General features: G+C 39.4%; 1 protein-coding gene across 1 annotated transcript; it reads left to right on the forward strand.

Annotated features, from left to right (window-relative positions):
• Positions 1–978: 978 nt before the first annotated feature.
• LOC129678037 (STAM-binding protein-like) lies at positions 979–35056 on the forward strand. The gene is made up of 11 exons (XM_055608709.1): positions 979–1017; positions 11989–12194; positions 14756–14834; positions 15073–15165; positions 15559–15856; positions 16128–16367; positions 17212–17336; positions 18053–18190; positions 21279–21391; positions 22369–22468; positions 35000–35056. Exons 1-11 carry the CDS (start codon positions 979–981, stop codon positions 35054–35056), a joined length of 1488 nt encoding a protein of 495 aa, XP_055464684.1.
• The last annotated feature ends 37033 nt before the right edge of the window (positions 35057–72089 follow it).

The raw sequence follows: 72089 nt of genomic DNA on the forward strand, positions 1-72089 counted from the left end.
CATGTTGCAGCAGTCCCCTGTTCCACTTTCTAGGGAACCCATCTGGAAACTGAGCAGCCTATGAGCTTCCTTTCAACAGGGGGTCTAGGTCCTCTAAATTCATGGTCCTTAGTTAGAGTACATGTCTCTGCAAGCCCTCCTGGGCACAGGTATTTAGACTCTGTTGTTCTTTTTTGTGGAGTTCTTGTCACCTCTAGCACTTTCTATCTCCTTCTTTTTCCATTAGAATTCTGGCAATCTGCCTAAATCGTGGCTATGAGTATCAGTATCTGCTTCCAACCCTGGTGAGTAGAGTCTTTCAGAGGTTCTCTGTGGAAGGCTTCTGTCCTGTTCCTTGTCTTCTACTTCTGATGTCTATCCTGTTTGCCCTTCTAATGAAGATTAAGCATCTTTCCTAGGGTTCTCCTTGTTTAGAGTCTTTATGAGTATATATTTTAATATATTTATCTTGTATGACTAATATCCATTAAAGGCGAATCCTCCTCCATTGCTGGTGGGAATGTAACTTTGTATAACCACTTTGGAAATAAATCTGGCACTTTCTCAGAAAATTAGGAGTAGTGCTACCTCAACATCCAGTTATACTACTCCTAGGCATATACCCAAAAGATGCCCCACCATTCAATAAGGACATTTGCTCAACTATATTCATTGCAGCTTTATTTATAATAGCTAGAATCTGCAAACAACTTAGATGTCTCTCAATGGAGGAATGGACACAGGAAGTGTGATACATTTACACAATGGAATACTACTCAGCAATTAAAAACAAGGAAATCATGAAATTTGAAGGCAAATGGTGGGAACTAGAGAAGATCATCAGTGAGGAAACCCAGAAAGACATATATGGTGTATACTCATATTATCAAAAATTTTAAGAACTCTCTTCAATGGCTTACTGACTAGACTATATCTTCCTTTTGTTGTAAAGTCTAAGAGAACATGCACTGCCATATGGTTTCTAGTGAGGCAAGGACCATGGAGACCACCGTGGCCTCCAGGCACAACACAGACCATGTAGGTCTTTTGAGGGGGCCCGATCCAGAACATGAACTCTTATCCAGTGCCAGCTGCTGTGGCTCTAGTTTTACTTCTCTCTGCCCCATTATTGGGGAGCTGCTCAGCCATTTTTATTTTCTCCATTTTCATGAGACCACTTTTTAAAACATTCCCCAAAGAAATGGCATTTTTGTTGTTGTGAAGATAGTTTGCTCTCTGTAGGATTGTTCTATGCTACAGTGTATCTCCTCTGTGCCTTCATGGTTCTCTCATGCTCCTTTTTTGTTTTTGTTTTTTACTTTTCTAAAATTTGTTTATTGTTTCATTAATAACAGTTTATTCACTTTGTATTCCAACTGTAGCCCCCTCCCTGGTTCCTGCCCAATCCCACTCTCCCTCTTTCTTTTCCTCCCATGCCCCTCCTCAGTCCATGATAGGGGAGGTCCTCCTTCTTTTCCATCTGATCCTAGTTTATCAGTTCTCATCAGGACTGGCTGCATTTTCTTCCTCTGTGTCCTAGTAAGGTGGCACCTCCCTCAGGGGGAGGTGATCAAAAAGCCAACCACTGAGTTCATGTCAGAGACAGTCCCTCTTCCCATGACTAGGGAACACACTTAGAAACTGAAATGACATGGTCTAGATCCGTGCAAGGGTTTCCTGAATATTCCTTAGAGTATCAGTTTCAGAAAAGTTTCCAGTGCCCTATTTTTTTTTTCTCTGCTTGTGGAGCTCCTGTCCTCTCCAGGTCTTTCTATCACTCCCTTCTTTCATAAGATTCCCTACACTCTGCCTAAGGTTTGGCTATTATTTTCAGCATCTGCTTAGATACTCTGCAGGGTAGAGTCTTTCAGAGTCCCTCTTTGGTAGGTTCCAATTCTGTTCCCTGTTTTCTCCCTCTTCTGAAGTCTATCCAGTTTCCTTTCTGAATGAGGATTGATCATTTTACCCAATTCCTTCTTCTTGCTTAGCTTCTTTAGGTGTACACATTTTAGTATGATTATCTTATATGTCTAATATCCACTTATAAGTGAATATATACCATGTGTGTCTTTCTGCTTTGGGGACGATCTTTTCTAGCTCCCACCATTTGCCTGCAAATTTCATGATTTCCTTGTTTTTAATTGCTGAGTAGTATTACATTGTGTAAATATACTACAATTTTTTGTATCTATAATGCAACTGAGGGACATCTGGAGTTTGTCCAGCTTCTGGTTATTAGAAATAAAGCTGTTATAAACATGGTTGAGCAAATGTCCTTGTTATATATATGAGTATCTTTTGAATATATGCCTAGGAGTGGTATAGCTGGATCTTGAGGTAGCACTATTCCTAATTGTCTGAGAAAGCACCGTATTGATTTCCAAAGTAGCTGTACAAGTTTAAATTCCCACCAGCAATTGAAAATGGTTTCCCTTTCTCCACATCTTCTCTAGCATGTAATGTCACTTGAGTTTTTGATCTTAGCTATTCTGATGTGTGTAAGGTAAAATATCAGAGTCGTTTTGATTTTCATTTTCCTGTTAGCTAAGGATGTTGAGCATTTCTTTAATTGTTTCTCTGCTATTCCATATTTCTCTATAGAGAATTCTCTGTTTATCTCTGTACCCCATTTTTAATTGGATTACTTGCTTTGTTTCTATTGAACTTCTTTAGTTCTTTATATATTCTGGATATTAGACCTTTGTCAGATATATAATTGGTGAAGATACTTTCCCCATCTGTAGGCTGTCATTTTGTTGTCATGACAGTGTCCTTTACATTACAGAAACTATTGTTTCATGAGGTTCCACTTATTGATTGTTGATCTTAGAGCCAGTGCTGTTGGTGTTCTTTTCAAGAAATTGTCTCTTGTACCAATGATTTCAAGGCTATTCTTCACTTTTTCTTCTAACAGGTTTAGTGTGTTTGTTTTTTTTTTTGTTGTTGTTGTTGTTTTTGAGGTCTTTAATCCACTTGGACTTTAGTTTTGTGCAGGGTGACAAATATGGACCTATTTTCATGTTTCTACATGAAGATATCCAGTTAGACCAGCACCATTTATTGAAGATGCTATCTTTTTTACATTGTATATTTTTGGCATCTTTGTAAAAAATCAGGTCTCCATAAGTGTGTGGGTTTATTTCTGGGTCTTCTACTTGATTCCATTGATCTTCCATCCAGTTTCTATGACAGTACCATGCAGTTTTTATTACTGTTGCTTTATAGTACAGCTTGAGATCAGGAATGTAGATACCTTAAGAAGATCTGTTGTGCAAGATTGTTTTGGCAATTGTGGGTTGTTTTTTTTTTTTTTTTTCATATGGAGTTGAAAATTGTTCTTTCAAGTTCTGTTAAGAATTGTGTTGGTAATTTGATGGGAATTGCGCTGAATCTGTATATTGCTTTGGTAAGGTCGCTATTTTTACTATGTTAATCCTGCCAAGCCATGAACATGGGAGGTCTTTTTTTCTTCTGATATCTTCTATTTCTTTCTTTTGAGACTGATAGGTTTTTTTTTTTTTCATACAAGTCTTTGACTTGCTTGGTTAAAGCCCTTTATGTCCTTTGTTGCTATTTTAAAAGGTGTTGTTTCCTTAATTTATTTTTCTCAGCCCTTTTGACTTTTGTATATAGGAGGTTTACTGATTTGTTTGAGTTAATATTGTATCCAGCCACTTTGTTGAAGGTGTTTATCAGTTGTAGGAGTTACCTGGTAGAATTTTTGGGGTCACTCATGTATACTACCATATCATCTGCAAATAGTGATACTTTGACTTCTTCCTTTCTGAACTGAATCCACTTGATTTCTTTTAATTATCTTATTGCTCTAAGCAATGACTTCAAGAACTATGTTGAAGAGATATGGGGAGGGTGGGCAGTCTTGCCTTGTTCCTGATTTCAGTGGCGTTGATTTAATTTTCTCTCCATATAGTTTGATGTAGGCTATAGGCTTGCTGTATATTGCCTTTACTAGGCTATATTCCCTAAGCATATATTGCTTAGGGAAGTGTCTTGTGTCCTTAATCTCTTCAGGACTTTAAACATAAATGAAATGTTAGATTTTGTCAAATGCTTTTTCAGCATCTAAGGAGATTATCATTTTTTTTTCTTTTGGTTTTGTTATATGGTAGATCACATTGATGGATTTCCATATATTGAACCACCCGTGCATACCTGTGATGTATCCTACTTGGTCATAGTGGATGATATCTTTGATGTGTTCTTGGATTTGGTTTGTGAGTATTTTTGCATCAAAGGGTCATTGGCCTGAAGTTCTCTTCCTTTGTTGGTTCATTGTGAGGGATAGTTATCAAGGTGACTGTGGCTTCATAGAATGAGATTGGTAAAGTTCCTTCTGTTTCTATTTTGTGGAATACTTGAAGAGTATTGGTGTTAGCTCTTCTTTGAAGGTCTGGTAGAATTCTGTGCTGAAACAATTTGGCCCTGGGCTTTTATTGGATGGGAGACTTGATGACAGCTTCTATTTCCTTAGGGAAGATAGAACTATTTAAATTATTTACCTGGTCTTGATTTAGCTTTGGTATGTGGAATTGATCAAGGAAATTGTCTATTTAATTTACATTTTCAAATTTTGTGAAGTATAGGCTTTTGAAGTAAGACCTAATGATTGTTTGGATTTTCAGTGTCTGTTGTTATGTCACCCAAAATTCATGTCTGATTTTGTTGATTTGGATAATTTCTCTCTACCTTTTCTATTTATCTTGTTGATTTTCTCAAAGAACCAGATCTTAGCTTCATTGATTCTTTGAATTGTTTTATTTGTTTCTAATTGATTGATTTCGGCCCTGAGTTTGATTATTTCCAGCCATCTGCTCCTCTTGGGAGTGTCTGCTTCTTTTTATTCTAGAGCTTTCAAGTGAGGTATTAAGTTACTTGAATGAGATGTTTCGAATTTCTTCTTGAAGTGACTTAGTGCTATGAACTTTCCTCTTGGCACTGCTTTCATTGTGTCCCATAAGTTTGGGTATGTTGTGCCTTCATTTTCATGAATTCTAGGAAGTCTTTAATTTCTTTCTTGATTTTTTTTCCCTGACCCAGCTCTCATTGAGTAGCAAGTTGTTCAGTTTCCATGTGAGTGTAGGCTTTTTGCCATTTCTCTTGTTGTTGAACTTCAGCTTTAGTCCATGGTGGTCAGATAAAATACAAGGTATTATATAAATCTTCTTGTATCTGTTGAGGCTTTGTGACTAACTATATGGTCATTTTTGGAGAAGGTACCATGAGATTCTGAGAAAAAGGTAAATTCTTGTGTGTTTGGGTAAAAGGTTCTGTAGATATCTGTTAGGTCCATTTGATTCATGACCTCTGTTAGAGTCATTGTTTCTTTGTTTAATTTCTATTTTGTTGACCTGTCGTTTGTTGAGAGTGGGGTGTCAAAGTGTCTCACTGTTAATGTGTGGGGATCTATGTGTGGTTTAAGTTTTATTGGTGTTTCTTTTACGAATGTGTGTGCCCTTGTATTTGGGGCATTGATGTTGAGAATTGTGATGTCTTCTTGGTGGTATTTTCCTTTGATGAATGAAGTGATCCTCCCCACCTCTTTTCATTGATTTTGGTTGAAAATCTAGATATTATAATGGTTACTCCTGCTTGCTTCATGGGTCCATTTGCTTGGAAAACTGTCTTCCAGACCTTTAGTCTCAGGTAATGTCTATCTTTGTGACTTAGGTGTGTTTCTTGTATGCATCATATTGTTGGGTATTGTTTATACATCCATCCTGTTAGTCTGTGTCTTTTTATTACAGAGTTGAGTCCATTAATATTGAGAGAGATTAATGACCAATGGCTGTTAGGTCCTTTGATTTTGCTGTTGTTTGTGGTAGTGTATTTGTGTGCTTGGCTATTTTTAGTTTTTTTGTAGTGAAGTTTTTTATTTTCTGTTTTTTTTTTTTTTTTTTTTTTTTTTTTTTTTTTTTTTTTGTAGTATCTTCTGTAATTCTGGATTTGTGGTTAGGTATTGTTTTATTTTTTATTTTAATCACAGGTCATTCACTTGTATCCCAGCCATAGCTCCCTCACTTTTCCCCCTCTCAATCCTACTCTCCCTCTCTCTTCTCCTCCCTGCCCCCTTCCACTGATAGGGGAGGTCCTCTTCCCCTTCCATCTGACCCTAGCTTATCAGGTACCTTCAGGACTGTCTGCAGAGTCCTTATCTGTGGCCTAGTAAAGCTGCTCCTCCCACCAGGGAGAGGGGAAGTTCAATGAGCCAGTCATTGAATTCATGTCAGAAATGATGCTTGTCCCCCTTACTAGAGAACCCAGTTGGATACTGAGCTATCATGGGCATGGGTAGGTATTGTCGAAATTTGTTTTTTGTCATTGAATATCTTATTTTCTCAATCTATGATGACTGAGAGTTTTGCTGGGTATAGTAGTCTGGGATGACATACGTGTTCTCTTAGGGTCTGCATGATATCCATCCTGGCCTTTCTGGCATTCATAGTCTCTGTTGAGAAGTCAGGTATAATTCTGATGGGTTTGCCATTATATATTATTTGGCCTTTTTCCCTTGTAGCTTTTAGTATTTTTTTCTTTGTTCTGTATACTTGCTGTTTTGATTATTTTGTGGATGGAGGATTTTCTTTTTTGGTCTAATTCATTTGGTGTTCTGTAGGCCTCTTGTATGCTTATAAACCTCTCCATTAGGTTGAGAAAATCTTCTCTGATTTTGTTGTAAATATTTTCTGGGCCTTGGAGGAGGGAATCTTCTTTTTCCTCTATTCCTAGATTTTGTCTTTTCATGTTGTCTTGGAGGGTTTGTGTCAGGAACTTTTTAGATTTAATGTTTTATTTGATGGATACATTGATTTCTTCCATTGTATCTTCCACTCCTGAGATTCTTTCTTCCATCTCTTGTAGTCTGTGGGTTATGCTTACCTCTGTAGTTCATGTTTTCTTCCCTAAGTTCTTCCTCTCCATTTGTGTTTTCTATAATTTTTCCCACTCTATCTTCAGATCTTGAACTGTTTTGTTGATTTTCTCCACCTGTTTGAGTGCATTTTTCTTCAATTCCTTTACCTGTGTGTTTGAATATTCCCCTGTTTCTTTTATTTCTTTCAGTAACATAATTATTTCCTCTCTGAAGGCCACAAACTGTTTGGCTGCATCTTCCTGTATTTCTTACAGATGGCCATACTGTTTTATTTTATCTTCCTCCATTTCTTTAGCGTTGGCAATAATCTGTTTGACTTTTTCTTCTTCTGTTTCTTTACACATGACCATAATCTGTTTGACTTTATCTTCTTATAATTCTTTATGCATTTTATTTGTTTCCTCATTAACCTCTTCAAAAGTACAGATGTAAGGTCATATTCTTGAATTTCACTTATGACCAGGGGTGTTTGTCCCTGTATAACTGGATTCTGGAGATGCCATGTTGCTTTGGCTTTTGTTGGTTGTGCTTTTATGCTGGCCTCTCTCCATCTAGCTGTCTCAGGTGTTGGCTGTTACTTTCTGGCAGGAAGATGGTTGTTCCTGAAGGCGGTCTCCTCAGATTTTTGGTTATGATTATCTGAATGGTGGTGTTTCTCAGGAATTGCTACAGGTCACCTCAGGCGTATGGACCTGTGTGGTAACTGTGGTCATTGATAGTCAATGGGGCTCTCCTCTGACCAGGAGAAGTCCTGGAGACAGCTACCCTGCTGCTGGGTTTCTTGCTCTGAATTTAGTAGGCTGCTGTGTTTGCTGGGAGAAGCAGAGAACCAGAGAGCCCCGCAAGTTGGTCAGTTTAGCTAGGGTGACAGGTTGCACCTTGGTGCAGTGTGTGGGGCTGATCCTGTGGATCCCAGGCATTTCTAGGTCTGAGGATGGAGCTCTGTGCCCCAGTACGCAAGTGGTAATCAGTGGGAGGGGTGCACATCACTCATGCATGCAGCCGGAGGTTAGAGCCTGGAGTTTGCAGCAGCCCAGAAACTTTTCTTGTGCTGAGTGTCCTGAGGTCGGATCAGATGTTTCCTCCCACCATGGGGTTTCCTCCCAATAGGGAGACCCAGTCTATGGTGTTTGGGGTCCACAATTCAGTCTAAAATGGCGAGTAGAGCATGCAGGCACAGCTGAGTAGCTCCATGCTGGCAACTGAGCACCTGTAGGAACCTGAGAACTTTTTTTCCGAAAACGTTTGGAGGGAGGTGTTCAGCTGAGTGCACTGAGGTTGGACATGTGTTTGCCTCACTGTGGGGTTTCCTCCTGACAGAGACACGCAGACTTTGCTGCCGTGCCGCCCACAGTTCTGTCTGGGAAGGTGAGTTGGGCACGGAGGTAGGTCTCTGGGCTGGTGGCTGAGCACCCACTGGACACTGGGACCTTTTCCCGTGATCGTCTCGGTGACCTGAGGTCGGTCCCTATTGCTTCCTTCAAATTGGGGTTTTCTCTCAACTGGAAATCTCAGTCTCTGGTGTTGTGGGCCTCACAGTTCGGTCTGGGATGGTGATCAGAACACATAGGCATGTGGCTCTGGGCTGGTGACTGAGCCCCTGCCAGGACCCGGGAACTTTTCAGGTGTTTAACTTGGTGACCTGAGAATGGACCCGATTACTTCCTACACCGTGGGGTTTCAACTTACCTGGGAAACACAATTGCTGGTTTTTGGGGGCCCAGAGTTCAGTTTGTTGGTAAGCGTGCAGTCACTGCTGTCCTGCTCCTCAGGCACAGTATCCTTTTCTTTTCTTTTTTTTTTTTCTTTTTTATTTTTTTATTATTTTTTTCTTTTTAGTTACATTTTGTTAACTCTGTGTCCCAGCTGTATCCCGCTCCCTCATTCCCTCCCCAACCCCACACTCCCTCCCTGGTCTCCTCCCTGCCCCTTTCCAAGTCCACTGATAGGGGAGGACCTCCTCCCCTTTCATCTGACCCTGTTTTATCAGGTATCTTCAGGGCTGGCTGTAAAGTCCTCCTCTGTGGCCTAACAGACTGCTCCTCCCTGGGAGGGGGGGGGGGGTCAAACAGCTTGCCCTTGAGATCCTGTTAGAAATAGTCCGTGTTCCCCTTACTTTGGAAAACTATTTGGTTACTGAGCTACCACGGGCCACATCCGAGCAGAAGTTCTAGGTTATATCCATAGATGGTCCTTGGTTGAGTGTCAGTCTAAGAAAAGACCCTGTGCCCAGATATGTTTGGTCCTTGTAGAGCTCCTATCCTTTCCATATCATACTAACTTCCCTTCTTTCATATGATTCCCTGCACTCTGCTGAGGGTTTGGTTATGAGTCTTAGTGTCTGCTTTGAAACACTGCTAGGTAGAGTCTTTCAGATGCCTTTTGTGGTAGACTCCTGTCATAAGTTCAATGCACATCCCATTTGTCTTTCTAAATGAGGATTAATCACCTTTGCCTGTGTCCACTTTCTTGATTATCTTCTTTAGGTGTGTAGATTTCATTATGTTTATCATATCTTGTAGGTCTATATAAGCGAGTATATACCAAGTTTGTCTTTCTCCTTCTGGGATACTTCACTCAGAATGATCTTTTCTAGATCCCACCACTTGCCTGCAAATTTCATGATTTCCTCCTTTTTGATTGCTGAGTAGTATTCCATTGTGTAAAAATACCACAATTTCTGTATCCATTCCTCCGTTGATGGACATCTGGGTTGTTTCCAAGTTCTGGCTATTACAAATAAAGCTGCTATGAACATGGTTGAACAAATGTCCTTGTTGTGTACTTGAGCAAATTTTGGGTATATACCTAGGAGTGGTATAGCTGGGTCTTGAGGTAGCACTACTCCTAGTTGTCTGAGAAAGCGCCAGATTGACTTCCAAAGTGGTTGAACCAGTTTACATTCCCACCAGCAATGGAGGAGGGTTCCCTTTTCTCCACAACCTCTCCAGCATGTGCTATCACTTGAGTTTTTCATCTTGGCCATTCTGATGGGTGTAAGGTGAAATCTCAGGGTCGTTTTGATTTGCATTTCCCTAATGGCTAATGAGGTTGAGCATTTCTTTAAGTGTTTCTCTGCCATTCGATGTTCCTCTTTCGAGAATTCTCTGTTTAGCTCTGTTCCCCATTTTTTAATTGGATTACTTGGTTTGTTGCTTTTCTGCTTCTTTAGTTCTTTATATATACTGGATATTAGCCCTCTGTCAGATAAAGGGTTGGTGAAGATTCTTTCCCAATCTGTAGGCTGTCTATTTGTTTTGATGACAGTGTCCTTTGCTTTACAGAAGCTTTTCAGTTTCATGAGGTCCCATTTATTGATTGTTGCTCTTAGAGCCTGTGCTGTTGGTGTTCTGTTCAGGAAGTTGTCTCCTGTGCCAATGAGTTCTAGGCTGTTTCCCACTTTTTTTTCCAACTGATTTAGAGTATCTGGTTTTATGTTGAGGTCTTTGATCCACTTGGACTTTAGTTTTGTGCAGGGTGATAAATATGGATCTATTTTCATTTTTCTGCATGTAGACATCCAGTTGGTCCAGCACCATTTGTTGAAGATGCTGTCTTTTTTCCATTGAATGGATTTGGCTTCTTTGTCAAATATTGAGTATTCATAGGTGTGTGGGTTTATTTCTGGGTCTTCTATGCGATTCCATTGATCCTCCTTTCTGTTTCACAGTATCCTTTTCATGTGGCCATCTTGAATCTCTCTTTCTCTCAAGCTTCTTGTAGCTGCTCCAAAGTTCTTAGGATGCATGCAGCTGTTGTCATCTTGAATCCAACTTTATTGTAAATCCTTATTTTAAAAAGAATGACTTAATCCTCTTTTTTTTTCAATTAAAAATTGTTTTAAGTGTTCACTCTGAAATGGAGGTAGTGACTACCATCCTGCCTCAGTCAATGAATTGCAGGATGAAAAGCCTGTATCTCCATGGCCATAGTTGTCATTATTTCAGCAAGGCATAGTTTAATGTATATTAATATTATTTCCCAGAGAAGCAAAAGTTTCCTTTCCTAAAAGCTTGTTTATCTGGTGACAGGAGGAAACTTTGTGACACCCAGACAATCAGACCACCAGAGTTGTCTAGATAATAAAGGACCTTTCACTACTGGAAGAACAAATGTGGTAAGTCTCATTGCACTTTACCATGAAGATAATTTACACAAAACCATATTTGGAAAGTTAAAATCCTAGTGTGTTTCTCTGTGTTTAAACTAAAGAATTAGAGTGATAACACATCACCTTTTCTTTACATTGCCAGTGAGATAAAGAAAAGAGGTCAATACTGTAAATAGGTAGTCTTTAGAGTACTTTGCATTTCTGCTCTCAAACAACCTGGCTCCCCTGCAAACATTCAGGATAGGATTGTGCAATGCTGTGGTCCAAGGTGCTGACAGTTCTCAAAGGTTTGTTTCTTTCTGATGCTTCTCAACCTTAGTTCCCGAAGTCCTTCAAGAGCAGGAACTGAGTTTTCATTTTTCATTATCACTCAGATGTTCTTGATGATTTGAGTATCATAGATACTAATTAAATAACAGGGAGCACCCAATCCCAAAGCCTTTTGCTTCTAGCTAAGATTGAATTATGGAATACATGGATATGGGTTCCTCCAAGCTCTGGTGCTCTCTAATTGTCTTGGTAATATCAGGAGAAGTCTCTGTGGTGAGTGCTGGTTTCATAAGTATGCAGAATCCTCCAATGTGTGCACAACCACTCATATCTATGTAAAGTCATGGTGCTAATCTCAATAAACAGGCTGTTTGTAAGGACCCTTCTTTAAGTTACATGCTACCTGAAAGCTCCTTTGCATTTTGCTTAAAAGGGCACAGAGATCCCAGGTCTGGAATCTGTCACTTTACTACCATATTAAGAGGATCCCATGCTGTGCCTGTTCACTAAATTATTTATTGAGTTGAATCACAAGAAATGTTGTTTTATTTGCTCTAATTTCTTTAGGGAGCGGTTTGTCACGCAATCTGGCACACATACATGTGGCACGCGTGCGCGCGCACACACACACACAAGCACATACAAGCCAACACTGTGTACTAGCTAGCTGGCACAGCAGGATGGAAGGATGGCAGAAGATGGGTTTTGATGTGTCCTGTCTTCTCTTTTGTATTAGACCATCCACAGACATGATGATGTCAGTCTACCTCCCCAAGAGCGGTTCCAGATCTTAAGTGCTCTAGGGCAGGACATCAAAATCAACAAAAAATTTTCCAAGGCTTCTTACATGAGCCTGAGAGACGACTTCTTCAAAATGGCAGCTGACCTGGAAGAATGTGGAAAAGAAGAAGCAGCTTTTATTCTCTATCATAAATTCCTCACGTGAGAACCTGCAGTTTCTATCTCCTTTTCTGGGACTGTTGTCTAACTTATGCTCCTCTCCTGTTCATGTTTGTCACATTTGCTGACAGTTACTGAATTTGACAATGTTAGGTTTTAATCATATTTCGGGCAGTTCACACACAATCTTTTCCTCCCTATTCAAAGACACAAGGAGCAAAGTTGCTGTGGTCACAAATAAAGAACTTAATGAGTAGGAGTTCCCTTAATTTTTTTATTAATTACATTTTATTCATTTTGTATACCTACTGTAGCCCCCTCCCTGGTCCCTGCCCAATCCCACCCTCACTCCCTCTTCTCCACCCATGCTCCTCTCCCAGTCCACTGATTGGAGTGGTCCTCCTCCCCTTCCATCTGATCCAATTTATCAGGTCTCATCAGGAATAGCTTGCATTGGCTTCCTCTGTGGCCTGGTAAGGCTGCGCCCCCTCAGGGGGTGATCAAACTGCCAGCCACTGAGTTCATGTCAGAGAAGGTCCCTGTTCCCATTAGTAGGGAACCCACTTGGACACAGAGCTGCCATGGGCTGCATCTGGACAGGGGTTCTAGGTTATCACCATGAATGATTCTTGGTTGGAGTATAACTCTCAGAAAAGATCCATGTGGCCAGATTTTTTTTTTCTCTTCTAGTGGATCTCCTGTCCCTTCCAAGTCTTTCTATCTCCCAACTCTTTGATAAGATTTCTTGTACTCTGCCCAAAGTTTGGCTATGAGTCTCAGCCTCTGCTTTGATACTCTGCAGGGTAGAGTCATTCGGAGTCCCTCTGTGGTAGCTCCTGTCCTTTTCCCTGTTTTCTCCCTCTTCTGATGTCCATCCTGTTTGCCTTTCTGAATGAGGGTAGATCATCTTACTCAGGTCCTCCTTCTTGATTAGCTTCTTTAGGTGTACAGATTTTAATATGATTATCCTATTTTATATGTCTAATATCCACTTACAAGTTATTATATACCATGAGTGTCTCTCTGTTTTTGGGATGGACACAGAAATTGTGGTACATTTATACAATGGAATACTACTCAGCAATTAAACACAAGGAAATGATGAAATTTGCAGGCAAATGGTGGGACCAAGAAAAGATCATCCTGAGTAGGAGTTTTTGATCTTTGCCTACATGGCCAGCTCTTTGAAAATAATAGTTGGCCAGGAAGTATGGCATATCTGAATTGGCTAGTGGATTGATCAGCAAATGGCCTCTGAGTCACAGGATTATCTCTGATGTGTAGCCAAACCCAGATCCCTTTTCTCTTCATCTTATAGCCTCTTGAGTTGTATGGGAAAGAGGGTAGCCCTCCCTGTAGCTACAGTCACCAGAAGACTGTAAAGCACCTGGAGTCAGTGGGGTTCAGCACAGCACAGTCTTTTTCCCAAGCTCTTCATCATTTTTGCACAGGCAGATTAAATACAAGATTGTGGATCTAACACCAGGGAATGACTCTTACAGGCTCAGGTACAAGAGTGCTGTGTTTGACAAAGTGAATGATGTTAAGATCTCACTAGTCATGTCTAGCCCTGAATTTGGTGAAACAGAGCCTAAGGATATGCCCAGGACTCTGAGGAGCTCAGGCAATGGGGTGGGGTTTTCTGGCCATGGCTTCCCTGATCTTCAGAAGACTGTGTGTGCTGAGGAGAGACGCCACCTTCTTGTTCCACAGAGGAGGAGAAAGCTCAGGTTTAGAGATATTTCAGTAGGACAGTTTGCATTTCCCTGCTCTTACTGCTAGAACAAGGGTTCTTCTGTTTGTTTTCCACTGTTGGTATTCTGTAAAACGAAGGTGTTCTTTTGAGCTCATCTTGTATCTCCCTCTCTTTTTTCTTACCATTCCAAAGACAAATTACTCTTAAAAGGGACTCGTATGTCCTTTGAGATATCAGCTTTTCATATGGTGATGAAAATCAGATATGCACATAAAATGATTCTGATCATACCCTCCCCTCAAGCAGAGTTTCTGACAGGGTCATGGATTGTTCTTGTATTTTGGACTGATGTGAGAGTTGAAGCAGGTGAGCAGTATCTCTGGGTGCAGCATCCCACCAGGTAACCCCAGCACACGTACTCCTAACTCTGAGCACCCTCAGTGTCTCCTTTCATTGCCTAATGTCTCTCAGGTGAGGTTGTGCCCTGCTGGGAAACAATACACAAAGGTGCTCTATGAGCAGCAATCAGTATTGTGATTGGGAATTGAAGAGACCACTGTCTTTATTTCCTGTTTAGAAGTTCCAGGTTATGCCCTGTTTCCTAAAGGATCTGTGACTAATTCTATGTGCTTCCTCCTGAGTGCTGGGGTGACAAACATGCACCTTAACAGCTTTGCTGTGCTTCTTGACAACTGATATTTGCTGAATGTGCCAGTTTATTATTACAAATAAAGACACATCTCTTTCCAGACACTGGGATGGAAACTGATGCTGGATTTCAGGATGTGCCTCTGTAAACCCCAGGAACTTCTGAAATCCTGCATGCAGAGGCCAAATTTCCTCCAGGCCTCATTTAAACATTTGAAATTTTTCTGTACATAGTATTTACTCTCTTTTATTCCTTTAGATTATATTTGGAAAAACTGAACATTGGCCCAAAACTCCGAAAAAGGGATGCGCATGGAAGAAGATCGAATTTCATCAAGGTGGGTCTTTGTTGCCTCAGACAACAAAGAGCAACCTGGAGTTACTCAGAGAAAATCCAGAGATCCTGTCACTCGGTGGAAAGGGGTCAGATGCTGCCTCAGCAGAACAGTAAAGAGGAGAGAGATGGATGGAATAGGGTTCAATCTATGCATGAGTTACTGTTGCCTTTCCCTACTTTTCCTTTTTTTTTCTCACAATAGAACTGTTCTAATTTTCCATTTTGATTTTGTATTTCAGATCCTAAACATCGTTTTTGACAGGGCCGAGACTCTAAAGAGGAAACTAATAAACAAATATAACAGGGAATACGAAAAATACCTAATGGAGATGGTCAGTATGAGGAGCACAGAGACAGCGGGAGTATATGGCAGCCTCTTCTTGGACTGCCTTGTTATGTTCCATTAGAGTCTGCAAGTCAATGAATAAGCTCCACAATCACTTGTACATAAATGCACTTGCTTCCATACTAGCCAACACACACACACACACACACACACACACACAAAGATGGGTGGAGTGAAGAAAAGACTGATATTTAGGTATTATTAGAGACAGGCTTATAGGAACTAAGTAAGGAGCTATTTTCCACAACACCAGATTTATTGATCCTATTCTGAGATGTCAGACATGAACAGAAATAGGTTTTGTTCATCTCTATGATGACAAGACTTTTTTTTTTTTATTCTGAGATTTCAAGTATTTACCTAAATCTTTTTTCTGTAGAAGCAGAAAGAAGAGGAAACAGCCGAGCGGGCATCCTTCTGGGAGGACATAAAATCAGGATGTTCCGGTTATTGCTCTTTTCCATTTGACCCATTGAATGGACCTGAAGAAAACAGAAGTGGAGAAGTAGGAGCTGCTATTACATTATCAGCAAAGGAAGCTCGACCTTCCTCAATACCAACCAAAACCTCCAGCCCACCACAGCAGTGTCCAATAGAGGAGAATGCTAAGTTTGTCACCCCAGGCACATCAACATCTGCCAAGCAGCCTGGGGATAATGATCCAGAAAAAAGCACAGGTAAGTGGCTGGCTCTTTGACCCCCTCATGGGAAGAACAGCTTTGCTACCCCACAGAGGAGGACATTGCAGCCAGTCCTGATGAGACCTGATAAGCTAGAGTCAAATGCAAGGGGAGGAGGACCTCACCTATCACTTGACTTAGAGAGGGGCAGAGAGGAGACGAGGGAGGGAGAGTGGGATTGGGAGGGAATGAGGGAGGGGGCTACAGCTGGGATACAAAGTAAATAAACTGTAATTAAGATAAAAATATAAGTAAATTAAAAAATCAGGGTTCTCTAGTTGGCACTCTGTTCCTTTTGATCGATTGTATGGACCTAAAGAAAACAAAAGTGGAGAAGTAGGACCTGGTGCAACAGTAAAAACAAAGGAAGCTCAACCTTCCTCAGTACCAAACAAAACATCCAGCCCACCACAGCAGTGTTCAAGAGAGGAGAATGCTAAGGTTGTCACCCCAAACACATCAACATCTGCCGAGCAGCCTGGGGAAAATGGCCCAGAGGAAAGCACAGGTAAGTAACCACAGGTTTCTAACTTGTAAAAGACTTGTGTAGAATTGGTTCCCCATTTAAACACAGGAATTGCAAGCTAATTGCAAGATGAAGTTATAGTATAGAAATGCAGGTTTATTGGGAGTAACTCTTGGATGCAGTACTGGGGAAGAAGGAGGAGAGAAAGAGAAAAGCATGCAGAGAGGGAATGAAGAAAGAGTGAGGAGAAGAAGAGGAGGAAAGATGCACAGAGAGTAGAGTGAGAGTAGAGAGAGAGATAAAGGAACCTAAATGTCTGGATTATATAATAAGGGTTAGCCTCTGCCTCTGGGCTTGAAAGTACAGGGTAGGGGGTCATGCCTTCCTTGCCATGCTCAGCAACAGGTAGGGACCAACGGACCCTGGGAAACCTAGAGGCCAGGTGCCCTTTGGTATGGTCTGAAACCTAAGAGTTCCCATTGCATCTGGTTCAGCCACACAGGTGTGAGACTGGAGCTCACCAGGAAAGTAGGGACATGCTGGTGGACAGGTGTCTGAAGCACTGAGCACTATCACATAGAATGTTGCATGTTCCTGTCCATGTCCTCATTCTTTGGCTTCCATGGTCCACTGACACTCATCTCATAGTTACATCCAAAAATATTGCTCCATCCATTCAAGCGGACTATAAAGTCCATGGTCCCAGCTCCTAGTCAGCTGTACCCAGAACTTGGAGAAATCAAACCCGGCTCACTTTGTGATTCCATCATGGGAAGGAATTCATGGGGAGAATCCCAATGACATTTCCTTTCTCTCCCAGGCTCTCAAGATGAGTTCTGCTCATGAACACCTGGCTCTGTTTTTCTCTTTTTTTTTTCCATTGCAGTTCAGGAAGTCAGAGGCCTACATCCTGTGATCCTCCCTCATGATCTATGTGAGAAATTTCTTAAGTCTGCAAGGAAGAACACTAAGAAGAAAATTGAGACCTGTGGTGTTTTGTGCGGATCCATGGTAAAAATATGAAAAGTTCTTCCTGATCTGAGGCTGTTACTTCTCCTTGTCTTCCCATGACTTTCAGAGAACATATCCAGGGTCTGTGTCCATAGACATCACCAGACAGAAGGAACTGTAGTTGACAAGGCCTGGAAACCTTGATTTGATGACTTTGTATTTGGTTGCTTTTCAGAATCCTTTGAACCATTTGCTTTGATGTTATAGTTAGAAATTTTCATTGTAAATGGTAGCTAATGCTGCTAATTCCTGTTACTGCCAAACTGAGGCTGAAGGCTTCCTAGAAGTTCAAACCAGCTTCACAAGGAGAAAGAGACATTGTCTTGAAGGCAAAGAAAGCAGGCCAGCAGACAAACAGGGAGATAGGCAGGAATGAGGCATGAAGACATGCATGTTGACTAATTCCTTTTGGGTCCTGGTCTGAGCACCTACTCTGGTAAGCCTTGGAATGTAAATTATGAACACCTCAGCCCCTAAGCACACATGCTGAGTTCTGCAGGCAGGAGTCTATACCTAGGATATGCCAAGAGGGACATCTCAGGGTCATCTCAGCATCTGTTCCTTTATATAGAACCTAAAAGAGCTCCCAAGATTGTGAAACACTGAGGGGAGGGAGAACAGTAAGGGTCATTCACTTGACAGATTCACTTACTTGTGTTATGAGAGAGAGGGATTGAGAATTCTAGGGAATAGTAATAAGTTATTTTCTCTTTCAGGTAGGAGAGGAGTACCAGATCACGCACATAGTCATACCACTCCAGGAAGGAGGCCCTGACTACTGCTATGCCACCAATGAAGAGGAACTGTTTTTTATTCAAGAAGAACTGGGGCTTCTCACCTTAGGGTGGATTCATGTAAGCAAATAACTTCCCTGATGGCAGGGTTCTCTTTTCTCTCTTAGAAACATCCTGCCTAAATCTTTCTCTGCGCAGAGTCAATCCATTCCATATCATTCTTCTGTTTAAACATGCAGTCAATAGTGTTCAGGGTGAGTCATAGGACCATTTCCTATTGTTTCAACAGCTTTTAAAATTTTACCTTTTAATGAAAGCAATTCTGCAAAGTCCCTATTCGTTGAGAGTCTGTGTCAACAATGGAACCTTGCCTAGGCTGTAAGGGAACATGGTATAGGAATCATGTCCCCCCCAAATTATATAAATTACACTATTTTAAATAATACAAGAGAGTTATTTGTAATGATTGTATTTTGTATTCATGAAGAAGCACTTTTTTACACACCCAAAGATATCCTACCTGTGAGATTTTTAAGTGTTTGCACATGCTGAACATACTTCTGTTGATTTTCAGGTAAACACAGTAACTTGCCTAGAGATTTCTTCTTAATGATTCCCTCATTATCAAGTACTGAAGCTCACAGAACAAGAAGCTTTTCTTGTAGTAGTGACAGGTGTAAGCCACAATCACATGGTTTATTTCCAGGTTTTAAGATATCATACATACGTATACTCAGAACATGAGAAGTTGAGATTTTTGAAGCAGTCTCCTGTGACTTCATGATTTTCAGTTCAATACAAATTCTTACTGTTTTGCCTAAATCAACAACATACTATGCATTAATCAAAATTTGGCCCTTTGTGTCTGGTAACACAAATGGGCTATCCCACATAACTTAGTGCCAATTCAGATGAGCCATTTTGGACTATATTTTTCAGGAGATAAATCTGTATCCCTGTGAGTTTCAGAGAAGAGGGGCCACACTTGAAGTGACTTATGATGACTTGTAAAGATGGGCCAGAAGGGGCTCAAGGGAGAGAGTTGAACATTGGATATCTACACTGGGTTCTTGCATCAGTGAGCAGTTCTGTTGGTTGGGATTTGTGTTTGGTATCAGAAAAGGATGACATATATTTGTTGGTATGACCTATCAAAGCCATGGACTCCATTGTCTGGTGTGGGCAGGAAAAATAGTGGTGATTTTGAATAGAGAGAGAACTGTTTGGGTTATTCTGGGTAAAACAATTTCATGACTAAAACCAGAGTCCAGAAGTGAAAATGAAGAAGATACAAGGCTGATTGAGATGTGAAGATCAGTTAAGGTTTGGGAGCTGCCAACATCCAATGAGAAGATAGTAGCAGTCTGTTGAGGAAGAGTGAGATTTAGAGATCCAATTAATAAGGACCAGAGGCTGGGACAGAGCAAGTTTTCAGTTGGGCTCATGGTGATGGCAATGATCCTCTCATAAGGATGAGTAGGGCTTCTAGAGAAGGACTGAGATTGGAAGTGGAGATAATTCTTACTGTGTGGAATTTAAGGTGTTGTCAGATATCAAATCTATGTGGCGATTGGAAGGAAGTTTTGGGAGGCCAGGGGAAACCAGGAGAGAGACCTGGGAGGCTTCTGCATGGAGTTGACCTAGGAAATGTGGTAAATGGGGAGAGCTGGCTGCAAGAGAATCCATTCTCTGGCAGCTGAGGTGGAGGTCTAATAAGGAGAACATGGAACACAGTGGGTGATGAAACAGCAACAATGCTGCAGGAGTACTGGTTAGGAGGTTCTCCTAAGCCACATAGCAAGGAGAGTTGAAGAATTAATTCAACATGTGACTCAGACAGGCTCCAGCAGGGTGAGTATTCATATTTCCTCCTGGGGTTCTGAGTATATTGGCTAATGAATTTTAGGCCATGGTGGGTAAAGAATTCAAGGTTTAGCAGATTCTTAGAAATCTGGGTATAATGGCACCCCCATGGGATTTTACCACTCAGGAGGATGAGGCTGCTGTACGATGACTTCAGAACCAACCTGGGCTAATAGAAAGACTGTGCCTCAAAACAAAAGTCATCTCATGAAGGTTATGGCTATTTTTAGAATCTGTCATGACTTTCATACAAAAGCTTAGATCTAATTTCTAGATATTAGGAGAAGGAAGAATTATAACTCCGCTCTTAGCAGAACTTAGTTAAGAGAGTACTGACAGATGAGGGAACTGTCAGATGGTATGAACATGGTTTTGTCTTGTTGATGTTGGTTTTCTTGATTTTAGTTTTTCTTTGACTTCACTATAGTTTTATTAAATAAGGCTTCCTTGTGAGTGTGCTTACATGAATAGTACAATTTAATAGTTCATTGAATAAATATAATGTGCATACACAATTTAGGAAAAGAAACAGGAGCCTAGTCCAAATTCCTTCCTTCCTTCCTCCAGATTGAATTTTGCTTTCACCATCTATTCCTGGATTTCATTACTGACCACGTCCTACATGTGCCTCCTGCCATGCCAACAGGACTTGAAATGCAATGGCTAGATATGTAACTTTTTACCTCTGCCTTCCTTGGCTTAACATCTGCAGGATTCATCCCTACTCTGACATGCAGTTGTCTGATGTGTTTTTATGCTCTTGATCCAGTTAAAAGGGGGAGGGAAGAAAAGGAAAGAGGGGTAAATCAAGTGACAATAGTACAGTACCACATCGGAAGGGCAGAAGGGTCTCCTCTTCACACAGGGAGTAAAAGCATGGGGTTCAGAGGCAGCAGTGAAGACAGACAACTGAAGACCCAGAGAGATTGTTGAACCAATATTTGTAGTGGTGATCCAAAATCTTGATGAGGTAGGACTCAGCCTGCTGTTTGCAACAGGGAAGCAGATATGGGTTAGAAGTTGAAGGACAAAACTTGAAATGGTTACCTTTTAGACATCAGGTATAACTAAACATGAATGAATAAAAGAGTCTTGTTCTCAGTGAGGGAAAAACCAAATGTGATAGAGAGAAACTTAGCTTCTTTTGACCTTTGTGTGTTAGGAGGACAGAGATTGTCCCCTCTTCCTTCTCCAGCTAGCAGATGAGTGTTTCTCTTGAATGAGTTGAGGAAACTTAGTAGGGGCCAATTGTTGAAGTTGGTTGGGCTTGCCTTTCTTGGTGGATCAGACCTGGCTGGCTATGCTCACTTGCAATTCTTGTCTTTTTTTTTTTTTATTTTCATAGACCCATCCAACCCAGAGAGCATTCTTGTCAAGTGTGGACCTACACACCCATTTTGGCTATCAGCAGATGCTGCCTGAGTCCATCGCAGTGGTGTGTGCCCCCAAATACAAAGAGTGAGTGTGTAAGATTCAGATCTGTAAGTAAGGTACAAGAGCAAAATGCTTTTGTGGCTGAAAATTATTTAAAATTCATCTATAGAGTATCTTAACATTGCTATGAAAGTTAAGTTCAACATTCTAATTTATACTAGTCCTCTTAAAAAATAAGGTGACATCACTGCTGATTTTCTAGCACAAACTATCAAGAAGTAATCTCAAGAGGCAGAGATTGAAGAAATTCTACACCAAACATTGTACATGAGTGTCCTCTCTTTTCATTCCCAATGTCAAGTTATTCTGAATTCAGCAGATCTAGTATTGGAAAAGCAATGAATTATCTTGCTTTCCTGACTAAAAATAATTTTGAACCATGGATGTTATTCCATAGTTACAAGAAGACCCTGATTTTAGCATTTTTATCTCTTGTTCCTCACATTATTGATCTAAATAGACCTAATGCATTGCTTGTTTCTTCTTCCTACTCTTTTCTACTGTTGAATTCTTCTGCCCAGTTTGGTTATGGTGAAATAAAGATATTCAAAATGAGAGAGAGATAGACAGAAGGGTATGTAGTCATACAGGGGCAAGAGTAGGAGTATAAGAACAAGAGGAGGAAAAAAAAGCAAAAAGAAAGAATGAAAGGAAGAATTAAAGAAAGAAAGAATGAAAGGCAGAAAGAAAGAGAAAAGGAGAAAAGAAAAAAGAAAGGATGAAGAGTATGATTAGGAATAGCACAAGGAGAACAATGTCTAGGAGAAGATAAAAATGGCAGCAATGACTCTGAATTGGAGGAGGTTCACAGGTTCTAGCAATGGGAAGAAGAGTTATACAGAGAAAAGAGATAGGAGAAGGGGTGAAAAGAGTGAGTGAATGAGAAACAGGGAAAGGGGTCTAAGAAAGGAAGAAAAGATGAGGGAAAGGTGGACAAGAGAGAGGGAAGAGACCTAAGGGCATCATATCTCCTTGACTGTGAGTCTGCTTTTTCATTTCAGAACTGGAATTTTCTCACTGACACCTACTGGACTAAAAGAAATTTCCTGCTGCCCCTGGAGGGGGTTCCATCCTCATAGAGAGGACACTCCTCTCTTCAGCGTATGTATCTTTGTACAATGAATCAAGACATTGGTCTCAGCCAGGACCTAGAGCTGATAAGGTCTTTTCTGATGCACTTCGAAGTTCAGCATCATCAGTCACATTCCTAAAAATCCATATTAACTGTATAATTAGAAAGCAGTGGGCAGTGAAGAGAAGTTTTCTCTCATTACAATCTGATCATTTATAGCCTTTGAGGATATTGACCCTTACTGATCCTTTTACCAAATATCTGTGGATTTTAATATCATGTACTTTCCAGTGCTCTGGAGAGAATAATGGAAGTAGGACTGGGGTGTACATCAGGGTCAGAGTGTGAGCTCAGCATGCTTGAGACTCTGATTTCCATCTCTAGTATCATGGGGAAAAGAACCAACAGACAGAGTATGGACTCCATTAGTTTATTTAATGCTTATTACATGTTACATTGTTCTACACCAGTATCAGTTACTAAGTTTCAGTTAGACATAAGAATACAAAGGAAAAGGCCATGTAAGATAGGTAAATTAAGCATCTTTTTTTAATTTTTATTTTTTTATATTAATTACCAGTTATTTACTTTGTATCCCAGCTATAGCCCACTCCCTCATTCCCTCTCAATCTCACTCTCTCCCTCACCTCCTCCTTGCCAGTCTTTTAGTCCACTGATAGAGGAGGACCACCTTCCTTTCCATCTGACCCTAGTCTATCAGGTCTCATCAGGACTGGCTGCATTGTCGTCCTCTGTGGCCTAGCAAGGCTACTTCTCCCTCAGGGGGTGGAGGTAAAAGAGCCTTTCACTTCGTTCATGTCAGAGACAGTCCCTGTTCCCCTTACTAGGGTTCCCATTTGGATGCTGAGCTGCTGAGGGCTACATCTGAACAGGGGTTTTAGGTTATATCCATGCATGGTCCTTGGTTGGAGAATCAATTTCAAAAATACCCCTGTGTTCAGATATATTTGATCCTTCTGGAGCTCCTGTCCTCTCCAGGTCTTACTAATTCCCCCTTCTTTCATTTGATTCCCTGCACTCTACCCAAAGTTTGGTTATGAGTCTCTGTATCTGCTTTGATACACTTCTATGTAGAGTCTTTCAGAGGCCCTCTATGTTAGGTTCCTGTCCTGTTTCTTGTTTTCTCCTACTTTCAATGTCCATCCCAATTGTCTTTCTAAGTGAGGATTGATCATCTTAACCCAGGTCCTGTTCCTTGTTTAACTTCTTTAGGTGTACATATTTTAGTATGTTTATCCCATCATATAGGTCTGGTATCCTCTTATAAGTGAGTATATACCATGTATGTCTTTCTGCTTCTGGGATACCTCACTCAAGATGATGTTTACTAGATCCCACCATTTGCCTAAAAATTTCATGATTTCCTTGTTTTATATTATTTTTTTTATTAATTACACTTTATTCACTTTGTATCCTTTGTGGTTCCCTCCCTCCTCCAGTCCCAATCCCTCCCTTCCTCCACCCTCTACATGCATGCCCCTCCTCAAGTCCACTGATAGGGGAGGTCTTCTTTTCCTTCCTCCTGATCCTAGTCAATTAGGTCTCATCAGGAGTGGCTGGCTGCATTGTCTTCTGTGGCCTGGTAATGCTGCTTCCCCCTCAGGGGGAGGTAATTAAAGAGCAGGCCAATCAGGTCATGTCAGAGACAGTCACTGTTCCCATTACAATGGAACCCACTTGGACACTGAACTGCCATGGGCTACATCTGTGCAAGGGTCTTAGGTTATCTCCATGCATAGTCCTTGGTGGGAGTATCAGTCTCAGGAAAGACCACTGTGCTCAGATTTTTTAGTTCTGTTGCTCTCCTTGTGGAGTTCCTGTCCTCTCCAGATCTTACTGTTTCCCACTTCTTTCCTAAGATTCCCTGTACTCTGCCCAAAGGTTGGCCATAAGTCTCAGCATCTGCATTGATAGTCTGAAGGGCAGAGCCTTTCAGAGGTCTTCTGTGTCAGGCTCCTGACTTGTTCCCTCTTTTCTCCTTCTTCTGATGTCCATCCTCTTTGCCTTTCTGGATAGGAATTGAGCATTTTAGTCAGAGTCCTCCCTCTTGATTGGTTTCTTTAGGTGTACAGATTTTAGTAGGTTTATCCTATATTATAAATCTATATGAGTGAGTATATACCATGTGAGTCTTTCTGCTTCTGGGATAGCTCACTCAGGATGATCTTTTCCAGCTCCCACTATTTACCTGGAAATTTCATAATTTCCTTGTTTTCATTGCTGAGTAATATTCCATTGAGTAGATGCATCACAATTTGTGCATCCATTCCTCCACTGAGGGGCATCTGGGCTGTTACCAGCCTCTGGCTTTTACAAATAAGGCTGCTGTAAACATGGTTGTGCAAATGTCTTATTGTAACCTTGAGACACTTTTGGGTATATGCCTAGGAGTGGTCTAACTGGATCTAAGGAAGCGCTATTCCTAGATGTCTGAGATTGTTGTCCAGAGTGGTTGTACAAGTTTACATTCCCACCAGCAGTGGAGGAAGGAGGGTTCCCCTTTCTCCACACCCTCTCCAGCATGTGTTGTTCCTTGAATTTTTGATCTTAGCCACTGTGATGGGTATAAGGTGAAATCTTAGGGTTGTTTTGATTTGCATTTCCCTGATGGCTAATGAGGTTGGGCATTTCTTTAAGTGTTTCTCTGCCATTTGATATTCATCTATTGAGAATTCTCTGTTTAGCTCTGTACTCCATTTTTTTAATTGGATTACTTAATTTTTTGATGCTTACCTTCTTTAATTCTATATATATACTGGATATTAGTCCTCTGTCAGATATAGGGTTGGTGGAGATCCTTTCCCAATCTGTAGGCTGTCATTTTCTTCTGACTACAGTGTCTTTTGTTTTACAGGAATTTTATGTTTCATGAGGTCCCATTTATTGATTGTTGCTCTTAGAGTCTGTGCTTTTGATGTTCTGTTCAGGATGTTGTCTCCTGTGCCAATGAGTTCAAGGGTCTTCCCCACTTTTTCTTCTAAGCGGTTTAGTGTGTCTGGTTTTATACTGAGGTCTTTGATCCACTTGGATATTAGTTTTGTGCAGGGTGATAAGTATGGATCTATTTGCATTTTTCTACATGTAGACAGCCAGCTAGACCAGCACCATTTGTTGAAGATGCTGTCTTTGTTCCTTTGAATGATTTTGGCATCTTTGTCAAAAATCAGGTGACCATAAGTGTGTGGATTTATGTCAGGGTCTTCTATTCTATTCCATTGATCTACCAGTCTATTTCTATGTCAGTACCATGCAGTTTTTAGTATTGTTGCTTTATAGTACAGCTCGAGATCAGGGATGGAGATACCTTCTGAAGATCTTTTACTGCAGAGCATTGCTTTCATAATTCTGGGTTTCTTGTTGTTCCATATTAAGGTGGAAATTTTTCTTTCAATGTCTGTAAAGAATTGTGTTAGCAATTTGATAGGAATTGCATTGAATCTGTAGATTGCTTTTGGTAAGATGGCCATTTTTACTATATTCATCCTGCCAAGCCATGAGTATGGGAGATCTTTCCATCTTCTGATATCTTCTTCTAATTCTTTCTTCAGAGACTGAATTTTTTTTTTTTTATACAAGTCTTTGACTTGTTTGGTTAGGTTCACACCAAGGTACTTTATGTCCTTTGTGGCTATTGTGAAGGGTGTTGTTTCCCTAATTTCTTTCTTGGCCCTTTTGTCTTTTGTATATAGGAGGGCTACTGATTTTTTTTAGTTAATTTTGTATGCAGCCACTTTGCTGAATGTGTTAATCAGCTGTAGGATTTCCCTCGTAGAATATTTGGGGTCACTCAGGTATACTATCATATCATCTGCAATTAGTGATACTTTGACGTCTTCCTTTCTGATTTCTATCCCCTTGATCTCTTTCAAATGTCTTATTGCTCTAGCAAGGACTTCCAGAACAATGTTGAAGAGATATGGAGAGCGTGGGCAGCCTTGCCCTGTCCTTGATCAGTGGGAATGATTTAAGTTTCTCTCCACTGAGTTTCATGTTGGCTATAGGCTTGTTGTATATTCCCTTTACTATGTTCAGGTATGTGCCATGTTTCCCTGATCTTTCCAAGACTTTAAACATGAATGGATGTTGGATTTTGTCAAATGCCTTTTCAGCATCTAAGGAGATGATCATGTGGTTTTTCTCCTTCAGTTTGTTTATGTGGTAGATCACATTGATGCATTTCTGTATATTGAACCACCCCTGTATGCCTGGGATGAAGCCTCCTTCGTTGTAGTGGATGATGTCTTTGCTGTGTTCTTGGATTTGGTTTGCAAGTATTTTGATTTTTTTTTTTTTGCAAGTATTTTTCATAGATGTTCATGAGGGAGATTGGCCTAAAATTCTCTTTCTTTGTTGGGTCTTTGTGAGGTTTCTGTGACTGTGGCTTCATAGAATGAGTTTGGTGGTGTACCTCCTGTTTCTATTTTGTGGAATAGTTTGAAGAGTATTGGTGTTAGCTCTTCTTTGAAGGTCTGGTAAAATTCTGCGCTGAAACCATCTGGCCCTATGCTTTTTTTGCATGGTAGACTTACTTTTGATGACAGCTTCTATTTCCTTAGGGGATATAGGACTATTTAATTGGTTTACCTGTTCTTGATTCACCTTTGGCATGTAGAATCAGTCAAGAAAATTGTCCATTTCATTTAGATTTTTAAATTTTGTGGCATATAGACTTTGGAAGTAAGACCCAATTATTGTTTGGATTTCTTCAGTGTCTGTGGTTATGTTCCCCTTTTTATTTCCAATTTTGTTGATTTGTATAGTTTCTCTCTGCCTTTTAGTTAGTTTGGCTAATGGTTTGTCTATCTTGTTAATTTTCTCAAAGAACCAACTCTTGGTTTTATTGATTTTTCGAATTGTTTTATTTGTTTTTATTTGATTGATTTCAACCCTGAGTTTATTTCCAGCCGTCTTCTCCTCTTTGGTGTTTCTGCTTCTTTTTTTTTTCCTTAGGGCTTTTAAGTGAGCCATTAAGTTGCTTGCATGAGATGTTTCGAATTTCTTCTTGAAGGCACTTAGTACTATGAACTTTCCTGTTAGCACTGCTTTCATTGTATCCATAAGTTTGGTTATGTTGTGCCTTCATTTTCATTGAATTCTGGGAAGACTTTAATTTCTTTCTTCATTTCTTCTCTGATCCAGTTGTCATTTAGTAGCAAGTTGTTCAGTTTCCATGTGTGTGTAGGCCTTTCCTGTTTTGTCATTGAGTTCTATCTTTAGTCCATGGTGATCAGGTAGGATACAAGGGATTATTTCAATTTTCTTGTATCTGTTGAGGCTTGCTTTGTGACCAACTATATGGTCTATTTTGGAGAAGGTTCCATGAGGTGCTGAGAAGAAGATAAATTCTTTTGTGTTTGGGTGAAAGGTTCTGTAGATGTCTGTGAGGTCCATTTGATTCATGTCCTCTGTCAGAGACATTGTTTCTTTGTTTAATTTCTGTTTTGTTGACCTGTCATTTGGTGAGAGTGGGGTGTTGAAGTCTCCCACTATTAATGTGTGGGGATCTGTATGTGGTTTAAGTTTTATCAGTGTTTCTTTTACAAATGTGGGTGCCCTTGTATTTGGGGCATAGATGTTCAGGATTGTGATATCTTCCTGGTGGAGTTTTTCCTTGACGAGTATGAAGTGTCCTTCTCCATCTCTTTTGATTAATTTTTGTTGAAAATCTATTTTATTAGATATTAGAATGGCTACTCTTGCTTGCTTCTTGGGTCCATTTGCTTGGAAAACCGTCTTCAAGCCCTTTACTTTCAGGTAATATCTGTCTTTGTGATTTAGGTGTGTTTCTTTTATGCAACACATATAAGATTGTTGGGTCTTGTTTACGCATCCATTCTGTTAGTCTGTGTCTTTTTATTGGAGAATTGAGTCCATTGATGGTGAGGGAGATTAATGACCAGTGGCTAGTAGATCCTTTGATTTTGATGTTGGCTGTGGTTGTGTGTTTGGCTACTTTTTGTTTTGCTGTAGTGAGGTTATTTATTTCCTGTGTTTTTTTGAAAGTAGTTAGTTTTCTTGGGTTGTATTTTTTCTTCTAGTATCTTCTGTAATGCTGGATTTGTGTGTAATTATTTTTGAAATTTGTTTTTGTTCTTGAATTTCTTGTTTTCTCCATCTATGAGTACCGAGAGTTTTGCTGGGTAAAGTAGCCTAGACTGACATCTGTGTTCTCTTGGGGTATGCATGATATCTGTCCAGGCTCTTCTTGTTTTTATAGTTTCTGTTGTGAAGTCAGGTGTGATTCTAATGGGTTTGCCATTATGTGTTACTTGGCCTTTTTCCCTTGTAGCTTTTAGTTTTTTTTCTTTGCTCTGTATACTTACTGTTTTGATTATTATGTGACGGGAGGATTTTCTTTTCTGGTCTAATTTATTAGGTGTTCTGTAGGCATCTTGTATTCTTATAGGCCTCTCCTTTAAGTTGGGGAAATTTTCTTCAATGATTTTGTTTAAAATATTTTCTGGGCCTTGGAGGAGGGAGTCTTTTTTTTTTCCTCTATTCCTATTATTCTTACATTTTGTCTTTTTATGTTGTCTTGGATTTCTTGTTTGGTTTGTGTCAGGAATTTTTTAGAGTTATTATATTCTTTGACGGATACATCGATTTCTTCCATTGTATCTTCCACACCTGAGATTCTTTCTTCCATCTGTTGTAGTCTGTTGGTTATGCTTACCTCTGTAGTTCCTGATTTCTTTCCTAAGTTCTCCCTCTCCATGATTTCCCCCATTTGTGTTTTCTTTAATTTTTCCAATTCTATCTTTAGATCTTGAACCGTTTGTTGATTTTCTTTATCTGTCTGACTGTATTTTCCTGTTTTTCCATCAATTCCTTCAGCTGTTTTTTGAACATTCCTCTGTTTCTTTTATTTCATTCAGTGATTTAATCATTTCCACTCTGAACACCACAAACTGTTTGGCTGCATCTTCCTCTATTTCTTTAAGGATGACCATAATCTCTTTTATTATATCTTCCCCTAATTTTCTATGCATTTTATTTGCTTCCTCCATTAATCTCTTCATAAGCATAGATGTAAGGTCATTTTCTTGAATTTCACTTATGTTAGTGTGTCCAGGGCTACTTGCCCTTGGATAACTGGGTTCTGGGGATGCCATTTTGCTTTGCCTTCTGTTGGTTATGCTTTTTTGTTAGCCTCTACCCATCTCTCTGTCTCAGGTGTTGTCTGTTAATTTCTGGTGCCTGCTGAGTCCTGGGGTGGGGATAATCCACTTGGTGGGGTTCTGAAGTTCTCCTCTGCTTTTTGGGTATGGCCATCTGAATGGTGGTGCTTCTCAGGAATTGTCACAGTTCACTTCAGGTGTATGGACCTGTGTGGTAACTGTCGTGTTCAGGAAGGCTTTCCTTTCATCAGGAGAGGTCCTGGTGATGGATGCCCTGCTGCTAGGTTTCTTGCTCTGAATTTAATGAGCAGCAGCTGTTGCTCCTAAGGTGTAATTGTTGGGTGCAGCCCTCTTGAAGAACCAGGGATTCCCACAGTTTGTCAGTCTAGCTAGGGATAACTGGTTGATCCTTGGAGTAGTATCTGAGGGCTGCTGTAATGGCTCTCTGGCTTTTGTAGGTCTGAGGATGCAGCTGTGTGCCCCAGTGCCCTAGCGGTACTTAATAATGGCGCTCATTATTGAGCGCTCATGCCTGCAGTAGAAGGCTAGAGCCTAGAGTCTGTGTGAATCCAGAAAGTCTTTTGGAGCTGGATGTCCTGAGCATTGGACCTGATGATCCCCCCACTGTGAGATTTCCTCCTGACAGAGACACCCAGTCTTTGCTTTGGGGACAGCCGTTCTGTCTGTGATGGCGAGTAGAACCCACAGGCACAGACTTAACGTGGCTCCACCTTTCTGCCTTTCTGGGGATTGGGTGCCTGGGCATCTGCTGAAACTGGGTAATATTTTCCGAGACCTTTTCTGGGTGGTGGTATTGGCTGAGGGCTCTGAGATCAGACCAGCTGTTCCCCTCCCTGTGGGTTTGCACCCGACAGAGAAACTCAGTCTCTGGTGCCCTGGGGCCCAAAGTTCTATCTGGGGCAGCGAGTCAGGCACAGGGAGGACTCTGTGCCAGTGCCAGTGCCTAGGTCCTCGGCTCTGGCTCTGGGCTGACTCCTGGGCGCTCATGGAACTCTGAGTCTTTTCCAGGGAATGTCTGTGTGACCTAAGGATGGTCCCAATCTTTTCCTGCACTGTGGGGTTATCTCTCGATTGGAAATACCAGTCTCTGATGTTGTGGGGCCCACAGTTCAGTCTGGGACAGTGATCAGAGCACGCTGGCATGTGGCTCTGGGCTGGCGACCAAGCGCTTGGTGGAACTGAGATCTCTTCTGCAGTTTAGCTGGGTGAATTAAAGCTGACTGAATCCCCCACCATGGGGTATCCTCTTACCTGGGAAACACAATCACTTGTGTTTTAGGGCTGCGAGTTCTGACTGCTGGTCACTGTGCCAATCCTGCTGTGCTGCTGGTCAGAGCGAGAATCATCCCTGCGCTGCCATCTTGCTGAATCCCGATTTCCTTGTTTTTAATTGCTGAGTAATTCCATTGTGTAAAAGTGCCACAATTTCTGTATCCATTCCTCCGTTTATGCATATCAGGGTTGTTTCCAGGTTCTGGCTATTAGAAATAAATCTGCTACAAACATGGGTGAGCAAATGTCCTTATTGTGTACTTGAGCATATTTTGGGTATATGCATAGGAGTGGTATAGCTCCATCTTGAGGTAGCACTATTCCTAAAAGTCTGAGAAAGAGCCAGATTGATTTCTAAAGTGGTTGTACAAGTTTGCATTCCCACTAGCAATGGAGGAGGGTTCCCCTTTCTCCGCAACCTCTCCAGCATGTGTTGTCACTTGAGTTTTTGATCTTAGTCATTCTGATGGATGCGAGGTGAAGTTTCAGGGTCCTTTTGATTTGCATCTCCCTGATGGCTAAGGATGTTGAGCATTTCTTTAAGAGTTTCTCTGCCATTCTATATTCCTCTACAGAGAATTCTGTTTAGCTCTGTACCCCATTTTTTAATTGGATTACTTGACTTGTTGTTTTTAACTTCTTTAGTTCTTTATATATTCTGGATATCAGCCCTCTGTCAGATATAGGGTTGTTGAAGATCCTTTCCCAATCTGTAGGCTGTCGTTTTGTTCTGATGACAGTCTCCTTTGCTTTACAGAAGTTTTCAGTTTCATGAGGTCCCATTTATTGATTGTTGCTCTTAGAGCCTGTGCTGTTGGTGTTCTGTTCAGGAAGTTGTCTCCTGTGCCAATGAGTTCTAGGCTCTTCCCCACTTTTTCTTCTAGCTGATTTAGAGTATCTGGTTTTATGTTGAGGTCTTTGATCCTTTTGGACTTTAGTTTTGTGTAGAGTGATAAATATGGATCTATTTTCATTTTTTTTGCATGTAGACATCCAGTTGGACCAGCACCATTTGTTGAAGATGCTGTCTTTTTTTCCATTGAATGGTTTTGGCTTCTTTGTAAAAAAATTAAGTATAGGTGTGTGGGTTTATTTCTGGGTCTTCTATTTGGTTCCATTGATCCTCCTTTCTGTTTCTATGCCAATACCATGCAGTTTCTATTATTATTGCTCTGTAGTACAGCTTGAGTTCGGGGATGGTTATACCTCCAGATGATCTGATTGTTTTGGAGATCTGGGTTTTTTGTTTCTCCATATGAAGCTGAGAATCTTTTTTTCAAGGTCTCTAAAGAATTAAGTTGGTATTTTGATGGGAATTGCATTGAATCTGTAGATTGCTTTTGACAGGATGGCCATTTTCACTATGTTAATTCTGCCAATCCATGAGCATGGAGATCTTTCCATCTTCTGATATCTTCTTCAATTTCTTTCTTTAGAGACTTAAAGTTTTTTTTTTTTTCAAACAGGTCTTTCACTTGCTTGGTTAGTGTACCCCAAGGTACTTTATGTTGTTATTGGCTATTGTAAAGGGTGTTGTTTCCCTGATTTCTTTCTTGGCCCTTTTGTCTTTGGTATACAGGAGGGCTTCTGATTTTTTTGAGTTCATTTTGTGTCCTGCCACCTTGCTGAAGGTGTTTATCAGTAGAAGGAGTTCTATGGTTGAATTTTGGGGGTCGCTCATGTAGACTATCATATCATCTGCGAATAGTGACACTTTGACCTCCTCCTTTCTGGTTTGTATCTCTTTGATCTTCTTTAGCTGTCTTATTGCTTTAGCTAGGACTTTAAGTACTATGTTGAAGAGATATGGAGAGAGTGGGCAGACTTTTCTTATCCCTGATTTCAGTGGGATTGATTTAAGTTTCTCTCCATTGAGTTTGATGTTGGCTATAGGCTTGCTGTATATTACCTTTACTATGTTTAGATATGTGCCTTGTATCCCTGACCTCTTCAAGTCTCAGAATGGACATTTTTCCTATGTTAATCCTGCCAATCCATGAGCATGGAAGATCTTTCCATCTTCTGATATCTTCTTCAATTTCTTTCTTAAGAGACTTGAAGTTATTTTCCAACAGGTTTTTTACTTGCTTGGTTAGAGTCACACCAAGGTACTTTATGTTTTTAGTCGCTATTGTGAAGGGTGTTGTTTCCCTAATTTCTTTCTTGGCCCTTTTGTCTTTGGTATACAGAAGGGCTTCTGATATTTTTGAGTTTATTTTGTATCTAGCCACTTTGCTGAAGCTGTTTATCAGCAGGAGTTCTCTGGTTGAATTTTTGGAGTCACTCATGTAAATTATCATATCATCTGTGAATAGTGATACTTTGACTTTTTCTTTTCTGGTTTATATCCCCTTGATCTCCTTTAGTTGTCTTATTGCTCTAGCTAGGACTTCAAGTACAGTGTTGAAGAGATATGGAGAGAGTGGAAAGCCTTGTCTTGTCTCTTATTTCAGTGTGATTGATTTATGTCTCTCCATTGAGTTTGATGTTGGCTATAGGCTTGCTGTATATTGCCTTTATTATGTTTAGGTATGTACCTTGTATCTCTGATCTCTTCAAGACTTTAAACATGAATGGGTGTTGGATTTTGTCAAATGCTTTTTCAGCATCTAAGCATCTTTTTTTAAATTAAAATTTAATTTTAATTTAAGAAATATTTTACACTATTAAACTTGTTATTTGCTGAAAATTCAGTTTGGACAACAACAACTTTGTTTCCAAATGGATCTAGAACATATATAGATAATTTTATACTTATTAGGCAACTGCCATTGTTTCCATTTACAAGCAAATAAAATAAGGTAGGGAAAAAGGTCAGAACTATTAAGCATCATGTGGGACTTAACATCTGCTTGTCTGTAGAATACAGCATTCTCCTACCTACCTGAGCACCTGGAATAGCTCAGGTCTCTATGACCTAGAATGAAATCCTTTTTAAATCAACAAAGGAATGGACTACTCAAATAGCATTCAATTCTCTAAATACTACTTGGAAAGGAAACACATTGTCTTCCTCTCCTCTCCTATTCCCACCCAGCTCTAATGTCCTCTGTGCTTCCTTTAAATGACATGAATTAAAGCTATCATAAACTCAAGTTTCACAGCTCCTGGGTCTGAAAGGGAAGTCAGTTGCAGAGTACAAAAGGTTGGTGGGAGCTGGCCCTTCCCCCAGGCTGTCTCACTTCTAGAGGGTGGTCTCATATACACTCAAACCAAGTTTAAAGTGGCCTGAGTGCTCTGCTTGGAATGAAATTTTTTACCCTGGGATTCTGCTTAGATATTTGCGTTCTCACTTGCCACAGGAGGTGGTTTCTTCTCCCAGGCTGTGTTCAGTGATAACACACTTAGCATGACCAGATTGATCTCTGTGTCAGCTCAGCCTCAAGTCAATGATATTCTGGACTTTGTATCAGCCTGGACTCTTCTATACAGTTTGCATTCAGAGGAAAGGCAGTAACATAGTGAAAGGACTAGAACCTGTCCCATAAAGTATATAAGATTCAGAGATGAAGCCACAGAGATCCAATGAGATGTAAAATCCTGGGAGCATATTGATTAAGCCTTGTGATTTTGTTTTACATATGAATACCCTCAAGGACTCTTCATACGGTTATCATCACAGCACCAAGATTGCATTGGACTTGCTGGTTTCTTTTAATAAAGAGATATATGGCTCTGGAAAACATGTGGAAAGATATATGGGAGACACTGACTCTGTCTACGATGAGTACTAGGCAGGAGTGCTGGGTCCCAGACTTTTGTCCATGTATCTCACTGACATCACAATCTCACCTCTAAGCTAATAACTACTGGCCTTCAGAGAGCTTCTTACAGTAGAGGCTTATGTCTGGGGACATGGCTCAGTTGGAGAAGAGCTTGTGTTTCAAGCACAAGGTCCTGGATTCCACTTGCAGTGCTCCTGAAATATGTCATGATGGTATTCGTCTATAGCACAGCACTGGGAGCTAATGGCAGGAAGATAAGTTCAAGATCCTCCACAACTACCTAGGTTATATGGTCTCGTCTACGTCAGAAGAGCCATTCTTTTGGTATAATGTCATAAATATAAGTTGTTTCAAAACAAGAATTTTCCATGCTTTGACCCTGTTTACTTTTCTTCAATTGCAGGACTGTGGCCATGTCACTACACGGAAAACCAAAGTGATGGTCACAGATTTACGATGAGTATAATCCCACTAACCAACAACAGTGGGAATCTCTGTATGTGTGTGTGTGTGTGTGTGTGTGTGTGTGTGTGCGCACGCGCATGTATGTGTGTGTGTATGTGTTTGTGTATGCATGTATTTTATATATATGTGAGGGTGACACAAACACACATATACATATATATATATATATATGTGTGTGTGTGCATAGAGTGGTGACATATCTTTGTGCATGTTCAACTTATGTCACGTATGTTACTTGTTTGTCATGGTTGTTATTTGTATGTCTTGTATGTTATATCTGTGTCACATATGTTCACAATGTGCTTATTACTGAACACTGAGCTCATTCACAGTGCCCAGAGGAAAACACTAATGTGTTTTATTTTAAGGTTTATTTTATTTTTATTTTATTTAGTAGTTCGTAGTGAGTGGAATTTGATTTTTGTCAGATAGTATATTTGTTAATAAATTAAGACATTTTCTGGCCAGGAACCCATACTGGTATAAATTCCCAGTGCACCTAACACTTGCCTGCCTCAACTGCTGGGCTCCCTGAAAAGCAATGAAAAGAAATCAGCAATATTATTCCTTAAATCACCTTCAAAGACCCTTAGCACTTACATTTACACACCTTAAAGCACATGTTTAGAACGTCACAACTTAAGCTTTTCTGTCCTCAGACCTTTACAACTTGTAGTCACACCCTCTGCATGAAGCTGTTGATCTGACTCTCCTAAAGTGTGTAAGTGTGTATCTGCCTCTTGGATCCTACCATTGTGGGTAACAGTAGATAAAGCAGGCAGCTCCAGGGTGACATTTACTCACTGACAAGATGATCTTAGTGGTTAGAGCAGATAGAGAAGAAAACAACTGGAGAGGGATACTGAGAGAGGATTTTTTTTTTTTTTTTTTGGAAGAGGGTAGTTTCAGTAGAGGAAGAGGAAAGCATTTTAGTAAGGGCAGTTGCCCAGCCCATAATGGTAGGATCCAAGAGGCAGACACACACTTACTGAATAGTAGAGGAGAGTCAGGTGGATAGAGCAGGTGGGATGTACTGGCAAGTTGTCTGGCAGAAGCCAGCAGAAACACAGACTCTGAACATTGCTGTGTAGTTATTGTTTAAGTTTAATTTTGTAATGGAATATTTTGTTTTCTCCTACTGTTTTGATTGAAAGATTTGCTGTGCATAGTAGTCTGGGTTGGCATCTGTGGTCTCTTTAGTGTCTGCATGACATCTGCTGAGGTGCTTCTGATTTTCAAAGTTTCTGTTGAGAAGTCTGGTGTGAATCTGATAGGTCTACATTTATATGTTAGTTGGCCTTTTCCCCTTGTTGCTTTTAGTATTTTTTCTTTGTTCTGTAGATTTGGTGTTTTGACTATTTTGTGATGCAAGGAGTTTCTTTTCCGGTTTAGTCTATTTGGTGTTCTGTAGGCCTCTTGTATGTTTATGAACATCTCTTTCTTTAAGTTAGGAAAATTTTCTTCTATGATTTTCTTGAAAATGTTTCCTGGACCTTGGAGCCTGGAATATTCTTTTTAATCTATTCCTATTATTCTTAGATTTCATCTTTTCATGGTGTCCTTGATTTCTTGGCTGTTTTGTTTAGAACTTTTCAGATTTTACTTTTTCTTTGAGGGACGAATGAATTTCTGCAAGTGTATCTTCAGTGCCTGATATTCTCCCTTCCATTTCTTATATTATGTTGGTGATGCTTACCTCTGTGGTTTCTGATCTTTTCTCTAAGTTCTACAGCTCCAGGGTTTTCTTTGTTTGTGTTTTCTCTATTGATTCTAATTCTGTTTCCATGTCTTGCACCATTTCATCCATCTGTTTGAATGTGGATTTCTGTCTTTCCATAACAACCTTTATTTTTATTTATTTATTTATTTTTGTTCATTTAATTTCTGTAGGCCACTCCATGTGCCTCTATTTGTTTTTGCTGTATTTACCTGCATTTCTTTAAGAGCTTTGTTCATTTTTTTATGTGCCTCTAGTAACTGCAGAAGCATAGATTTGAGATATTTCCTGTGTTTTCGATGAATTAGCTTATCCATTGGTTTTTGGGGTTGCTGGTGAAGCCATGATATCCTGTTTTTTGTTTTGTTTGTTTGTTTGTTTATTTATTTATTTATTTATTTTGATTTGTTCTTATGCTGACCTCTGGCCATCTGCTTATCTATAACTGTCACTGTTTGTTCCTGGACTCTATACTTCAGATTGGGTCTTTCTGTCTCTGGTGTGTGGAGTATTCTTCCGGATGATGAGAGAGGTCCACCGGTTTGAGAGTGGATGTTGGTGTTTCAACTCTATCTAAGGGAGGAAGGTTGCAGGTATACCTGTGTACAAGTGTGAGTATGTGCATGGAAGTGTGCCTTGAAGGACAGGATGCTAAAGTGTGTAGATGCCTGGGAGGGTGGAACTTAAGCACAGGATGGGTGTACGTGTTGGCCCTGTTCTCAGGAACAATATGCATTCACAGGTGCTCTAAATACCTCAGCAGCCTACAGACCTGTCTTACTGTCATCCTGGTATACAAATATGTCTGGGCTCCAGGATTTGTTTGCCTGGACTCCACTGGGAGACCCACAGAACACGGGTTTAAATGTTGAGAATGCTGTACCAAGGATCCCTCTCTTGTCCACAGTGGGGTTGAGGAGGGAGTTATATAATATCTGGTTGCTAGCACAGAGGGACCCTTCATATGGAGCCCTGCAAGCACTCATTTAAAGGTGCACTCAGTCACTTGCAGGCCTGTGTACAGTAGAGAGTAGAGTAGATTAGAGTCTGAGAGTAGAAAACAGGGGGATCACATATGCTTTCTGATTAGTGCTGCTAGTGAGTGAGTGTGCTTTTAAGTGAGGGCATGCAGAACCCAAGATCCAGGGACCCTCTATGCTAACAGCCAGATATCAGATCCCTCCCACCCATACCCACACTGTGGGCAACATAGGGATTCATGGGACAGTGGTCTCAACATTGAAGCCTCTGTTCTGTGGGTCTACCAGTGGAATCTAGGCAAGCAATTCCTGGAACCCAGACAGATCAGAATACCAGGAGGAGAGTAACACAGGCCTGTAGGCCACTGAGGTATTCAGGGCACCTGCCTTTGTGCATTGAGCTTGTGAACAGTGCCAGCACCAGCACCCCCTCCTGTGCTTAAGCCCCACATTCCAGGCATCTACACACTTTAGCATCCTGTCCTTCAAGGCACACTTCCATGCACACACTCACACTTGTACACGTGTACCTGCAACCTTCCTCCCTTAGACAGAGCTGAAACACCAGTATCTACACTCAAACCAGTGTATCTCTCTCATCTTCCAGAAGAATACTCCAGACACCAGAGACAAATGGACCCCGTCTGAAGTACAGACTCCAGGCACAAACAGCAACAGTTATAAATAAGCAGATGGCTAGAGGTCAGCATAAGAACACATCCAACAAAAACCAAAACATAATGGCTTCACCAGCAACCCCCAAAATCAACGGATAACCTAATTATTCAGACACACAGGAAAATTATCTCAAATATATGCTTATCCAGATATTAGAGGCACATAAAAAGGAAATGAAAAAAAAAAAAAAGCTCTCAAATACAGGCAAATACAGCCAACAAATAGATGTGCAAGTAGAGGCACAATTAGTAGCATATAGAGAGGAAACAAAAAAAAAATAAAAAATAAAGGCCATTATGGAAAGATAGGAATCCACATTCAAACAGATGAAGGAAATGGTGCAAGACATGGAAACAGAATTAGAATCAATAGAGAAAACCTGGGAGCTGGAGAAATTAGAGAAAAGATCATGAACCACAAAGGTAAGCATCACCAACAGAATACAAAAGGTGGAAGAAAGAATTTCAGGTGCTGAAGATACACTTGCAGAAATTGATACATCTCTCAAAGAAAAAGTAAAATCTGAAAAGTTCTAAACACAAAACATCCAAGAAATCAAGGACACCATGAAAAGATAAAATCTAAGAATAATAGGAATAGACAAAAACGAAGACTCCAGGCTCCAAAGGCCAGAAAACATTTTTAAGAAAATCATAGAAGAAAATTTTCCCAAGTTAAAGAAAGAGATGTCCATAAACATACAAGAGGCCTTTAGAACACCAAATAGACTAGACCAGAAAAGAAACTCCTTGCATCATAAAATAGTCAAAACACTAAATCTACAGAACAAAGAAAAAATACTAAAAGCAACAAGGGGAAAAAGGCCAACTGACATATAAATGTAGACCTATTCACATCAGACTTCTCAACAGAAACTTTGAAAACCAAAAGCGCCTTGAGAGATGTCATGCAGACACTAAAGAGACCACAGATGCCAACCCAGAATAGTATATCCAGCAAATCTTTCAATCAAAACAGATGAAGAAAACAAAACATTCCATTACAAAACCAAACTAACCAATATCTACACAGCAAACCAGCCCTACATAAAATACTAGAAGGAAAACAAACTACAAACCAATGAAAACAACTACACCCAAGAAAACACAGGTTATAGATACCTTCACAACAAAAAATTAAAAGAAAAGAAGCATTGAAACACAGTAACATCACCAATTCCACAATAAAAGAAACTAATATTCATTGGTCACTATTATCTATAAACCTCAATGGACTCTACTCTCCAATAAAAAGACACAGACTAAGAGAAAGGTTTCGGGAACAGGATCCAACATGCTGTTGCATCCAAAAAAAAAAAAAAAAAAAAAAAAAAAACACATTTCTGCAAAAAAGGTAAACGATATCTCAGAGTAAAGGGCTGGAAAATTGTTTTTCAAAAAAAAAAAAATGAACCCAGAAAGCAAGCTGGAGTGGCTATCCTAATATCTAATAAAATAGACTTTCAACCAAAATTAATTTAAAAACATAAGGAGGGGCATTTCATTCTCATCAAAGGAAAAATCTACCAGGAGGACATCACAATTCTGAACATCTATGCCCCAAATACAAGAACACCAACATTTGTAAGTAAAACATTATTAAAGTTTAAATAACACATCGATCCCAACACCTTAATAGTGGGAGACTTCAACATTCCACTCTCACCAAGGGACAGATTATTTAGACAAAAGCTAAATAGGGAAATAGTGACAGGTACAGAAATCCTAAATCAAGTGGACTTAATAGCTGTCTATAGAACTTTTCACCCAAACTCAAAAGAGTATACCTTCTTTTCAGTACCGCATGGAACCTTCTCAAAATCAACCATATACTCAGGCACAAAGCAAGCCTCAACAGATACAAGAAGATAAATAATCCATTGTATCCTATCAGACCACCATGGTCTAAAACTTGATCTGAACAACAAGAGAAAAAACAAAAATCCTACATACATATGGAAACCAAATAACTCTCTATTCAATGACAGGAAGAAATGACAAAAGAAATTAGAGACTTTCTAAAATTCAATGAAAATGAAGGCACAACATCCTGAAACTCATGGGACACAATGAAAGCAGTGCTAAGAGAAAGTTCATAGCACTAAGTGCCTCCGGAATGAAGTTTGATACATTGCATACAAGCAACCTAATGGCACACCTAAAAGCCTTACAATAAAAAGCAGACACACTGAAGAGGAGTAGAGGATTGGAAATAATCAAACTCAGAGCTGAAATCATTGAATAAGAAACAAAGAAAACAATTCAAAGAATCTATGAGACCAAGAGTTTGTTCTTTGAGAAAATCAACAAGAAAGACAAACCCTTAGCCAAACTAAGTAAAAGGCAGAGAGAAACTATACAAATCGGCAAAATCAGAAACAAAAAGGGGGACATAACAACAGACACAGAGAAAATCCAAACAATCATTAGGACTTACTACAAAAGCCTATATCCCACAAAATTTGAAAATGTAAATGAAATGGACAATTTTCTTGGTATCTTTCATTACCAAAATTAAATCAAGATCATTTAAACATTGAATAATCCTATATTTCCCAAGGAAACAGAGGCAATAATAAAATCTCCCCCCAAAAGCCCAGGAACAGATGGTTTCAGAGCAGAATTCTACCAGACCTTCAAAGAAGAGCTAACTCCAATTCTCTCCAAACTATTCCACAAAATAGAAATAAAAGATACATTAACAAACTCATTGTATGAAGCCACAGTCACCTTGATATCTAAACCACAAAAACACCCAACAAAAATAGAACTTCAGACCCATCTCTCTTATGAGTTCTTGTAAACTGAATCCCAGAACACATAAAAGATATCATCCACTAATACCAGGTAGGCTTCATCCCAGGCATGCAGGGGTGGTTCACTATCTGAAAATCTGTCAATGTAATCCAGCATACAAACAAACTGAAGGATAAAATCCACATGATCATCTTCTTAGATGCAGAAAAAGCATTTGTCAAAATCCAACATCCATGCATGTTTAAAGTCTTGGAGATATCAGTGATACAAGGCACATACCTAAACATAGTAAAGACTATATTCAGCAAGCCTATAGCCAACATCAAACTGAACAGAGAGAAACAATACATTCCCTCCAAAAGCAGGTACAAGGCAGTCTACCCACTCTCTCCATATCTCTTCAACATAGTACTTGAAGTCCTAGTAGAGCTATAATACAACTAAAGGAGATCAAGGAGATACAAATCAGAAAGGAAGAAGTCAAAGTATCACTATTTGCAGATGATGTGATAGTTTAGATGAGTGACCCCAAAAATTCAACCAGGGAACTTTTTCAGATGATAAACATTTTCATCAAAGTAGCTGGATACAAAATAAACTCATTAAAATCAGAAGCCCTCCTGTATACCAAAGACAAAAGGCTAAGAAAAAAATTACAAAATAGCCAGTAATAATATAAAGTACCTTGGTGTTACTCTAACCAAGCAAGTGAAAGACCTGTTTGAAAAAAAAAAAAAAGTAAAGTCTCTGAAGAAAGAAATTGAAGAAGATATCAGAAGATGGAAAGATCTCCCATGCTCATGTATTGGTAGGATTAACATAGTGAAATGGCCATCCTGCCAAAAGCAATCTACAGATTCAATGCAATTCCCATCAAAATTCCAACACAATTCTTTACAGACCTTGAAAGAACAATTCTCAACAGCATATGAAAAAAACAAAAAACCCAAAATCTCCAAAACAGTCCTCTACAACAAGAGTTTGTCTGGAGGTATCAACATCCCTGATCTCAAGGTGTAATACAGAGCAATAGTAATAAAAACTGCATGGTAATGGCATAGAAACAGAATGGTGGAGCAATGGAATTGAACAGAAGACACAGAAGTAAACCCACATACAGATACTTAATTTTTGACAAAGAAGCCATAGCCATACAATGGGAAAAAGACAGCACCTTTAACAAATGGTGCTGGTCTAACTGGATGTCTGAATGCAGAAAAATGCAAATATATCCATATTTATCACCCTGTACAAAACTAAAGTCCATGTGGATCAAATATCTCCACATAAAACCAGTCACACTAAGTCGGTTAGAAGAAAAAGTGGGGAAGAGCCTAGAACTCATTGGCACAGGAGACAACTTTCTGAACAGAACACCAACAGCAAAGGCTCTAAGAGCAACAATCAATAAATGAGACTTCATGAAACTGAAAAGCCTCTGTAAAGCAAAGGAGGCTGTCATCAGAACAAAACGATAGCATACAGAATGGGAAAGGATCGCCAACCGTAAAGGATCTTTGCCAACCCTATATCTGACAGAGAGCTAGTGTCCAGAATATATAAAGAACTAAAGAAGTTAAAAAGCAACAAATCAAGTAATCCAATTAAAAATGGAGTACAGAGCTAAACAGAGAATTCTCTGTAGAGGGAATTTGAATGGCAGAGAAACACTTAAACATGTAGTCAAATCAAAGTGACCTTGAGATTTCACCTTATACTCATCAGAATGGCTAAATTCAAGAGACAATACATGGTGGAGAGGATGTGTAGAAAGGGGAACCCTCCTCCATTTTTTGCTGGTGGAATGTAAACTTGTACAACCACTTTGGAAATCAATCTGGTGCTTTCTTAGACAATTAGGAATAGTGCTACCTCAAGATCCAGCTATACCACTCCTAGGAGTAGATCCAAAATATTCTCAAGTATATAACAAGGACATTAGCTCAACCATGTGTGTAGCAGCTTTGTTTGTAATAGCAAGAAGCTGGAAAAAACCCAGACGTCCCTCAGGTGAGGTATAGATACAAAAATTATGGTACATTTACACAATGGAATATTATTCAGCAATTAAAAACAAGGAAATCATGAAATTTGAAGGTAAATGGTAGGAACTGGAAAAGATCATCCTGAGTGAGGTATACCAGAAGCAGAAAGACGCATAGGGTACATACTCATTCATGGGTGGATGTTAGACATATAATATAGGATGAATGTACTGAAATCTGTACACCTAAGGAAGCTGATCAAGAAGGAAAACTCTGTCTGGGATGCTCAATCCCTATTTAGAAGGGCAAAAAGAATGGACATCGGAGGAGGGAGTGGACAGGGAACAGGACAGAAGCCTGCCACAGAGGGCCTCTGAAAGGCTCTACCCTGCAGGGTATGGAGACAGATACTAAGACTCATAGCCAGACTTTGTGCCAAGTGCATGGAATCTTATGAAAGAATTGGGAGATAGGAAGACCTTGAGAGGACAGGAGTTCCACAAGGAAAGCAACAGATCCAAAAAGTCTGGGTACAGGGGTCTTTTCTGAGACTGATACTCCAACCAAGGACCATGAATGGAGATGGCCTGGAACCCCTGCACAGAGGTAGCCCATGGCATTTATTGTCCAAGTGGGTTCCATAGTAATGGGAACAGGGACTGTCTCTGACATGAACTGATTGGTCTGCTCTTTGATCACCTCCCCCTGAGGAGGGAGCAGCCTTAACAGGCCACGGAGGAAGACAGTGCAGCCATTCCTGATGAGACCTGATAGACTGTGATTAGAGGGAAGGGGAGGAGGACCTCTCTTATCAGTGGACTGGGAAAGGGACAGGAATGGGGAAGAGGAAGGGAGGGCAGGATTGGGAGGGGAGGAGGAAGGGAGCTACATAAGGGGGATACAAAGTGAATAAACTGTTACTAATAAAAATAAAATTAAAAAATTAGTTCATTACATTGTGATCAAATAGAATATAATACATTATTATTTCAGCATTCTTACGTTTTCCGTTTCTTACTTTTCCTAAAATGTGGCCAGTTATAGAGAGCATATCATGGACTTCTGCGTGTAAAATGCTTTGTGGGCATTTCTTAGCTCCATTTATATATTTAGCTCTTTTATTTCCTGACTTTTGTTTTAATTATATGTTTGTACAAACAAAGAGAATAGTATTAAAATCACTCACTATTATTGTGTTCAGGCCAGTTTGTGCCTTTACATGCAGTACTGTTAATTGTATGAAATTGGGTGCACAAACGTTCAAGACATATAAGGTTAAAATTGTAACCATATATAATGCACCCTCTTGATAAAAAATTGTGCCCTTACTTAGTGTGAAAAACCTTGACTGATGTCTAGTTTTAGATATTGGTATCATATGGCTACAGCACTTGCTTTCTAGTTCCATTTACTTCAAATATCTTTTTTCATCTGTTCACCTCATGGCCACAGTTTTCTTTGCCAATGAAGTTCATTTCTCATCAGCAATAAAATGATGCATCCTGATTTTGAGCCCAACATCTTAGTATGTATATCATGGTTAGATAGTCAAGACAATTCACATTCTTGTTTAGTAGAGAAAGGTGTGTAGTCACTCCTGTTTCTCTGCTGTTTTATAATGTTTGGTATTATTCTAATACACTTTTGCTTATCTACCATTCTAATGTGCTCTCTTTTGCTCTAGCATTATTTTTATTTCTATGTGTATGTTTATCTTTCCCTATGTGTGTAAGATTTCTCCAAGTTTTCTTTAAGTATGTTTCGTAGTGCTACTTTATTGGAGGTCAAGCCAGTCTAGGATTTTTCCTCATGTATCCTGATGTAAGGGCTAGGACCTTGGGGGGCTTCAGCTTCAAATAGTGGGACCCAACTGTTCCCACTTTAAGGGGCTGTTGTAATCAGAGTCTGTGATGCACTTGAGGTACTCTGTGCTCCCCTTCTACAATACTTCTCAATTAGTTTTCTGCTGACTTTGTCCCACTGTATGATACTTTTCTGCTGACTTTGTTCCATTTCTCCACTAAATCCTGTATATAAGATGATACGCTTCCTAATAAACATGCTTGGCATAAATCATCAAATTATGCAAGACTCCTGGTCCCTGATTTCTGTCTTTATTCTATCATCTCCCATCTGCCTCCTTAGGATCATGTCACTGAAGAGTGATCTGCTGGTTCAGGTGATTACTCATTAAAACCTTTAATTTATGTTGACTGTGGAATGCTTTTTCTTTCTCCTTCAATTATGAAGGATATTTGGCTGGATATAGCAGCCAAGTTTCACCATCATTATCTTTCAGAGCTTGAAATAAATCATTCCATGTCCTTTTAAAAGTTTATATTAAAAAAAATCTGCTTTTGTTCTGATAGATTTGCACATATGTATATGTGTATACACACACAAACACACATATATATGACTTATACACATATATATATGTGTTTGTGTGTGTATACACATATACATGTGACTTATCTCTTTCATCTTTCAGAATTATTCATTCATTCTGAATGCATAGTATTTTCGCTATAATACAACGTTGGAAGTTTCTTTTTTTATCTTGTATTTTGGCATCCCAAGTGCCTCTCGTATTGGTTAGCCGTCTCCTCCTCCAGATTTGGGTTGGTTTAAATATGACTTTATTGAATATGTTAGTGTTGGTTAGTTTCTGTTTTGTTATTGTTAACTTGGCACAAATGAGGTTCATCTTGGAAGAGGGAACCTCAACTGAGAAAATGCCTCTATGATATTTGTGTGTAGTGAAGTCTGTGAGGCATTTTCTTAGTTAATTAATGACATGAGAGGGCACAACACTGTGGACAATGCCACCCTGGGCAGGTGGTCTTGGAGTACATGTAAAATCGAACTGAGCAAGCCATGTGGAAAAAGCCAGTCAGCAGCATTTCTTCACGGCTTCTCCTCTAGTTCTTGCCTTGGCTTCTTTAAATAGACTGTGACCAAGGATATACCAGCCAAATAAACCATTTCTTCCACAAGTTAGTTTTGGTCATGGTCTTTATAACACTAAAAGAAAACAAACTAAGAAAATGTTTTCTACACCTTTAGCTTGATTGATTTTCCTTCTTTATCTATGATTTACAGAGCTGGTACTTCAGTGGTATTCAATAGGTAGTATATGCTGTTTTCATATGCATAATTATTTTCCTGGCCATTCTTTGAACATTCTAATATATCTGCTTTCTGTCCAGGCACCTCTTGATCTGTCTCACATTTGATCCAATTTACAGATGAGGCTTTCTGCTGAGCTTTATATTTGACTTATTGAGATTTTCACTTCTAAAATTTTCATTTCAGTGTCTTCAATATTTCTCTTTATTGAATCTTTTATGTCCTATAATAACTTTCTTATTTCACTTAGTTATATTCAGAAGTTTATTTGTGTTTTCTTTGATTTTAGAATTGAACATTCTTCTTTTCTTTTGAAACAAATTTGAAGAAAGCTTTATTAAATATGGGCATTCCTGGACTAGAGCCTGAGTTACATTAGATGGGGGCTTACAAAGGCAAAACTCAGAAGGCTGTCTGAGAAAGCACCAGATTGATTTTCAAAGTGGTTGTACTCTTAGGCATATATCCAAAAGAAGCTCAAGTACACAATAGGGGACATTTGCTCAACCATGTTTGTAGCAGCTTTATTCATAATAGCCAGAACCTGGAAACAACCCAGATGTCCCTCAACAGAAGAATGGATACAGAAATTGTGGTACATCTACACAATGGAATATTACTCAACAATGAAAAACAAGGAAATCATGAAATTTGCAGGCAAATGGTGGAATCTAGAAAACGTCATCCTGAGTGAGGTATCCCAGAAGCAGAAAGACACACACGGTATATACTCACTTATAAGACCTATAAGATAGGACCTATAAGATAGGATAAACATACTAAAATCTGTACACCTAAAGAAGATAAACAAGAAAGAGGACTCCGGGTAAGATGATCAGTCCCCACTTAGAAAGACAAATGGGATGGACATTGGAAGTAAACAATGTAAACAAGAAAACAAGTAACAGGGCAGAAGCCTACCAGAAAGGGCCTCTGAAAGACTCCACTATCAAAGCAGATGCTGAGACTCATAACCAAACCTTGGGCAGAGTGCAAGGAATCATATGAAAAAAGGGGGTGTTAGTATGACCTGGAGAGGACAGGAGCTCCACAAGGACTAAATATATCTGAGCACAGGGGTCTTTTATGAGACTGTTTCTCCAACCAAGGATCATGTATGGATATAGCATAGAACCCCTGTTCGGATGTAGTCCATGGCAGCTCAGCATCTAAGTGGGTACCCTAGTAAGAGGAACAGGGACTGTTTCTGACATGAACTCAATAGCGGGGTCTCTGACCTCAGCCTCCCACCCCCGTAGGGAGGAGCAGTCTTGCTAGGCCACAGAAGGGGACATTGCAGCCAGTCCTGAAGATACTTGATAAGCTAGGGTCAGATGGAAGAGGAGGAGGACCTCCCCTAACAGTGGACTTAGAGAGGGGCAGGGAGGAGATGAAGAAGGGAGGGGTTACAGCTGGGATACAAAGTAAATAAACTGTAACTAATACAAAAAATAAAAATTTAATTAAAAGAAAAGACTCACAAGGCTGGGTACTTCCTATCTGTGCCCAATCAGCGGCAAGCATACGTCCTTATGTGCTTCCTGTCTACATGTGATCAATCACATCCTGTGCAGCAGAGGGCAACCAAACTTGTTTACAGAAGTGAAAACATGAACAACAGCTTGTAGCATTCCAAGAAGTTATCCGTCCTTGGACAAGGGAGACTTAACAGGTTAGAGACATTTTTGTTTTTTAGATCTTTTAAAAATTTTTCTTTATTATTATTATTATTATTATTATTATTATTATTAGTTACAATTTATTCATTTTGTATGCCTACTGTAGTCCCCTCCCTCATCTGTAGTCATCTCCTCCTTGTCTCTCCTTCCTTTACCTCTCCCTCACCCATTACCCTCTTCTAGACCTCCTCCCCTATTATCTGACCCTAGCCTAACAGGTCTCATCAGGACTTCCTGTTTCCTCTTTCTCTGTGGGTCTAGTTAGGCCACCTCACCAGGGAGAGGGGATTCAAGAGCCAGCCACTGAGTCCTTGTCAGAGACAGCTCCTGCTCCCCTTACAAGGAAACCCACGGGAGACTGAGCTGCCCATGAGCTACATATAAGCAGGGGGTCTAGTTCCTCTCCAGGAATAGTCCTTGGTTGATTTATCAGTCTCTGAAGACCCCCCTGGCTGAGCCCAGGTATTTTGGCTCTGTTGATCTCCTTGTGGCATTCCTGTTCCCTTTCTATCTCCCTCTACTTCCATAAGATTCTCCGCACTCTGGGCAAAGTATGGCTATGAGTCTCAGCATTTGCTTTAACACCCTGATAGGTAGAGTCTTTCAGAGGCCTCCTGTGGAAGGCTCCTGTCCTGTTTCATGTCTTCTACTTCCAATGACTATCCTATTTGCCCTTCTGAATGGGATTAAGCCTCTTCCCTAGGGTCTTCTTTTTTTGTTTAGCTTCTTTAGGACTATAGATTTTAGTATGTTTATCCTATATAATATGGCTAATAGCCATGTGTGCTTTTCTGCTTTTGGGTTACCTTACTCAGAATTATCTTTTGAGTTCCATTAATTTGCCTGCAAATTTCATGATATCCTTGTTTTTAATTGCTGAGTAGTATTCTGTTGTGTAAACTCACCATAATTTCCATTCCCCAGCTGAAGGTCATCTAGGCTGTTTCCAGATTCTGGCTATTATTCATAAAGCTGCTATGAATATAGTTGAGAAAATGTCCTTGTTGCATGGTTGATCACCTTTCTGATACATGTCAAGGAGTAGTATAGATGTATCTTGAGGTAGCACTATTCCCAATTTTCTGAGAAAGAGCCAGATTGATTTCCAAAGTGGCTGTACAAATTTACATTCTCACCAAGATTGGAGGAGGGTTCCTCTTTCTCCACAACCTCTCCAGCATGTGTTGTCACTTGAGTTTTTGATCTTGGCCATTCTGATGGGTTTAAGGTGAAATCTCAGGGTCATTTTGATTTTCATTTCCCTGATGACTAATGACATTGAGTATTTCTTTAAGTGTTTCTCTGCCTATGATATTCCTCTTTTGAGAATTCTCTGTTTAGCTCTGTACCCCATTTTTTTTAGGATTTCTTTTTCTTTTTTAACTTTTTTTAATTCAAAATTTTAATTTTTTATATTAATCACAGGTTATTTACTTTGTATCCCAGCCATAGCTCTCTCCCTCATTCCCTCCCCATCCCATCCTCCCTCCCTCATCTCCTCCCTGCCCCTTTCCAAGACTACTGATAGGGGAGGTCCTCCTCCCTTCCACCTGACCCTAGCTTATCAGGTATCTTCAGGACTGGCTGCAATGTCCTCCTCTGTGGCCTAGCAAGGCTGCTCCTCCCTTGGGGGGAGTGTCAAAAAGCCAACCATTGAGTTAATGTCAGAAGTAGTTCCTGTTCCCCTTACCATATAGGGTACCCACTTGGATACTGAGCTACCAAGAGCTACATCCGAGCAAGGGTTCTAGTTATATCCATACATGTTCCTTGGTTGGAGAAACAGTCTCATAAAATACCCCTGTGCCCTGATATATTTGGTCCTTGTGGAGTTCTGAATTTAAACAGGCAAATATTCATGGAAATTAAACAGGCAAATGAAATTTAGATAACTGGTTTTCAGTTAGGAAACTGATTCATATGACAAAATTCTTACCAAAGTTTCAAGCTTAGAGACTGTTTCTCTTATATATATATTTATATATATTATATATATAAATATAATTATATATAAAAATTATATATATTATATATAAATATAAGTATATATATATATATATATAATTTTTTTTCTTCTTAGTTGCATTTTGTTAACTCTGTATCCCAGCTGTATCCCGAGAGACTGTTTCTTTTTCTTTTTCTTTTTTTTAAACGAAACTTTTTAATTTATTTTTAGTTTTTCAAGACAGGGTTTCTCTGTATAGCCTTGGCTGCCCTGGAATTTGCTCTGTAGACCAGGTTGGCCTTGATCTCAGAGATCCTCCTGTTTCTTTGTCCTGAATTCTGGAACTAAAGACTTGTGCCACCAAGCCTGGCTAAAACTCATCTTTTTTAAATTTTTTTAATTTTTTATTAATTACAGTTTATTCACTTTGTATCCCCCATAAGGCCCTCCCTCCTCCTCTCCTGATCCCACCCTTTCTCCCCCTTCATCACGCATGCCCCTCCCCAAGTCCACAAATAGGGAAGATCCTCCTCAATTTCCATCTGATCTTAATCTATCAGATCCCATCAGGAGTGGCTGCATTGTCATCTTCTGTGGCCTGGTAGGGCTGCTCTCCCCTTAGGGGTAGGTGATCAAAGAACAGGCCTATCAGATTATGTCAGGGGCAGTCCCTCTTCCCATTACTATGGAACCCACATGGATACTATGCTGTCATGGACTACATCTGTGAAGGGGATCTAGGTTATCTCCAGGCATGTTTGTTGGTTGGAATATGAGTCCCTGGGGAGAGTCCTGTGTTCAAATTTTCTGGTTCTGTTGCTCTCCTTGTGGGGTTCCTGTCTTCTCCAGGTCTTACTATTTCCCACTTCTTACTTAAGATTCCATGCTCTTTGCCCTTCAGTTGGCCTTAAGTCTCAGTGTCTGCTTTGATAGTCTGTAGGGCAGAGCCTTTCAGAGGCCTACTGTGGCAGGATCCTAGGTTGTTTCCTGTTTTCTTCTTCTTCTGATGTCTATCCTTTTTGCCTTTTGGGATGGGGATTGAGCATTTCAGTCAGGGTCCGTTCTCTTGATTAGTTTCTTTACATGTTCAGGGTTTTAGTAGGTTTATCCTATGTTATATGTCTATATGAGTGAGTATATACCGTGTGTGTCTTTCTGCTTCTGGGACAGCTCACTCAGGATGATCTTTTCCAAGTCCCACTCTTTACCTGCAAATTTAATGATTTCCTTATATTTCATTGCAGAGTAATACTCCATTGTGTAGATGTACCACAATTTCTGCATCCATTCTTCAGATGAGGGGCATCTGGGTTGTTTCCAACTTCTGGCTATTACAAATAAAGCTGCTACAAACATGGTTGAGGAAATGGCTTTATTGTATACTTGAGCCCCTTTTGGATATATGCCTAGGAATGGTATGACCAGATCTTGAGGAAGTGCTATTCCTAGTTTTCTGAGAAAGCACCAGATTGATTTCCAGAGTGGTTGTACAAGTTTACATTCCCACCAGCAGTGGAGGAGGGTTACCCTTTATCCACAGCCTCTCCAGCATGTGTTTTCACTTGAGTTTTTGATATTGGCCATTCTGATGGGTGTAAGGTGAAATCTCAGGGTGGTTTTGATTTGCATTTCCCTGATGGCTAATGACATTGAGCATTTCTTTAATTGTTTCTCTGCCATTCGATATTCCTCTACAGATAATTCTCTGTTTAACTCTGTTCCCCATTTTTTTAAGTTAATTACTTGGTTTGCTGTTTTTCAGCTTCCTTAGTTCTTTATATATACTGGATATTAGCTCTCTGTCAGATAAAGGTTGGTGAAGATTCTTTCCCAGTCTGTAGGCAGTCCTTTTGTTTTGATGATGGTGTCCTTTGCTTCATGGAAGCTTTTGAGTTTCATGAGTTTCCATTTATTGATTGTTGCTCTTAGAGCCTGTGCTGTTGGTGTTCTGTTCAAGATGTTGTCTCCTGTGCCAATGAGTTCAAGGGTATTCCCGACTTTTTCTTCTAACTGATTTAGTGTGTCTGGTTTTATGTTGAGGTCTTTGATCCACTTGGACTTCAGTTTTGTGCATGGTGATAAGTATGGATCTACTTTCAATTTTCTACATGTAGACATCCAGTTAGACCAGCACCATTTGTTGAAGATGCTATCTTTTTTCCATTGTATGGTTTTGGCATCTTTGTCAAAGATCAGGTGTCCATAAGTGTGTGGGTTTATTTCTGGATCCTCTGTTTGGTTACATTGATCCACCATTCTATTTCTATGCCAGTACCATGCAATTTTTATAACTGTTGCTCTATAGTACAGCTTAAGATCAGGGATGGAGATACCTCCAGAAGATCTTTTATTGTAGAGAATTGTTTTAGCAATTCTGGGTTTCTTGTTATTCCATATGAAGATGAGAATTTTTCTTTCAAGGTCTGTTAAGAATTGCGTTGGTAATTTTATGGGGATTGCATTGAATCTGTACATTGCTTTTGGTAAGATGGCCATTTTTACTATGTTAATCCTGCCCAGTAATGCGCATGGGAGATCTTTTCATCTTCTGATATCTTCTTCTATTTCTTTCTTCAGAGACTTGAAATTTTTTTCATACAAGTCTTTGACTTCCTTGGTTAGGGTTACTCCAAGGTACTTTATGTCATTTGTAGCTATTGTGAATGGTGTTATTTCCCTAATTTCTTTATCAGCCCTTTTGTCTTTTGTATACAGGAAGGCTACTGATTTTTTGAGTTAATTTTGTATCCCACCACATTGCTGAAGGTGTTTATCAGCTGTAGAAGTTCCCTGGTAGAGTTTCTGAGGTCGCTCACGTATACTATCATATCATCTGCAAATAGTAATAATTCGACTTTTTCCTTTCCCATCTCTATCCCCTTGATCTCCTTCAACTGTCTTATTGCTCTAGCAAGGACTTCAAGTACTATGATAAAGAGATATGGAGAGAGTGGCAGCCTTGTCTTGTCCCTGATTTCAGTGGGATTGCTTTAAGTTTCTCTCCGTTCAGTTTGATGTTGACTGTAAGTCTGCTTTATATCGCCTTTACCTATGTTTAGATATGTGCCTTGTATCCCTGATCTCTCAAATACTTTAAACATGAATGGATGCTGGATTTTGTCAAATGCTTTTTCAGCATCTAGAGAGATTATCATGTGGTTTTTTCTTTCAGTTTGTTAATATGGTGGATCACATTGATGGATTTCCATATATTGAACCACCCCTGCATGCCTGGGATGAAGCCTACTTGGTCATAGTGGATGATATCTTTGATGTGTTCTTGGATTTGGTTTGCAAGTATTTTGTTGAGTATTTTGCATCAATGTTCATAAAGGAGATTGGCCTAAAATTCTCTTTCTTTGTTGGGTCTTTGTGAGGTTTAGGTACCAAGATGACTGTGGCTTCATAGAATGAGTTTGGTAGTGTTCCTTCTGTTTCTATTTTGTGGAATAGTTTGAAGAGAATTGGAGTTAGCTCTTCTTTGAAGGTCTGGTAGAATTCAGCGCTGAAACCATCTGGTCCTGGGCTTTTTTTGGATTGGAGGCTTTTGATTACTGCTTCTATTTCTTTAGGGGATACAGTGCTATTTAATTGCTTTACCGGGTCCTGATTCAGTTTTGGTAAGTCGAATCAGTCAAGAAAATTATCCATTTCATTTAGATTTTCAAATTTTGTGGCGTATAGACTTTTGAAGTAAGTCCTAATGATTGTTTGGATTTCCTCAGTGTCTGTGGTTATGTTCCCCTTTTCATTTCTGATTTTCCTGATTTGGATGGTGTTTCTCTGCCTTTTAGTTAGCTTGGCTAAGGGTTTGTCGATCTTGTTGATTTTCTCAAAGAACCAGCTCTTGGTTTCATTGATTCATTGAATTGTTTTATTTGTTTCTAATTGATTGATTTCAGCCCTGAGTTTGATTATTTCCAGCAGTCTACTCCTTTTTGGTGTGTCTGCTTCTTCTTTTTCTAGGGTTTTTAAGTGAGCCATTAAATTGCTTGAATGTGCTGTCTCGAATTTCTTCTTGAAGGCACTTAGGGCTATGAACTTTCCTCTTAGCACTGCTTTCATTGTGTCCCACAAGTTTGGGTATGTTGTGTCTTCATTTTCATTGAGTTCTAGGAAGACTTTAATTTCTTTCTTTATTTCTTCCCTGACCCAGCTGTCATTTAGTAGCAAGTTGTTCAGTTTCCATGTGTGTGTAGGCTTTTTGCTATTTCTGTTGTTATTGAGGTCCAGCTTTATTCCATAGTGATCAGACAGGATACAAGGGATTATTTCAATCTTCTTGTATCTGTTGAGGCTTGCTTTGTGACCAACTATATGGTCTATTTTGGGGAAGGTTCCATGAGGTGCTGAGAAGAAGGTAAATTCTTTTGTGTTTGGGTGTAAGGTTCTGTAAATGTCTGTTAGGTCCATTTAATTCATGACCTCTGTCAGAGACATTGTTTCTTTGTTTAATTTCTGTTTTGTTGACCTGTCATTTGGTGAGAGTGGGGTGTTGAAGTCTCCCACTATTAATGTGTGGGGATCTGTATGTGGTTTAAGTTTTATCAGTGTTTCTTTTACAAATGTGGATGCCCTTGTATTTGGGGAAAAATGTTCATGATTGTGATGTCTTCCTGGTGGAATTTTCCCTTAATGAGTATGAAGTGTCCTTCCCCATCTCTTTTAATTAATTTTGGTTGAAAGTCTATTTTATCAGATATTAGAATGGCTACTCCTGCTTGCTTTTTAGGTCCATTTGCTTGGAAAGCCGTCTTCCAACCCTTTATCCTCAGATAGTGTCTATCTTTGTGACTTAGGTGTGCTTCTTGAATGCAACAGAATACCCCATTTTTTTTTTAGGATTTCTTTTTTTAACTTTTATTAATTACATTTTATTTACTTTGTATCCCTCTATAAACCCCTTCCCCTCCCCTCCTAATCCCACCCTCCCTTCCATTTTTCCACCCATTCCCCTCCCCCTCCCCAAGTCCACTGATAGGGGAGGTCCCCTTCTCCTTCCTTCTGATCCTAGTTTATCAGATCTCACCAGGGGGAGGTGATTAAAGAGCAAGCCAATCAGTTTATATCAGAGGCAGTCCCTCTTCCCATTACTATGGTACCCACTTGGACACTTCTTTGGGCTACATCTGTGCAGGGGTTCTAGGTTATCTCCATGCATGGTACTTGTTTGGAGTAAGAGTCTCTGGAAAGACCCATGTGTTCTAACTTTTTGGTTCTGTTGCTCTCCTTGTGGAGCTCCTGTCCTCTCCAGATCTTACTATTTCCCACTTCTTACATAAGATTCCATGCACTCTGCCCAAGAGTTGGACATAAGTCTCAGCATCTGCTTTGAAAATCTGCAGGGCAGAGCCTTTCAGAGGCCCTCTGTGACCTCCATCCTCTTTGCCTTTCAGGATGGGGATTGCACATTTTAGTCAGAGTCCTCCCTCTTGATTAGTTTCTTTAGATGTGCAGATTTTAGTAGGTTTATCCTATATTATATGTCTATATGAGTGAGTATATACCGTGTGTGTCTTTCTGCTTCTGGGACAGCTCACTCAGGATGATCTTTTCCAGATCCCACCATTTATCTGCAAATTTCATGATTCCTTGTTTTTCATTGCTGAGTAATATTCTATTGTTTAGATGTACTACAATTTCTGTAAACATTCTTCAGTTGAGGGGCATCTGGGTTGTGCCCAGCTTCTGGCTATTATAAATAAAGCTTCTACAAACATGGTTGAGCAAATGTCCCTATTGTGTACTTGAGCCTCTTTTGGATATATGCCTAGGAATGGTATAAGTTTTTATTAATGTTGTTCTCTAGTATATTGTGAGACCAGGGATGGAGATAACTTCAGAAAATAATTTATTGTACAGTATTATTTTAGCAATTCTAGATTTTTTGTTTTTCCATATGAAATTGAATATTTTTCTTTCAATGTCTATAAAGAGTGTTGGTATTTTGATGGGAATTGTATTAAATCTGTAGATTGCTTTTGGTAGGATGGCCATTTTCACTATGTTAATTCTATTGATCCATGAGCATGGGAGATCCTTTCATCTTCTGGTTTCTTCTTCAATTTCTTTCTTCAGAGACTTGAAGTTTTTTTTTTTTTTTTAACATGTTTTTACTTGGTTGGTTATAGTTACAACAAGGTACTTTATGTTATTTGTTGCTATTGTGAAGGGTATTATTTCACATTCTTGTGATCACTCTTGAATTCCTTGTCTGGTGCTTCATCCACTTCATTTTCATTGGTGTTTAATATTAAGGGATTAGTAATTTCCTGAGAAAAATTACCATATACTGATATACTGATTTTTCATGTTACTATATTACCTTCCTAAGACTTGTACATCTATGATTAAATCACTTTTTGGTTTTTTAATTAATTATGATATACTTTCACTAGAAGTGTTTGCGATGTTCAGGTACAGCTAGACTGTATGAGGACTGAAATGTTACCTTTCCTTCCTTGACTGAGGATAGGATAGTATATAGCTATGTAGTTGATCATTGAGCTCACACTCTTGGGGCACTGAGCTTGATATCCAGCTCTATTCTGAAAAATAAGTGACCAATTACAGAAATAACTTCGACTAATTGACAGGGTTCCTATAAAAATATAATAATATCTAATTAAAGTAATTTCCTATTCAAAGTAAAATTTGAATTTGAGAAGACTAAATGAATAAGTATAGTTCATCTTATATTAAAGTATTAGTTATTGATCCTAGGATTAAAAATAAGAAAAGTGAAACTATTGATATTATTGGAACAACATATACAAAAAATAGAAGAGAGTGAAGTAAATAAAAGGGGAGATAATAAAGATGATGGAAGAAGTAAGGCAATTCAGTTAAAGTTAGAATAGTAAGAGGAAAGAGATAAAGAAATGTAATTGGAGAATAAAAAACAATACTAGGACTCTGGAGGCTCAAGAGAGCCTATGATTTTTGAGAAAGCTTATTAAAAACAAAGAGTATACTTTAAATTTTCTGGGATTCTCTCTCTCTTAAAGCATGACTGACACTCTTCAGCTTTACTTGGTGCCCTGGGAGGACAGTCTGAGACTGGAGCTGAGGGAATGGATCCTAAATGCATCCTGGACACCCTCCTTCCTCTCTGTCTTACAGTTTTCTTTCCTCCCTAGTGTTTCCCCACCATCTTGTAGGATGAGTGCTCTCTGCTGATTGACAGGTTATCCCATGGTGAATTTAGCAACCCATACCTAGGTATTGCCCCCTTATTCAGGGCTCCACTTCATGAAATGTTTATTTTATTTTATGCTGATTCATATGATCTCCTTAAAACTATAATTTTATTTCATAATAACCCGAGCATAGGAAAAATAGTAATTGCTGGAGTTTGTTTAGTATTTTCCTCCAAACTGAGACATTTCCTCCAGGAGGGATACTCCAACCAAGGACCATTCATCAAGATAAGCTAGAACTTCTGCACAAAGGTAGCCTGTGGCAGCTCAGTCTCCAAATGGACTCCCAAGTCAGGGGAACAAGGGCTGTCTCTGACATGAACATGGTTGGCTCTTTGATCACCTCCCCCTGAGAGGAGGGGACAGCCTTATCAGGCCACAGAGGAAGACAATGCAGCCAGCCCAGATGAGATCCAATAAGCTAGGGTCAAAGGGAAGGAGAGAAGGACCTCCACTATCAGTGGACTGGGGAAGGAGCATGGGAAGAGATGAGGGAGGAGAGGGAGAGCAGGATTGGGAGTGGAGGAGGGTGGGGCTACAGCTGGGATAAAAAGAAAATAAATGGTAATAAATAAAAAATTATAAAAGAATCCAGAAGTAAGCAGAAATTATTTATCTGGAAAGTGGAAATGGACGATTCTCGGAGGTTCTCTACAGATTTATAGAAGGAATAAACAATTGCAGCAGGAGGAGATTTCTTGCAGCAGGCATGTTTAGGAGTGATCTCAGTGAAGCTCCAGGGATGCAGCTCTCAAGACTTCTCATTCGTTTAGGAGTGGGCGTTTGTGTCATCTCCATTCCTATAAAAGCCTTCTTCCCTATACTCCTTTGGTGACCCCAGCAAAATCTCACTAATTCACCAAGTTCAATCAATACTTTGATTTGTCATCTGTTCCCTTTCTGGGGAGAAGACTAGTGTTATGTCTCCTAAGGAATAGACATATTTTTCAATTATTAGTCAGAACTATGAAAAGAAATATTTCCTACTTTGTTTATTTATTTTTACATTTTAATTTAGTTTTATTTAATACTTATTTATTACAATTTATTCACTTTGTATCCCCCCTGCAGCTCCCTCATCTCCTCCCAGTCCCATCTTCCCTCCCTCTTCTCCTCCTATGCCATTAGCTAGTCCCCTGACAGTGGAGGACCTCCTCTCCTTCTATCTGACCCAGCCTATCAGGTGTCATTAGGACTGGCTGCATCACCTTCCTTTGTGGCCTGGCAGGGCTGTACACCCCAGGGGGAGGTGATCAAAGAGCCAGCCACTAAGTTCATGTTAAAGACAACCCCTGTATCCTACTTGTTACTGCTGTAACTTATACTTACAATGTATGATCTGGAATTCACAAGTTAGTGGACTCTCTTTGTTTCGGAATGGATTATCAAAATTAAACTATGACTTTGTGAGTTGATGCCAATTTTTTTCTTCATTAGTACAGAAAGAGAAAGACAAAAAAAGTCACTTAAAATAAAAATGTGTAATAAACACACCTCTTTATCCAGAACCTTACCCATTCTTGTTATAACTTGAAAAAAGAGGAAAAGAACAAGTATAAATAATAAAAAAGAGGAAGCAAATAAGAGCAATGCAGCCAGTCCTGATGTGACCTGATAGGCTAGGTTCAGATGGAAGGGGAGGAGGACCTCCACTATCAGCAGACTTGAGGAGGAGATGAGGATGGAGGGTGGGATTGGGAGGGAATGAGGAAAGGGGCTACAGCTGAGCTACAAAGTGAATAAACTGTAATTAAAATAAGAAAGAAAAATAAAAATTAAAAAAGAGCATCTCCAAGGTTATAATGCTTTTTTTGTCCTGTGATGTTGAAAAGTAGGAAATTATTTTGTATTGTGTATTTGGGAGAACACAGATAAGTGAATATCTTAACCTAAGTATCATCTCCCTTTCTATCTGGACACATAAATGCTTGTATTTTTATGTCGAGGTTGTATATACCTCCTGGAATAGCTTTGATTTTTTTAATTTGTTGATTATTTTCAACAAATCTGTAGCATGTATAAAAATACCCTTTGGGTATATGAATGTGGTAGAACTTGAAGAAATTGCATTTCTGTCTTAGTTCCTACCATCACAAAGCTTTTCATTGGGCCGGAGGGAGAAAAACAGATTCCTCTGGATAATACTTTCATTTGATGCCACAGTACTTAAGGCTCCCTCCACCAGGGAGAGAAGCCATCAGTTCTTGCAGTTTTTCCTTTCTTGGTTGAGGTATAGACTGAGCTACTGAGAGAGATTTCAAAACCCAGGGACTTAATCCCAATAAGAGTTTATTCTTCCACATGAAGTAATCTAGCAGTAGGAGACTGGAGCTGGTGTAGCGGCTCTACTTGACAAAACCATTCGAGGACTCAATATTTTTCTTCAACTGTCCCCTTTGGGGCTTTGTAAGCATTTTTACTTTCCAAGACTGGTCAAGGCCATTTGCATGTTTGGTCTTTTGGTTAAGTAAAATCAACTCTCTGGCATGCAATCTCTTTTTATTTGAGAATAATAAACATAACTAAATATCAAGTTTTTTTTTCTTTTTTGTTTATGAGCACAGAGGATCATATTCCTTCATGCCTGTGGTTAACAATAGCCAAGTGACAAGTTTAGTGTGAGCATGGCACGAGTCCCTTCTGTACTGAAGTTTCAGTTGCTGGCACATGATACTTCATCCCTCACCTTATTTTCCACAATAGCTAAACAACACAGATGGATGTGGAAGAGCTGCAGATTGGAGACCTGCAGGAATCTCAAGCCAACATATAAAGGAGCTACCCCCAGAGAGTAATCTGCACTTGTAGCAGTTTTGTTCTGTTTTTCATGAAATATATACTCTGTTCATTTTACATCAATAACCATCCTATCCTATTGCAGATGGTGTGCAAATTGTACATAGCTTTTCTGCCCACAGTCTATTCCTGAAGATAGTCCCATGGTTTAAGAGCTAGCTGGGCTGCTCATCACAATGGAAACAGAGGAGATCAGACACAGCAGTGGGGAATTAGCAGTCCGCTTTGCTTGCTCGCTCAGTGTTGTGCTTTCTTGGCATGCCCTTCCCTATTTCTCAGTCTGTGAGCATCCTGATTATCCTTCAAAGAACATGTTTCTGAAAACTCTTTGACTCAGATTTCTCGGTCTCTTAAGTTCTGGTTGTGAAATATTTATAAATTCTTATTATTCAATTCATTCAAAAGGGTTATGAACTACCTGCCCACATCTGGGCATTGTACTAGATACTGAAGTTGAAACATAATTTCAGTTTTCAGAGTTTACATCCTCCTGCCTAATAGAATGCCCTACACAAATTGCATAAGCAATAAACAATTCCTGATGGAACATATAAATAAGTCAACAAGATGTCAGAAAACAACTGAATGTTAAATAGCAGAGAACTATTGGCAGACATAAACAGGAAGAAAATATGAAGGTAGACTGTGCCTACATGAGGTCTGCAATCATTTCTGCTCCCAAACTCACCTCCCATGCTGGTCATGGCAACAAGGTACACACTTAATGTGCATTTTCTGTTCAGATACAGAAATTTATATTCTCCAGGATGTTCTCAAGGAGGAGTTGAAATGTGAGGAAAAGATGAAATACCTCTAGGGTGGAGAACTCTGAGGTAGGTGACATAAGATGGGTGATATGGTGCCTTGAAGAATCTGAAGGCATAAATTTGGATGAGCTCAGAGAACCAGTCTAAATTCTGAAAAATCTTGTCATAGATTTTTGGGTCTTCATATATCAGAAAAATTAGAAGTATGGACCATTTTTTTTTAAAAAATGGACAGTATAGAAACTAAATAGATTTGCCAAATAGATTCAGTTTTAAATATAGGAATAGTAGATAATTTGGCAAACACTGTGCTAACAAAAGCCTATGAGAGATAAGCAAGAGTAGACCCGCACAGAACATTTCAAATCAAATAGATGTTTTAAAGCTAGAGTCAATAGGTTTGGTGACACAGAATGTAGAGGCTAAGGGGAAAAATGGTTTTTAAAGAAACACTTCCATACCCAGCCTAGAATTCTGGAATCAATATTGCACAACTGAAGAGGTAAATGTGCCTTACATGAGCAGCCTATGAGGAATTAAATTTGTGCTGTGCTACCTTGCCATGGCAGGAGGAAGTCCATCTGGGAAGATTAGGCAGGCAGCTGAGGCCTGGGTAGCAGGTGGTTTTATCAATGTGGATATAGCCTTGGAAGCCACTTTCTGTGGACATGCAAGGCCCATACAGACATCTGCTCAACTCTAATGGCTTCTGGCACATGTGAAAATAAACACTGGTCCTCATCACAACTGCCAAGTGCCTTTCTTTACACACAGTCTCCTTTTCTTGGGAAATTCTCCACCCATCTGTACATGATGGGAAAAATGATGTTACTGAGAAGAAAGTGGGGCAGTGGTGTGAATGCTGGAAAGATAGAGAGTAGCAGCAAGGATGCATTCCAGAAGAGAAGATGGCATGTAACAGAGGCAAAGGGCGTATAGCAGAGGTACACAGCAACCGCTACAAACTAAAGCTATAAAAGATGTGTAACTAACAATGTGTATGTATATTTGTCTATACAAACCATAGCACATAGACTCAGGGTCAGAAAATGTTTTCCCTTTAATTCTTGTCAAATAACTTACTACTGTCTTATTTACTCAATAAAGGGCACTTATGTGCCTGAGAATGCTGGAAAAATCCAGGCTGTCTCTGCTTTATGGGATGCATTAATTAAAGGGGAACAATAATTAATTCAACAAAAATTATAGCAGGTGTAAAGAAAAAAAAAACTAACTGATTTATTTCTATTGTTTTTATTCCCAGGATAGACATCGGAAGCAGGAGAAGACAGGGAACAAGACAGGAGCCTTCCCCAGAGGACCTCTGAAAGACTCTACCCAGCAGAATATCAAAGCAGATACTGAGATTCATAGCCAAACTTTAGGCAGAGTTCAGAGAATCTTATTGAAGAAGGAGGATATGGAAAGACCTGGAAGGGACAAGAGCTCCACAAGGAGACCAACAGAGCCAAAAAATTTATCTGGGCCAGGAGTCTTTTCTGAGACTGATACTCTAAACAAGATTCATGTATGGAAAGGACCTAGACCCTCTGCTCATATGTAGCCCATGAGCAGCTCAGTTTCCATGAGGTTCCCTAGCAAGGGGAGCAGGAGTTGTCTCTGGCATGAACTTGGTTGCCTGCTCTTTGATCACCTCCCCCTGACAGTGTGACCTAACTAGGCCACAGAGAAAAAGGATCCAGACAGTCCTGATGAGACCTAATAGGCTAGGGTCAGAGAGTAGGGAGGACTTCCCTTATTGGTGGACTAGGACAGGGGCATAGGGAAGAAAGAGAGGGAGGGTGGGATTGAGAGGAGATGAAAAAGGGGGCTTCATAGTGAATAAATTTTAATTGATGATGATAATAATAATAATAAATGGAGAGAAGTTTAGGTAGACCTCAGTAGAAGCAAAAAGCAACTTGAATTGTAAGGAGTTCAAAATATCTCATTTAGGTAGTACTATCTTGATGCCAAGAGTATAAATGATGACTATTTAGAATCATTTCCATATCATCTTCTGTTCATAATCCAAATACTTTGCTAAAAAGACAAGTTCAATGAGGAGATACCTATGATATGTGGATACTGGGAATTATCTATTTATTTCTTTATCAGTACCTATCATCAATTTATCATTTATCTATTCATCTGTCTACCATATAACCCATATTTTCCACATTTACTTCCAACTTTGGCCTTCCTTTAAGCTTAGGAAATAAGGAAGGTTAGGGTGACAGAAATATGTTACATGGATATTGGGAGAAAAACGATAGTAGTGAAATTTTTGGATAAGAGCCAAAGCAACACATAGAATAAATTGGTTTTGATTCAGTTTGTTTTTTTTCCCCTTTACTTGTTCATTGGTTGAAAGATTTATTGGGTAGCTGAGGCAGGATTGTTACTAGTTCCAAAGGATTTAAAATAAAGCAGCCTGGTGCACACAGATTCCTGTTTTCAAGATATAGTTGAAAGCATCCTGTTATTATTGAAAATTGAGCCCATTACCATGGGCTGCAGCTTGGGGTTTAGGCACTTCCTGCATTATTTGCATCTGTATACACTTTTAGTCCCTCAAATAATGACACCTCAACAAATATAATTTTAAATTTCAGGGCTCCTGATACTTGTGCTCTAAGGGTCTTCAGGGAGATAAGTGTGTAACAGGCAAGATGGAGGATGGATATTTAGAGAAACAATCCATGTGAACAAATTGTTCATAGTATCTTTGTAGGAAGAAAAGGTAGCTTGAGAAAAGATAGTAATACATGTTTTAACCACATGAGAGAGAAGGTTTGGATGCATAGAAAGGCATTGAAGAATACAGATGAAAAATACCTTTGTTGTACTTCTGTTTGAGTTAATATATTGAGTTAATGTGTATATATCATAAGGAGAAAATCTAAGGTACCCAAGAGACCTTTAAGTGATAATTCATAATGTAGTTATTAAATTATTTTAAGGACTTAAAGCTATTCTAAGTATCAGAGTCAACAGTCATTTAAACCCACTTAACCTTATGGAGCTCCTGTCCTCTCCAGGTCATATTAACTCCCCCTACTTTCATATGATTCCTTACACTCTGCCGAAGGTTTGGTTATCAGTCTTAGTATCTGCTTTGATACACTGCTAGGTAGAGCCTTTCACAGGTCCTCTGCGGTAGGCTCCTGTCCTGTTACTTGTTTTCTCCTACATCCAATGTCCATCCCATTTGTCTTTCTAAGCAAAGATTGATTATATAACCCCAGGTCCTCTTTCTTATTTATCTTTTTTAGGTATATAGATTTTATTATGTTTATCATATCTTATAGGTCTATATAAGTGAGTATATAGCATGTGTGTCTTTCTCCTTCTGGAATACCTCACTCAGAATGATGTTTTCTAGATCTCACCATTTGCCTGCAGATTTCATTATTTCCTTGTTTTTTATTGCTGAGTAGTATTCCATTGTGTAAATATACCACAATTTCTATATCCATTCCTCTGTTGAGGGACATCTGGGTTGTTTCTAGGTTCTGGCTATTACAAATAAAACTGCTACAAACATGGTTGAGCAAATGTCCTTGTTGTGTACTTGAGTATATCTGGGCACAGGGGTCTTTTATGAGACTGTTTCTCCAACCAAGCACCATGTATGGACATAACCTAGAACCACTGCTCGGATGTAGCCCATGGTAACTCAGTATCCAAGTATGTTCCCTAGTAAGGGGAACAGGGACTATTTCTGACATGAACTCAACTGATGGCTTTGACCTCCCCCTGCCCCCAAGGGAGGAGCAGCCCAGCTAGGCCACAGAGGAGGACTTTGGAGCCCGTCCTGAAAACGCCTGATAAAACAGGGTCAGATGAAAGGGGAGGAGGTCCTCCCCTGTCAGTGGACTTGGAAAGGGGTAGGGAGGATATGAAGGAGTAAGGGTGGGGTTGGGAGGGATGGAGGGAGTGGGATGTGGAATACAAAGTTAATAAACTGTAACTAATATTAAAAAATAATAAAATGATAATAATAAACATTAAAAAATAAAAAATAAATAAACCCACTTATCTTCTCTGCCTAAGTATAACTTAGTTGGAAAACATCCATTGATAACGTCTGATGTAGAAGCAATTTATTTTTTAAAGTTTGGGTAAGGAATAGCCCTTGATTTCAACATCATGCAGTGCTATAGAGAGCTACCCTCCCCACCCAAGAGTCATACAGATTTCAGAAAATTGGTTTTGAGATAAAGTAATTGGGTAAAACATCTTTAAAGAAGGAATGTTTGAACTGAAGTTTTTGTGTGGAACTCTTTCAACATGTCAGCTAGTAATGACTGGTATTCCAAGATGTGAGAATCCATGTTGTTAAAATCTGGAAGCTCCCACAAACCAAATTACTGAGCATTCCATCTGTGAAGGACTTTCAGTGGGTTTGGTAGCCTGACTTCATGACTTGGGGAGGTCTGGGACCATTTGGAGCACCACAGTTGAATGTTAGAGTAGTGCAGTAAGAAAGTAACTCTTGTACCAGGTTGGAGAACAGAGGCAGAGAAGAAACAGAGATAGCTAAGGAAATAAAATTCCTCATTGTGCCAGTGATTCAGAATAGGGCAGACTTCATAAACATACAATCAAAAGGGATGTGCAGATAAAACAAAAACTAATGGTAAAAATAGAACTATTTTGGGAGTTCAAGAGATGGCCCAGCGATTAAAAGTACTATCTAATCTTCCAAAAAGTCTTGAGTTCAATTCTCAGCAACCACATGGTGGCTCACAACCATCTGTACTGGGATCTGATGCCCTTTTCTGACATGCAAGCATGCAGGCAGATAGAACATTGATATACATAAAATAAATAAATAGACCTTTAAAAAATAGAGCTTGTAGCCTTATAAGGCCACAGAGGAAGACAATGCAGCCAGTCCTGATGAGACCTGATAGGCTAGGGTCAGATAGAAGGGGAGGAGGACCTCCCCTATTAGTGGACTGGGGAAGGGGCATAGGAGGAGAAGACAGAGGGAGGGTGGGATTGAAAGGGGATGAGAGAGGGGGCTACAGCTGGGATACAAACTGAATAAATTGGAATGAAAAAATTAAAAACTGATAAGCTAGGGTCAGATGAAAGGAGAGGAGGTCCTCCCCTATCAGTGGACTTGGAAAAGGGTAGGGAGAAGATGAGAGAGGGAGCATGGGATTGGGAGGGAAGGAGGGAGCGGGATACAGCTGGGATACAAAGTTAATAAAATATAACTAATATTAAAAAATAAATTAAAAAATAAAAAATATATAAAAATAGAACTGTCTAAAATGATCAAGGAAAGTATTTAGCCCATAAATGAAAGTTAGCCAAATCACACATAGCAATCTGAGAATTAAAGTGGAAATATAAGTCTAAATTCAATCTGAATTTTCTTAAAAGGTATATTTTTATATTATCAAGACAAAAATGTAAAAAGTTGGGCTAGTTTAACTATATATTTCTACAACAAACATTTCAGAAGCAAAATTACATATTATATACACAATTATTTATCAATCAAGATGTACTGGCTGGTTTTGTGTGTCAACTTGACACAAGTTAGAGCCTCTGTTGAGGAAATGCCTCCATGAGATCCAACTGTAAGGCATTTTCTCAATTAGTAATCAATGGGTGAGGGCTCAGCCCATTTTGAGTGGTGCCGTCCCTGGGATGTTGATCCTCGGTTTTGTAAGAAAGCAGGCTGAGTAAGCCATGGGGAACAAGCCAATAAGCAGCATTCTTCCATGGCCTCTGCATCAGCTCCTGCCTCCAGGTTTCTGCCCTGTTTGAGTTCTTGCCTTGACTTCTTCCAATGATGGATTATGATCAGGAAGTGAAGCCAAATAAACCCTTTCCTCCCCAACTTGCTTCTTTGGTCTTGGTGTTTCACTGCAGCAATAAAACCCTAACTAAGAAACAAGAATCAAATCATTGATAAATATTTGTCACAAATGTGACAAAGCTGAAGTGAGCGTGTTAACCTCAGAGACCAAGAATGTCCTGGTCTTGGCCCATATTTTTTAAGACACATGCCGTAGGTAACATAAACATGAAGGGAAATTTAATTCTGACTTAACTTTTACAGAAACCTAAAAAGTTCAAAATTATTTTGTTTATAAAATATGCGACTATTTGAATATGAAATATGTGAATAAGACATAAAATATGTGTGTAATACAATATAAATATAAAATGCTATTTAATTTTTATGATGGCAGGATACTCTGTGGCTGTTTGGGTTTCTTCCTTCTATTTTGTATTAAACCAGGCAACAAAAAAGAATTTGGGCTAGTTTAGTCTACTATAGAAAGTAGTTTTCTATAGTTTATCATTTCTTAGAACTTCCTAAATATATTGATAAAGGTTATGGAGGTAAAGGAGATATTTTAGAGCTGAATACAGTGACATATACTTGTAAATTCTTGCACCCAGGAAGCTAGGACTGAAAAATCATGAGTTTATGACCATCTTGGGCTATACAGTGAAACTGTCTCAAAAGTGAATAACAAATGCACATGTTTTAAACTAAGAAGGATTCAACTACAGCAATGGCATCTGCCCAACACTGGTGTGGTATCCACAGTTACATCTCTGCAGCTTAACTAGGGGATGAATTAGAACCAATGCCCTTCAGGACACAGTGATTCTAAGAATGTTTCAAATCACAGTGAGTAATGTAGAGGGCATGCATCCGACTCAGGCTTTGAGAAGAGACTTTTTGGCCACACTTAAGATTCCAATTATTCAACACTCAGTCTCAATAATATATGCACCTAGTTCTGCTATTTGAAAGAGGGTGAAATATAGAAATTGGGAAAGGATCTCTTTTTCAAATCATGAAATATATGCCACCACTCCTCATATACCTCATAACACACAATGGGTTAGGGTGTTTAGAAAAGAATGTGTTCAGTTTAGAAATAGTTTCTGTCCTTGGATACATTTAAATGCTGTTTTCCAGCTATAGATTGACTTGCTTTTTTATTCTCAAGCTATTTGATTTATGCTCACTTGTTTATCATACAATAATGACAAGATTTTGTAGATTCAGAATGGGTGTGTTGAGTGGTATCATGATACAGGCATTCCAGTATCTTTTAATTTGCTTCCAAGACAGTTGATGGGTGCTCAATTTAGTCAAGCATTCTGTACATCTCTACAAATTTTCTCACAACCTTTTTGTGAAACACTTATTGCCATCTTTACTTTATAAATTGAGCCAAAGCATACAATACATTCTAAGTAAACCACTAGTAAAAACCGAAATGTGTACAAGCATAAATTTAATTGTGTTTCTGGAACAGAACTCAGTTCTTACATTCCATTTCTTTTAATGTCAGAGATTAATGCATTTTCTTCTAATTTTATCTTAGTACTGTCTGAGTTGATCAGTTACTCTAGGATTTTCTTCCTCCTTATTCTTCACTCATACATGTGGGTGATATGGGTTCTAGAAAGTTTAGTTATTTGGGAGATAAACCTATCCAGGCAGGTTTAAATGGAATCTACTACCATTCTGCCTTTGACAACTTCCCTTTGTGTGTGTAATTCTACACCCAAGGGAACACCAACTAAGTTTTCCAGGTCCACAATCGAAGCCTCAGTCAAAAGAAATTTTAGCTACTCTTCCTGGCTAACAGCAGTGTGTCCCTTGTCCCTTGGTTACCATATTGGACTGGCCCCCTCAGATACCATCACTCAGCAGTCCAGTGCCTGTTACACTGTAGCTCCTCTGACACATCTTCACCCTCTCTGGTCCATGCCTAGACACTTTAAACACCATTTCCTAACTGGACAACAGTTCTGTTACCACTTCCTTTATGAGCTCAGAACCTATGAGAAGTGACTAAGTTCAGGAGCACACCTCAGAGCACTTGCCAATATCTACCTTTATTGTGTTAACACAAATTCTCCTCACTTTTGCCGGTAGAGTTTTATTTTAGGAGTCATTATATTTTCTATGACTGTCATCTGACAAGGCCTACAAATGATGTCCAGTCTTTGAATCCTCTGAGTTCAGATTGAAGCCTTGAGAAACACCCTCTATTAAAGAAACCAAGTTTTCTTAGAAAAATGTTAACGAAAGATCTGGGACAGCATAGGTACATAGTTAACCTGAAATGCCTTGTAGGGTCAGGTGCAAGGAAACCATCAAAGGACACTGTTGTCAGAACAAAACTACAGCCTACAGATTGGGAAAGGATCTTCACCAACTCTATATCTGACAGAGGGCTAATATCCAGAATATATAAAGAACTCAAGAAGTTAAACAGCAACAAATCAAGTAATCCAATTAAAAAATGGGATACAGAGCTAAACAGAGAATTCTCAATAGAGGAATATCGAATGCCAGAGAAACACTTAAAGAAATGCTCAACCTCATTAGCCATCAGGGAAATGCAAATTAAAACGACCCTGAGATTTCACCTCACAGCCATCAGAATGGCCAAGATGAAAAACTCAAGGGACAACACATGCTGGAGAGGTTGTGGAGAAAGGGGAAACATTCTCCACTGCTGGTGGAAATGTAAACTTGTACAACCACTCTGGAAATCAATCTGGCACTTTCTCAGACAACTAGGAATAGCGCTTCCTCAAGATCCAGCTATACCACTCCTAGGCATATACCCCAAAGAGGCTCAAGTACACAATAAGGACATTAGTTCAACCATGTTTGCAGCAGCTTTACTTGTAATACCCAGAACCTGGAAACAACCCAGATGCCCCACAACTGAAGAATGGATACAGAAATTGTGGTACATCTACACAATGAAATATTACTCAGCAATAAAAAACAAGGAAATCATGAAATTTGCAGGTAAATGGTGAGAACTGGAAAAGATCATCCTGAGTGAGCTATCCCAGAAACAGAAAGATGCATACGGTATATACTCACTCATATAGACATATAATATAGGATAAATCTACTAAAATCCGTACACTTAAAGAAATTAATCAAGAGGAAGGACTCTTTCTAAAATGTTCAATCCCTGTCCAGAAAGAGGAAAGAGAATGGACATCAGAACAAAGAGAAAAGAGAGAACAGTCAGGAGCCTGACATAGAGGTCCTCTGAAAGGCTCTGCCCTGCAGACTATCAAAGCAGATGCTGAGACTTATCAAAGCAGATGCTGAGACTTATGGCCAACCTTTGGGCAGAGTGCAGGGAATCTTTTGAAAGAAGTGTGGAGAGAGCAGGAACTCCACAAGGAGAGCAACATAACCAAAAAAATCTGGGCACAGGAATCTTCCCCAAGATTGTTACTCCAAGGACCATGCATGGAGATAACCTAGGATCCCTGCACAGATGTAGCCCATGGCAGTTCAGTGTCTAAGTGGGTTCCATAGTAATAGGAACAGGGACTGTTTCTGACATGAACTGATTGGCCTGCTCTTTAATCACCTCCCCCTGAGGGGAATGCAGCCTTACCAGGCCACAGAAGACAATGCAGCCACTCCTGATGGAACCTAATTGACTAGAATGAGAAAGAAAGAGAAAGAAGACTTCCCCTATCAGTGGACTTGGGGAGGGGCATGCATGCAGAGGGTGGAGGAATGCAGGGATTGGGACAGGAGGAGGGAGGGAACTACAGGGGGATACAAAGTATGTAAAGTGTAGTTAGTGAAGAATTAAAAGAAAAAATATGTAAATGTGAAAGAATATTAAAATTTATCACAGGGAGGTTTTTGTTTGACCAAACAACTAAGAAATGAAAGGATGTGCCTCTTCATTAAATTTCCAGTTAAGAAAGAAAATCAATGTAGATATGTTTTCTCTTTTCAGGAGATTTGGTATAGACGTCTTCAGGGTCCAAATCTTCCCAGTATCTCTGATGATACTGAACAATTGTCATTAGAAGCCTTTCCTCAGGATGTTGCAGCCAGTCCTGATGAGACCTGATAAGCTAAGGTCAGATGGAAGGTGAGGAGGACCTCCCCCATAAGTGAACTTAGAGAAGGGCAGGGAGTAGATGAGGGAGGGAGGGTGGGATTGGGAAGAAATGAGGGAGGGGGCTACAGCTGGGATACAAAGTAAATAAACTACAATTAATATAAAAAATAAAATTTTAATTTAAAAAAAGAAGCCTTTCCTCAGGATGGTAGCAAAGACTTGGAGGTTCTCAGCTGCAGATGGCTGATGGTGCTGTGCTTCCACATGTCCCAACACCAAGACCTCTGGACAGAACAGAAAGAAAACAAGACTAAGGAAACTTTGGCTGGCTTCTAAGAAATATGCCTTTATGACTCACTAATGGCTAATAATCTATTATTTTTTGCTTTTTTTATTGTGAAAAATATTATTTAAGAAGGAAAAAGGTTAAGACTACCTGAACTATTACATGGGATTTTATTTTAATAATCAAATCTTTAATGATTATACATTTGAAAAAGTATAGTGCATTTTAATATTTCTTATAAAAGATGCAGTGTGTTTTAAATAACTATAAATCTAACTGCTAGTGCTCTCTGAAGAATTAATCTTTTCTTCTAGAAGAAATGTTTGAAGAAGAATTTTGTAATGCATACTTTACGACTAAACATTTTAAAATTTGAAATTATTTTTATATTTTTTGGATTTTAGCAAAATAAATACCATGGTCTTTATGTTATATGTTGATATCATAGGATGATAAATGCCAAAATATTATGATAGTTATCATCAGTACAATTGGAGCTACTAAATTAAAATAAACTGTGACTATAATTAAAATAAACTAGTAATAAAATAGTGGGAATGATGGAGGAAATCCTGAGATATTTGTATATTTGAAAACGTGTATTTAAATAACTCGTGAGTTAAAATATAAACTAAGCAATAAATGAGGAAGTAGTTTGAACTAAATAAAGGTGAAAATAATGTATACCACACACGGATGCAATTATTGTGCTATTTGAATGTAAACTGTAGCACAAACTATATCAGAAGAGGAGAGACCTCAAATCAGTGACTACAGCTCCCATCACTGAGAACTAGAACTTATTACCAGCTAAAGCACAGAAGAGATAGTCCAGAGACCTAAGGTAGAACCAAACACAACCAAAAAATAATTCTATGAAATGATTCCTAAAACTATTCTGCTATACTTATGTATAATGCCTTGTCCAGTTGTCATCAAAGAGGCTTCCTCTGGCAGCAGTTGAAGGCAGTTACAGAGACTCACACCTAGACATTATAGAGAGAGAGAGGGAGAGGAAGAACAGAGAGGGGGAGGGAGAAGCAGCAAGAGAAAGACACACATGCACATACAGAGAGCCTAAATTGGAGATCTCCATTAACTCCCTCCCCTCCACTGGAGAACCAAATGGAACAGGGAAAGATGGTAGGAGTCAGAAGTAAGAAGGGGATGGAGATGGAGACCATCTCCAGCAGAACATGGCCCACTTGAATGGACTTTGTTAGG

The sequence above is a fragment of the Psammomys obesus genome, unplaced genomic scaffold (assembly GCF_907164565.1).
Source record: "Psammomys obesus unplaced genomic scaffold, mPsaObe1.curated_primary_1811, whole genome shotgun sequence".
Classification (NCBI taxonomy): domain Eukaryota; kingdom Metazoa; phylum Chordata; class Mammalia; order Rodentia; family Muridae; genus Psammomys; species Psammomys obesus.

What these genes read in the sequence shown, in the direction of transcription:
- LOC129678037 (XM_055608709.1), top strand. Translation starts at nt 979, where the DNA reads ATGGAGACCACCGTGGCCTCCAGGCACAACACAGACCAT. An exon ending in GAAGATCGAATTTCATCAAG is followed by an intron (nt 14,835 to 15,072) that starts GTGGGTCTTTGT and finishes TTTGTATTTCAG; the next exon opens with ATCCTAAACATCGTTTTTGA. An exon ending in TGATCCAGAAAAAAGCACAG is followed by an intron (nt 15,857 to 16,127) that starts GTAAGTGGCTGG and finishes TTAAAAAATCAG; the next exon opens with GGTTCTCTAGTTGGCACTCT.